Source organism: Scatophagus argus, chromosome 16 (assembly GCF_020382885.2).
Source record: "Scatophagus argus isolate fScaArg1 chromosome 16, fScaArg1.pri, whole genome shotgun sequence".
Classification (NCBI taxonomy): Eukaryota; Metazoa; Chordata; class Actinopteri; family Scatophagidae; genus Scatophagus; species Scatophagus argus.
Genome location: NC_058508.1, coordinates 612911 through 668427, shown reverse-complemented (window position 1 = coordinate 668427; position 55517 = coordinate 612911). Strand labels below are relative to the sequence as shown.

The 55517-nt window shown below is 42.9% G+C and overlaps 2 protein-coding genes across 2 annotated transcripts; one reads left to right on the top strand and one right to left on the bottom strand.

Annotated features, from left to right (window-relative positions):
• Positions 1-7227: 7227 nt before the first annotated feature.
• Positions 7228-15661, top strand: ppp1r35 (protein phosphatase 1, regulatory subunit 35). Its single transcript, XM_046414810.1, has 6 exons — positions 7228-7318; positions 7727-7841; positions 8132-8243; positions 12133-12248; positions 12338-12428; positions 15169-15661. Exons 1-6 carry the CDS (start codon positions 7257-7259, stop codon positions 15471-15473), a joined length of 801 nt encoding a protein of 266 aa, XP_046270766.1. The 5' UTR covers positions 7228-7256; the 3' UTR covers positions 15474-15661.
• Positions 15662-17856: 2195 nt separating this feature from the next.
• Positions 17857-27769, bottom strand: LOC124072980 (protein PFC0760c). The gene is made up of 6 exons (XM_046414808.1): positions 26626-27769; positions 20627-20778; positions 20353-20421; positions 18546-18597; positions 18126-18162; positions 17857-18043 (listed from the first exon to the last, which is right to left on the bottom strand). Exons 1-6 carry the CDS (start codon positions 27137-27139, stop codon positions 18001-18003), a joined length of 867 nt encoding a protein of 288 aa, XP_046270764.1. The 5' UTR covers positions 27140-27769; the 3' UTR covers positions 17857-18000.
• Between the last annotated feature and the right edge of the window lie 27748 nt (positions 27770-55517).

Genomic DNA, 55517 nt, shown 5'->3' with positions numbered 1-55517 from the left:
TCTTCATTTATCCCCGAGGGGAAATTCTTTTTTGTACAGACAAGGAGGCCGAAGCAGGAGTGGTTGACAATAGGACAGCCTGTCGGTAACAAATAATGAATCATTAATTAATTATTAACAGATAAATAATTGTTTTAGCCACTTAGCTCCATTCACTCCCGTTCATTGAGGACTATCTCGCGAGTGCCCCCTAGGTGAACTGCAGCCAACTGTTGGTACAATGGATTTTAATGGGGAGTGGCTGTCCTAAGCCCTCAGCTGTGTATACGTTGTTGTCTTGACAAATGTAACCAGAGCACTGATGCTGATGGTTGATAGAGATAGAGAGCGAGATCTTCATCTTAATTTGAGGCAATAAATGCTTCACTTTAAAAGTACACGACAACAGATAGGCAGGATCTTCTATGTTAGTGTAGATTTGTGCAGTAGTTTCATGCTATCACGTGATTTCCCAGAACGTGAAGTGGGAGGTCAGCATTCAGCTCCATCCTCAACAAAGCACGGTCAGCCGCAGGAGCTGATCCAGTTTTACACCAGAGTCATCGAATCTGTTCTGCGCTCATCCATCACAGTCTGTTGTGGAGCAGCCACAAAACAGGACAGAGTCAGACTGCATCGCACTGTAACAAAAGCCAAGAAAACCATCAGAGCCGCTCTGCTCAGCCTCCAGGACTTGTATTCATCAAAGACAATGAAGCAGTCGAGTAACATCATTAAAGATCCCACACACCCTGGAAATCATCTTTTCCAACTTCTCCCTTCTCCCCTGCCTAGACAACATACCTATGATAACATGTACAGAACCCTGAAACAACCAGATTCAGGAACAGCTTTTTTCCTATTTCCATCACTGTCATAAACAACTTACCTGCACCCTTGCAATTAACCTGCTACTGACATTTTGTGCATGATTCATTCAGTCTGCTCACATCAGTTATTTTGTGTCATAACAGCGTATATCACAGAGAGATATCACTGGACTGCACTACCTCTGCACTTTACGTATATGACTAGAGATGTCATCAACCAAAACAATTTCCTTGAGTATGCCAATATACTTGGCCAATTAAACCTGTTTCTGATATTGATGCATTTTAATTTGTCTACCATGTATCACATTATAATGTGAAACTGCAGTTCACCTAAAGGGCACTCGTGAGGCAGTGTCATGATCTGCTGTCTATAAGTCACTGGTTTTTCCATTTTCCCCTGAATGCTTCATCCTTCAGCCCATTATCACCTCAATCAGCCTCACTGCTCTCACCTGTTCTCCACACAGGTTACAAAGGCAACCCCTGTCCAACTCTCATTGCCAGATTGTTCCTCTGCTCTGCATGACTCTCTGCTCTGTTTTCTGGTTTGCCTTGCCCTGCCCGTTGATGACCCTGCCTGTTTCTGTTTTTGCCTCCTGCCTTCTCCTTTGGTAAAGTACCGGTAGACTGATTTTTTCCTTTTGTTTTTGAAGAAGGAGTTTTTTGTTGTGACTTTTTTTGGCTGAAGAGATTTATGTTATTGGACCTTTTAGTGGAGGTTTCTTTTGAAAGAAGGATTTTTTTGTTGTGGCTAAATTTTTGCTAAAAAGGATTTTTTGTTATTGATCCTTTCAGTAGACTTCTTTGACCTGCCCGCACCCTGGTGGATGTTTTACTGCCTCAGCAACGCTTCCCTTATCTAACTAATAAAGTTTATTTGCTCCTTACTGACTTTGTCCTATGTGTTGCATTTGGGTCCATTTACTCCTAGTCATCAATGAACAGGAGTGAATGGAGCTAGGTGGCTAAAATAATTATTTACACCTACTTCTAAACCAAAATGCCCAAATTTTATTTTAGCTTTTGGAAATATATTATCGATTATATATTTGAATTGAAATGCGTATATACTAATACCACCCTTTTTTTTTTTTTTTTTTTTATATGGCTGATGGTTCTGCCCATAAAGCGCTAACATGTTGCTAATGTATGCTGATTGATCGGTTAGAGATTTACCTATGTATTTTCCTAACGATAGCTACAGCAGATGTTAGAAGCGTGGTTAAAACAAAACATAAACTTAGTGCTTGATTGATGTGTGAAACCAAAATGGCGAATGCCGTAAACCGGCATGTAACGCTGCAAATACTTAATAATAATAATAATACAGAAAGGTATTTCTTTACAAAAAAGCTGCAAAAATCCAGTCTAATTGAACTATATCTATTGTTTCTACCACTTACACTGAAAACTTAAAGAAAATTGGCTGAATTTTTTTGTTACGCCGTAAAAAGTTACATTTAAGGACTACAGCTCCATAAGCCCCCATTCATCTTGCACTACCTCGCGAGTGCCCACTACATAACCACAAGTTCAAGAGAGTAGGAATTCTTACTATTAGTGTCTTTGGACGACGTATAGACCAATACTTCGGATTGACTTCTGGGCCACACAAATCAGAAAAAAATGAAATGTCAAAATCAAATTCAGTCCTTGGCTTGTTTTTCAGTTGCTCTGTTTCTGATCTGAGCATAAAAGTTTTCTTGTTTCACATTCAAAAACCAAAAATTAAAAAGCATGTCATTTTTCCTTTTTTTGATTTTCAATTCAAATGAAACAACACATGAATGAATGATATACAAATGAAAAATAACTTGTTGTGCCTTTTGATGTAAAGCCTTTCTGCCAGAATGGTACTTTTTTCAGTCCTTGGGACTCCATCCTTCTGTTGTGAGACTTCAACTCTCATATGGGCAATGATAGTGTGACCTGCAGGGGTGTGACTGGGAGGAACGGCCTGCCTGATCTGAACCTGAGTAGTGTTCAGTTATTGGACTTCTGTGCTAGTCACAGTTTGTCCAGAACTAACACCATGATCGAAGATAAGGGTGCCCGCATACTTGACAGAGAGAGGTCACAGGTTGATGATGGACTTTATATTTGTATCAGTAGATCTGCGGCCATAAGTTCTGGACACTCAGGTCAAGAGAGGAACAGAGTTGTGAACTGATCACCATTTGGCCGTGGTGGGAAAGGATGCAGGATAGGCCCGGCAGACCTAAACAAACAGTAAGGGTTTGCTGGTAACATCTGGCTGATGACTCAGTCAGGATGGTCTTCAAATCCCACCTAAGGCAGAGTTTCAACAGTGGACATAGAATCAATTTGAAGAAGGGCATAGTTGTTCTTGTGGGACTCATGAGGCAGCTGACAGCTACCAGCAGGCCAAACAATGCCCAACTTGGCAGTTGCAGAAGCAAAAACCCAGATGTGAGAGGAGTTTGGTGAGACCATGGAGAAAGACTTTTGATTGGCCTCGAAGAAATTCTGGCAAACTGTCCAGCGACTCAGGGAGGGGAAGCAGCACTTCGTTCATGCTGTTTACAGCAGGGATGGGGAGCTGCTGATCGTGACTGTGGATATAGTCAGTTGGTGGAAAGAATATTTTGAGGATCTCCTTAATCCCACCAACACGTATTCCAACAGAGCTGGAGGAAGTCGCTGAGGTACTGAGGTACAGCTCTGCAGTGGCAGTGCCTTGGGGATAGATGAGTTGTAGGGTTGTCATGGCGGCGTGGTCATCTGGGACAGTGCCTTTGAAGTGGCAGACCGGGATGGTGGTCCCACTCTCAACTATAAAGCTATCACACTCCTCAGCTCGGACATCCAGGAAGGGTTCAGAGAAGAGCCACTGCTCCTCCACATGGAGAGGAGCCAGTTGAGGTGGTTTGGGCATCGGTTCAGGATGACTCCTGGACATCTCTCTGGGGAGTTGTTTTGGGCATGTCCATGGGGTGGAGGCCTCGGGTCAGACCCAGGACACAATGAAGGGACTATATTTCTCACCTGGTCTGGGAATGCCGCTGTGTCCCCCCCAGACAAGCTGGTGGAAGTCACTGGGGAGAGGACATTCTGAGAAAGAAAACAAGACCAGACTAAACTTGAATTGAACCATGTGTTCACAGTTTGTTGGCATTAAATGCATCCCTATGATGGCACCCTGGTTTCTTTGCAGCCTTTGGATAAAAGATAAGAGATAAGATAAGATCTTTATTGTCACCATGTGCAATGAAACTCTGTTGGAGTAAATCTCCAGGTGCCTATAGAATGTGTGCATAAATACAAGTACAAATCTAAAACAGAATCTAGAGAAGTACACATAGAAAAATTAGTGCAACTCTGTGATTTACAGCAATTAAGCTGAAACTGAAGAATTGTTGTGTATAACCTATACAACTATGTATATACATATGTATGTAGAGGGTAGTCAACATTCTGCAATGGGCATTGTAAGTGACAAGTACTGAGGTGTTATAATTGGTATTGCACTTGAAGGTAAGATCTTTTGTTTGCCAGATGGCAAGGGGGTGAACATGGTGTGAGCAGGATGTGAGGGATCTTTGATGATGGCTCCTCTCCTCCGGGTGCAGCGTGACTTGTAAATGTCTTCCAGTCTGGGGAGCTGGGAGCCAGTGATCCTCTCTGCAGACTTTATGATGTGCTGGAGAGACTTGCTGTTCTCTGCGGTTCAGCGACACTACTGCACTGCAATGCAGTAGGTAATGACAGGTTCATTAAGAGTCATCTAAAGCCAGATAAACGAGAGTAGAAATCTCAGCTCTAAAAAGTTCAGTCAGTATTTTTGACGCCCCTTCTCCTCTGCTATACTGAGAAAAGCATTTCATTTTATTCAAGTAAAACTTTGTAAAATGTGTTTGGGACAGTCACACTATATGAGTTGTTTTGTGTTTTGTTGAAAACTGTGAAAAGAGAGCAACGACGAGCATGAATGTTCAAAAAAGCTTGCAACTCACTGAATTTTTATTTTGACCTAGTTAAGTTTGACTTTTCAAACTATATAAAGGCAATGTCATAAAACCACCCTTCAATATCTTATAATTATATAATTCATTAATTACAGCTATACATAATAGCTATACTATATCTTTGCTTTCCTTTTCTTCATTACTTTTAAGTCCCACACTTGGTAAATGTACCTGTATGCATGTATGTACCAATCCGAGCTTCATTCCAGTTGGTGGCGGTAGTGCACTAATGTCAACCACCACTATACGCCAATAACGGGAAGAAGAGGAAGAAGAAAGAGGAGGAGCAGGAGGACCATAGATACGAATGAGCAGTGAATGAGGACGACGACGCGTAGAAGAAGAAGAAGAAGAAGACGAAGACGACGACGGCCGGGGCCAGCTGAGGATAATTACTGACCACAGTGAAGCAGGTAGTACACAGCGGCTTTTTTCCCTCTGAGGTTACTTTGAAAAGCAAAGCATACAAACTACTGTTTGCGTCAACGTTAATTTGATTCAAACTGTGGCTGCATTAGCGTTTAGTAGCCACCAGAAACCCATTTAGCAACTGAAAACTATGATGGCATTAAGAGCTTTTATTCACGAACGTCACTAGGGTATCTCGCATAGTCCAGTGACCGCCGGCTTTACTGTGACTGGCTTCACTCCCGAACTACCTTGCTAACTGAAAACACTGTCTGCAGTTTCATGCGTGAACATTTCACGGGACCGTCTCAGCCCGTGAACTAAATTCACGACTCTAAACTCAGCCTACGTTTGTGGAAAGTGATAGTATGTTTTGTTAGACGATTTGAGCGGTTAGAGAAGTTTGTCTTCAAAACACAGTGTATAGAGAGATTAAGCTTCTAGCTGTACTGGAGGAATATGTCTTAAAAATGGATTTGGCTTGTGGAGACGACCCTGACTTTCGATAGTTAGTTAGTCAGTTATAAGTTAAGTTGTTGCATGTGCAAAAAGTTTTTTACATTTTTGAATTGGCTTTTTCCTGTCCACGTCTTTGTCATTTTAGCGTTTAAGATCAGATAAGATGAACTTTATTGATCCCGCAGTGGGGAAATTTACTTGGTAGGTAATAAATTAAATGAACAAATTAACAATTTACAGTACAGTAAACACAGTATAATATACAGCTATATACAATAAGGGAGGAAAAGAGGACTAGATCATTGAATTATGTAGTCTAACTAGTTTCTTGTGGTCTAGATAACAAGAGCTCATTCATGTATCTGTAAATACTAATAGTTGAATATCTTTGAGAAAAATGGAACATAAAAGACAAATATAAATGTGTAATTTTATAATAGTGGACATTTAAAGATTACAAAGACCATTAGGATAGGATAGAACAGAATAGGATAGAACTTTATTATTGGAGAAATTCTTGTGTCTGAGGTTGCTTAATAGATCTCATTACAGTACACTATTTACAGTTACATAACAGATTAAATTACAAAACAAATTACCAAAACAGCAGCTTTGTACAAAAGAGCAAAGATAACAAAGTGACAGGTAATATTGCTCAAGATGATAAGATACAGATGTTACAGTAGGATAATCTTTATATAGTAAAAGAATTTGTAATAAAAGAGTATGGTCTAGACCTGCTGCAGTTACTCTGTGCAAAAGTTTTAGGCAGGTTTGAAAAAAATGCTAAATGCAATTAAGAATGCTGTCAAAAATAATATTTTTTATCAATTTAAAAATGTAAAGTGAGTGAACAAAAGACCTTCAAACCAGCATCAATTCATATAGGTACACTGGCACAGTCAGGATCATAGTCAGGTGTATGATCAACCAATTAAATGTGGTGTATGTATATATATATATATATATATATATATATGTATATATATATATATATAGCTGAGGAGTGCATATGTAGCAGTTATAACGGGTGCTAATGATCATCAGTTTAACATGCAGGTTGAAATAAAAAGTTTTGCACAGTAATATATATATATATATATATATATATATATATATATATATATATATATATATTGATGCATCATGTCCTTTCTCACCATAAAGCTAATCCTCTTTAAATGTCTTGGCCTCTGCTCACACATCACTACTGCCTCAGAAAGCTAGCTATAGAGCCCTTTACAACACAAAAATAACCAAAGTGCTTTCCAATAAAATCAAATCAAACAATAAAGCAGTTAACAAACAATAACATTTCATAAGATACATCCATCCATCCATTTTCTATACCGCTTATCCGTCAGGGTCGCGGGGGAGCTGGAGCCTATCCCAGCTGACTACGGGCGAGAGGCGGGGTTCACCCTGGACTGGTCGCCAGTCAATCGCAGGGCCAACACACAAAGACAGACAACCACACACTCTCACACTCACACCTAGGGGCAATTTAGAGTAGCCAGTTAACCTAATGTGCATGTTTTTGGTATTGTGGGAGGAAGCCGGAGTACCCGGAGAAAACCGGCACAGGGAGAACATGCAAACTCCACATAGAAGGGTCCAGACCGGGATTCGAACCTGGAACCCTCTTCCTATGAGGTGACAGTGCTAACCACTGCACCACCGTGCCACCCATTTCATAAGATACAATAAAATACATATCAGTATGTATCACTGCTAGGTGTTAAAAGCCAGTGTGAAGAAATAAGTTTGAGCCTGCACTGAAAAAGACCCAGCTCCGTGATGGTGTGCATGTTGGGGGGGAAATGTGTTTGACAGTCTGGGGCCAGCAACAGAGAAGGCCCGATCACCCCAGAGCTTGGACCTGGTTCTCAGGACTTCGAGCAGAAGTTGATTCAGTGATCTCAACACTCTTTTAAAATCTACTATGAAAGAAACTGGGAGCCGTTGGAGGGACTTTAAAACTGGGGTCATGTGCTGACGTCGTGAAGTGTTCATTAAAAGAATCATGTGAATGACAGCTTCTCTATTGTTTGTCACACTCAGCTCCAGCCAGCCACATATGAAGCCTTGCCCCCTGAAGAAGAGTCAGCACAGTGAGTTGAAGAGTCAAGAGCTGAAGCCCCACCGAGGACAGATGGGAAGAAAGGGCAACACACAGGTGTGGTGACTGTTTTTGGGTACTGTTCCTGTCTTTCCCCCCCTTCTCTCCATTTCCCCGCCTCTCCTCTCTGTCCATCTCCCTCCCAGCCGGTCGCAGCAAACGGCCGTCTACACTGATTCTGGTTCTGCTCGAGGTTTCTGCCTGTTCAAAGGAAATTTTTCCTCGCCACTGTTGCCACATGCTTACTCATTGTGGGGCTTTGCGCTGGGACCTGTTTCTGTGTGAATTAGAGAGTGAATTAGTGATGACATTACTCTGTGTGTGTGTGTGTGTGTGATCTCCTTCAGGTATGTTTTGAAGACCCGGTGGTCGTCACGGTAACACCAGAGCTCCACACATCCAATACCCTGCCTCAGCAGCACATCAGAACTCAGAGGAGGAGCAGAGGACGTCACCATGGTCAGTGTTACTGGGTGTTTTATCGGGCATGAAAGGGGTACAAAAGGACCAAATAGACTGGCGTCATTTTCCATATGCCAGTATAAAGTACGTCAGACATTTTTTTTTTATATATGGATCAACTTAAACTTTTGGTAAACTAGGTTCTCTGAAAGCTGAGTGAGGTATCTTACTATGGGAAGCACCATCTCGTGTTCACAGAAACCACAATTAATCTCTATGTCACTGTGTGAAAGCTGGATAGCTGGATCTTTACTATGAGATCAAAGTTGACCCCAAAGGCATCCAGAGCTTGCCACAAGTATTGGTATTTAACTTGGTCAAAAGCCTTTTCTTGATCTCAAGAAACTAGACCAAGTTCACAGACTGATAAAGTGCCCAGGTCAAAAATATCACAAATTAGAGTGATATACACAGTAAGTTCAGTCACCCTGAATAAGTATGAATCACATTTCATCACTTTTTGTAGCGTCGCGTCCAACACCTTGGACAAAATTTTGTAGTTGGTGCACAGCAACAATACTGGCAGCCAGTTTTTAATCTCTTCCCTTTCTTCTGGAGAAGAACAAGGACTGCTGTCCCTCACCTTAAAGGTAACCATCATTTGTTAAGACTCTCTCTGAGAACAATCAGCAAATCCTTGCCAGTCACAGTCCAGAAAAACTTGTAGAAGTCTGGAGGCTTTCAGTGCCTGGACCTCTGCCACTCTTAAGGCTCTACAGAGCGGCATGTAGCTCATCAACAAAGATTTATGCGTTCATCTCTCCATTGGCCCCCGCCAATGTATACAGTATGTAAAACAGAATTTTAAAACCGTAAAGAAACAAGCAGCACCACCTGCTCTGAAACGCTGGGGGCATGTGCGCTAAAACCACCGAAACCATGCCCACTCGAAGAAAGTTTCCACATCTCTGAACTGTCAAACGTGACTACGACCCGAAACATGGAAGCTCCGTCTAAATGCGTTATTGGCCATGTACAGCGATACGTGTTTGAGTCATCAGAACCGGACTCCAACTCAGAACCGGAGGACAATGATTTATCTGTAAATCAACCCTGTTCCTCTCAGACTGCAACACAATGGTTCTCTCGTTTTAACAAGTTAGCAATATGTATTATCAGCAAGCATGGCCTAGCCAAATAAAGTTAGCCTATTAGCTTATTATTGCCCGGTAGCCATCCAGTGCTGTTTTTCCCTCTGAGAAAGCAATATTGTTGATCCATCTTGTGGGTCTTGGTATGGGGTGGTTTGTGATGTCACCTGCCTCCAGCTTAGCCACTCACAGAATTCAGTTGTACTAGCCAGGTTTGAACCTGAAGGGGGCAGTAACTATGCATATTTACCCAATTCAAATACTTTCTATAAGTGTAAATAAACTTGTTTTTAACTAACTTATTAAATATCATTTTTAACAAAATAACTTAAATACACAGCTTCAGATGCAAACTGGACATCTTTTGAACAACTCCATTAACTTGTCTACATGGACAATGTATTTGGTTGCTGTATGAGGTGGCAATTGATCAGTCATTTGAGGCACTATGAATAAAAAAGTGAGTTGAAAAAAGTGTATTATTATTTTTGAAGTAAATAATACAAATTATTAAAATATGCCCATTATGAAGAATCTGACTAAATAAATAGAAACAGTTGTGAAACAACATCTTTTCTTTTGGGTTATTGTTTTTCGGGCAGTATTGAAAGGTAATTATGTGGAAAATGTATTGTATTAAAAGCTGCTGTTCATATCTAAAATATGAATCTATCTAAAATCTGTAGATATCTAAAATATTTAAAATATAGAAATGAAAAATTTCTCCATGAGCAGATACCTGGTGAGGAAAAACTGCCATTTTGCAAGCAGAATCCTTGGATGAAGAGTGGGGGAGCTAACAGTGATATCTTTGATGATGTTAATATGATAATATTATATAAATATGACATATAATAATAGAAGTAGTGGGCTCCAAGCAAGATCAGTCATGCAGTCCAGTCATGATCCATGAAAAAATGCAAGACAAGAAAGCACAAAGACTCCAGGGAAGATGCCATGCTAGTAATATGCATTAATGGGATATGAATGTGAACCAAGCCATGGCGTCTAAACACTGGTAGTATAAACCCAGTTTTGCCAAGAGAGGAGGCCAGAGAAGACCACCCACTGTGGTTCAAAGTCAAGCCAAACCTGCCTGACAGTCTGAAACTATAGCAGCATAACTTGGGGGTAGCCCAAGTCAGCCCTAACTACAAAGTTTGTTTTAAACAGAGATGAGAGAATTATGATCTTATACTAGTTCTTATCACACACACCACAAGGTGGAGAGAAAGAACAGAAAAAAAACATAGTTTTCATCATATTGTTTGTTGAGATGGCCAGCTCCTTGTGTATTTTTCATTACAGGTTTAACTGAGTCAAGGTGCAGTTTTAAATCTGGGAAGAAAACATCAATCATTTGAAAAAAGTTATATGGAATACTCAATGCCTTCATGGTTGAGGCCAGAAACAAAAACATGATATGTCACAGTTGTTGATGGATTGTGGTACTGCTTCACTTCTACCTGTGTGCTCAATAGGATCAGCTGCTAACTTAAGCTTGACACCTAGTGGTTAAATGCAGTATACAGTCCAGTTTCTGTTTGACTTCATATCAAACTGGTTTGAAAATCTTTACACTGGCCCAAACCTAACTTCTTTACTGTTGGGTTTGTTGTCTAGATGTTTTTGCTTTGTTCTCCTGATCGAGATTTGAGTCTTATGTGTCACCAAGCAGTTTGTCTGGTAAAGAGGCTCCATTGTCGGCTGTGACATGCAGCAACTGGCTTCCATCAGCCGTCTTGATGCCCCTTGCTTCCATACCTAAAACATTTCATTTCTGAGGTCATATGCACAATGTAATCAAAATAATCAACTTTAAACTTGAAAACCATATTAAGGTCCTCATCACTCTTTAAGGACCATGAAAATATGCTGATTAAGGTGAGATTTACCGCTTAAGGGGACTGTCTTTATCAGGCACAATAACTGTCTGAGATTGAGAGAGAGAGATCTTCCACTTTGGTATAATTTATGATGCAAAAATTTAAATAATATATGACAGTGTGTTTTTCTCTCTTATGTCTTCTTTTTGCCAGTGTATAGTGTAAAACTGGATCTAAATTTAGAATCTAAAATCTAAATTTTAGATTTCTCCATAAAAGATATTGCTTAATATAGTAAATTAGCCTGACAGTTCTTAAATACTAAGTTCAGACGAAACTGGAAAAAATAACAACATTGTTTTTCTGGTTGTTTAAAAAAAAAGAACCAAATACAGTGTGACACCAACTGGGGCTGTGCAATAAGATCACTAATACACTAATTTTCTTATTCTTATTCCTGTGTTGACTTTCCTTGTGAATGACAGTGTAACTGGTGGGGACCCTTATACCATGTTTACCCCAAAACTAGCATGTAGATACAGATTATTTTTTTTTTAAACCCAATAATAATATGTGTCTCTCATTGCCAGTAGACAAGTTTGTGTCAAGTAATGTGTCAAGTTCGTTGTCATGATCATGCTGGAAAATAGGAGACAGTGGAACACAGCAGATCTTCTACTTCATCAGACTGCATCCAGAAAATGTCACGATGGATAGAAAACTGTTTATTTCCCAGTGTCCTTGACAAGTCCAGTCATGTGTTATGTTTTAAACTGTCTCCCAGCGATTGATCCATGTTAGTTTTTTTTAAGGTATAAATTCTTATAGTAAAGTCATGTTTTTGTTGTCTCTAGCAGAGTTAGTTATATTTGATTCGATTTTGTCTTTACCTGTCAGACTGTCTCAGTTGTAGCAGATTCGCAGAATGATCAATCAAAGCAATATATTCCTTTCTTCTGCTTGTTGCAGCCCACAGGCAGCGGGTGGAGCCTCCTGCCGTTGCATCCACCCAAGATCCAGGCTGTCTGGAGAGGGTGGATCTAAATACCACTGTGGCTCTGAAGGCTGAGCTGCAGTCACTGCAGGTTAACACTCCATTACAGTAGGTTATCAATAAATTGCTGCTTACCTGCTAACAGCTATTTACCAGGGTAATTTGTCTGGTTTCTCGTAGGGGGCAGAGTTTAACTCCCAGAAGGCCATTCAGAAGACCCTACAGAGGTCAGAAAGGACCAAAAATCTGGTCAACACCAGAGCTACTGAAGGTAATGCGCGCACACACACACACACACACACACACACACACACACACACACACACACACACACACACACAGTGTCTCTGATTTGCCTCATTTCATGTCTTCTCCCTCACAACCCAATGATGGGTGTGCCAATTTCTTAATTTCTGTTCAGAGGATCGAGGAGAATGCTGGACCACATATCGGTGTTTTAGAAACCAGTTAGTGAATTGCTGCATCTCTTGATCGGACTGATCTACATCACCACAGTTTTATACCTGGATTATAACAGATAATAAGATTCAACTCAGTGTATCCACTGTCACTACAAAGTTTTTAATTGGTGCCCTGAATGATCATTTTAAGATTAAAATTACTTAAAATGGCTAAAAACTAGCAAAGCTTTGTTACATATTTTGTTGATTTTGTACTTAACTTCATCCCAAATTTTTTCAATGTTCAAACCCCGAAAAATTCAAAGTATGGTTTTGTTTGGAGGCATGATGTGTACCAACAGTAAATATAATAATAATAATAATAAGAAGAATAAATTGGAACAATAAATAACAGTATTAACAATAATAATGATGGTAGATGGTAGTGGTCATAGTAGTAACAGTGATAATAATTGGGGGCAGCCGTGGCCTCAAGGTTGGAGAAGCGGCTTGTGCTGGTTCGATTCCCCCACTGGACGGGCAGGAAAAATTTGAGTGTGGTGGAGTAATAATGTCCCCACCCCCCATTAGCTGGCTGATGTGCCCTTGAGCAAGGCACTTAACCCCCAATATGCTCCCTGGGCGCTTGATGCAGCCCACTGCTCCTGTGTGTTTCACTGCATGTTGCATGTGTGTGTGTGTTTCAGTGTGTGATGGGTTAAATGCAGAGAAGTAATTTCCCAGTTTGGGATTAATAAAGTATGTTAAAAAATATAAATAAATAAAAAAAAATAAAGGCAGATGAGCGAATACATTTGGCAATATAGTGTATGAAGATATGTTTCTTTTTTGGGGAGCTCACCCAGTCACCCAGTCTTCCTGGTTTCCCGGCTGCTCGGGAACTACCAGGGACAGGCTAGGAGCTACACTAGAACGGTCTGCACCGGCTAATGGCGGCTGGCTAACTACAGCTAAAGACTTGTTTCCTTGGTGCGGATTTGCGTTTTCAATTCACAAAGCTTCGCCTCCAGTGCTACAAGTAAACTACATTTATTACATTGACCATTTTCACTAAAGGAGGCAGAGGAACAGCTGAACATGTGACACACCAAGCAGGAGAGAGCAGGAGAGCGAGAGGGAGACAGAGAAGCCATCGCTAATGAACAGGCTAAGGTAGCTTAGCGGAATTTAACAAATGATTAGCGTGAAATTGCTAAAGTGAGTGATAAAATGTTTGACTAGAACAGGCGTTCATAGTAACAATGTGAAATTGCTAGTTGTAGTGAATAGTAGAACAACTTAAGCAGATGGAGCTGGCCGTAACACCAGTAACACACAACAACAGGAAGTGGCGTAGGACGCTTACCGCGGCAGGAAGCAGATGCCCCGCAGCATCTAGTATTATGGCCAAAAAGCTGCACTTTGGTCTCATCAGAGCAAAATACCTTCTTTCAGTTGACCTTGAAGTTTCCCACGTGCCTTTAGGCAAACTGTATTCTTCTTTAGCAATGGCCTTCTCCCATAAAGCTTTGACTGGTGAAGAACATGGGCAGCAGTTGTTGCATGCATAGTCTCTCCCATCTCAGCTGCTGAAGTTTGTCACTCCTTCAGAGTAGTCACAGTCCTCTTGGTAGTCTGAGACGGCAAGCAAAAGTTTGCCTGAATTAGGTCAGTCACTTTAAAAGGGGTGTATATTTCTGCAGTTACTTATTTCTTGGCGTTACTCAAATCATTATTCAAAATCTGTTTTCACTTCAACATTTTTTTGTAAATTTGTCATATTTTTTCTGAAAAAAAGCCAAATTGCTTTGACTTTGATTCTATTTATAAAAGCAATGAAAATAGAAAATATCCATCCATTTTCTATACCGCTTATCCATCAGGGTCGCGGGGGAGCTGGAGCCTATCCCAGCTGACTATGGGCGAGAGGCGGGGTTCACCCTGGACTGGTCGCCAGTCAATCACAGGGCCAACACACAAAGACAGACCAGAATAAACAGCGCAATTTTGGTCTCCATAGAGCAATATGTTAAAAATTATTAAAAAAAGAAGTACTTATAAAACAAAAAGCAGAAAAGAAGAGAGACATAAACTCAAAGCTGAGTAGGAGCTTGAGAGGAGGCTGGCAGCAACTAATATGTTAAAATATAATACTAATATATAATATTTTCACATTCACTTCCTCCAGACAGCATGGCAAACAGACAAGCCTCTGTCACAGTAAACCTCCATTGAGGACAACAGCAACAAACCTACCATCTGAAAGTGTGGCTGACTGACTTTTTTCCCCAGGAAATTAGTCTGCAGCTTGAATGTAGATGTGATTCAGTTTTAGCACACTGTTGCAGAAATTGTAATCAGAAAATTGAGTAATAGTAAAGCAAATGTAAACATTGCCAGTTTAGCAGTTAACTTAGCTACATTAGCTTCATTTGTTTTTCTGTACTTTGGGTATTTAGATTTCACTTCAGCTTTGACTTAAGTTCATCCATGCACATTTTGTATTTCACAATTTTGACTAAATTTCTTCTCTCTCTCTCTCTCTCTCTCTCTCTCTCTCTCTCTCTCTCTCTCTCTCTCTCTCTCTGTCTCTCTGTCTCTGTTCTGTAGTGGTGAATGTGTCCCGCTCTCAGCTTCTGTACACCTCACTGGTCAGCATCGACGTGCTGGATGATCAGCTAATCAGCCAGGTGCTGCAGGACAGGCTGCTGCTGGTTCCAGCCACCTGCTGCCATAGCAACAAAACAGCAGATGGCCCCTCGCCCCTCCTCTTCATGACCCCTGACCTTCTCAGACAAAAACCCCTCCCGCCAGAGAAGGAGCTAGCAAACAAAAAGCTTTGTCCATTAACTTACCTTGCCCACTCGACCTTTGATCTCAATAGACGGCAGAGATGCCATGAGGCTACGCCCTGACGGACACACAGGATCGTTTTGATTGGCTTGAGATACTTAGGCTACTAATGATAAGACTGTGATGTCATTAAACAGTGAAAATTATTAATAGTACATCACTTTCTACATTCTAAATGTAATGTGAAATCTGTTTCTCTTTATGTACAGAGCTACATTTTGTTTTTTCCAATAAAACTTTTTCAAACACATTCTCTCTTGGATGATATTGTGCAGCCTAATGGACAAAACTGTGACCGTTGGCAAATGATTAAGCCAGATTAAAAGAATAATGTAAAAATATTTGCATTATGTTACATTATACAAACAACTAAAGTAAGTGTATACATGTACAGATAGATAGACACTGTTCCTTCCCATTTTTAGGAAACGTGTATATCAGAATATTTGCGTATCAATTCCAATTCTAAGCCAAGTTTCATATCTCTAGCTTGTTCCATCTCACAGCAGTTTGAGAAAAGTGGTAATAATCAGGGTCCAAACCGATTGTGAGCATTTGCATGCTTGTTTCTTTGTTAATTTGGCCGATGCAGCAGCCGCCTGAGAATTGCTCCACAGTGCAGTCACCAGGATGCTGACACAGCACCCACAGTCCCTCCTGCTTATCAGTGGAGACTTCAATAGAGCCTCTCTATCTTCCACTCTCCCCACATTCACACAGTATGTGACGTGCCACACCAGGGACAACAAGACCCTGGACCTTTTGTATGTTAATGTCAAAGATGCATACACCTCTGCAGAATAGCCGATATAGTGCCAGAAACCTCTTTTAATCCTTCTCCATCTCTGGACAGCTTCCTGCCCATAGACCTCCCCGAGCTGACCTCCAGCGTTAACAAATCTAACCCAACTACACGTCTCTTAGACCCCATCCCAACTAAGCTCCTCAAGGACGTCTTTCCCTTGATTGGCGTTTCCTTCTTAAATCAGATCAACTTATCCTTAACAACAGGTTATGTACCACAGGCGTTTAAAGCCGCTGTTATTAGACCTTTACTTAAAAAACCTTCACTTGACCCAGACATCTTAGCAAACTATAGGCCGATATCCAACCTCCAGTTTTTATCTAAAATACTCGAAAGAGTGGTTGCAAATCAGTTGATTGATCACCTACACAGGAACAGTCTCTTTGAGATGTTTCAGTCTGGTTTCAGAGCCCATCACAGCACAGAAACAGCACTGCTTAAAGTCACAAATGACCTCCTCATGTCTCCATACTTATTTTACTGGATCTCAGTGCTGCTTTCGACACTGTAGACCACAACATTTTATTACACAGATTAGAACATGAGACTAGGATCACAGGGACTGCGCTACGCTGGTTCAAATCATATTTAACAGATAGATTTCACTTTGTTCACGTTAATGATGTTTCCTCTTCATATATAAGGGTTAGCCTCGGTGTTCCACAAGGTTCAGTGCTTGGGCCGATCCTGTTCACCTTATACATGCTCCCTCTAGGAAATATTATTCAGAAACATGGCATAAACTTTCATTGTTATGCTGTCACTCTCTCAGAGTGATGCTGAAAAACTTGTCCATGCTTTTGTTACTTCTAGGCTGGACTACTGCAACTCACTATTGTCAGGATGTCCAAATTACTCTATTAATAACCTGCAGCTGATCCAGAATGCAGCAGCTAGAGTTTTAACAGGAATCAGTAAAAGGGATCATATCTCCCCCATCTTAGCTTCTCTTCACTGGCTTCCGGTAAAATTCAGACTTTAAAATTCTCCTACTTACATATAAGGCCCTAAATGGACTCGCCCCATCATACCTGCAGGATCTAATAGTCCCATATATTCCCAATAGATCACTCAGATCACAGAGTGCAGGTTTACTTACAGTTCCCAGAATTTATAAAAGTAGAACGGGAGGACGAGCCTTTAGCTATCAGGCACCCCTGCTGTGGAACCAGTTGCCAATCTGGGTTCGACAGGCAGACACCACCTCCACTTTTAAGACTAAACTTAAAACCTTTCTGTTTAGTAAAGCATATAGTTAGCACCAAATAAAGTGTGTAGGGCTGGTAGGCATAGTTTCACTCACCTCATGCTATATAGCCACAGGTAGAATAGGTCTGACTAACTGTTAATCTTTAAATCTCTATCATAGCTAAGCTGCTATAGGCCTATGCTGCCGGGGGACACAAACATGATCCACCAAGCAGTTCCCCCCACCCCCCACCTTCCCAATACCACCACCATCTTTACTACCCCACCTCCTCTCCTCTTCTTCCTTAATATGCTTGTTAGGTCTATTAGCATGTCTTTTGTGAAATTGCAGTGCTTTCTTCAGGATACATTTATTTCATTTTTGTTTCAATGAATAGTGTACATCAGAAGTGTAGTATAGCAAGCATGTCAGTTAACAGTATGCAAACATATTAAGTTATTCTTTAAACAATTTTTATTCAGTCATTGTTGAACAGATGTTTAATGTTCTTAAGGAAAAGACAAAAAATAACAATGAAAATAAGATGTGAAGGTGAGATATAGTTTGGCCACATGGTGGCAACATATAGTTGGGTTCAGTTGTCATCGTTATCACCATCAAATACATCAGCTACAGTCCTGTGAATGGAGAGACAAACAGGTTACAGACTGTAGTTCAGAAATGTTTGAACAGGTTTCAGTCCTGTGTAATTCGACTTACTTGTAGATTGATCCAGTCACCTCATCAAGAAAACCTCCTTTAGAAAAAAGGCAAAGTGAGAGTGAAATGGAGCCTTTGTCCATAACAAGTAACTCCACATTTATATTATTCCCTTTGTGTATTTCTATTGTCTCATATTTAATTATTCTATCCTACAGTCATAATTAAAGTGCAGGAGATTCTGTTCTCTTTTCATTAAAAAAAAAAAAAAAATTAAAGAATTTGGTCTAGACCTGCTCTAACTGCAAAGTGCATGTGTGTGTTCAGCTAAGGATGGGTCAAACGCAGAAGACGAATTCAGTGTGTGTATGTAAAAATATATATGCTGTCAATAAAGCTGATTCTTCTTCTATGAAATAACTTTTGTTGTGAATTGGCGCTACATAAATAAACCGAATTGAATTGAATTCATTTACTCACCAGGCTGGCAAAGAGTTTGGCACACAGGACACACAAGGCAGAAACTGCACATCTGTGAAGAAGACAGAAAGAAAAATGAATACAGATTTTTTTTTCTCAGAAATGTTAACATAGCATCAGAAGAATCCAAAGCTGTCTGTTATCAACCTACTTGATGCATGAAGTAAGACTACACTGCCATAGGTAGCTTCACTCAACTGCAAAATCCTTTGTATGTGCATGCTCATATGTTAGAAGTATGGACACCCATTTTTATCAGGAAAAACAGATCAAATGTTGGTAATGACTGATATAAAAATACTTCTGGTAAGTCAAAATTGTGTCAAACTTGGACTTACTCAGTCAAAAATCACATTAAAAATCACCTGCTGCGGAGCCTTCCTGTCCTGGGCTGTGCACAAACCTTACCAGGTTGAGATGTTTTGGGACAGGATGCTTTCTATTGCTCCTCTGTTAAAGCTCATAAGAATATGGAGCAGGAATGTAGCCTTCTTCATTTTCCATAAGAGGTAGTCGTTTTTGAGCTGCCTTTAACAATGTGGAAATGTGTGATGTCCCTGACCGATTCTCTGCAACATTCATTCCCTGGAACTGGAAACTGTTCATTTGCTCCACCTCACCTCCATTTATGTAGACAGGGATGTGTGTCTTTGTTACCTATGTGCCACAATATGGGGCTGTTCATTTCCTTCCAATATGAACTCTCGTTATTCTTTGTAATTGAGTGTAATAGAGTTGAGTAGAGATGCCATGGGTTTATAGTGTGAACAAGGGGGGGTGAAGCACACAGGTGTGTGGGGGGGGGGGGGCTGTGATGTTCACTACTAGAGTAGAGACTGATGATTCTGAACTATCTATTCATGAAATCCCAATCCCAACATCTAGCTGTGGGTTGTGGTGTTCAAGCCCTTTTCTCTGAGTGCTCTGGCTTCCTCCCACAGTTCCCAAAAAGAAGCACATAAGGTTAATTGGCTATTATGCATTGCCCCTAGGTGTGAGAGTGTGTGTGTGTGTGTGGTTGTATGTCTGTGTGTGTTAGCCCTGTGATTGACTGCCGAACAGTCCAGGGTGTACCCCGCCTCTCGCCCATTGTCAGCCAGGATAGGCTCCACCCCCCTTGCGACCCTGAGAGATAAGTGGTATAGAATATGGATGATGGTACTCAAGCCCAGATTATTTTCCAATCAGTTTCAAGGAATGATGAGCTGAAATCAAACAAACAACATTTTGATGTAGGTGTTGGAGATGGAAACAGAGACAAATACATCTAAATGATGTATTTGTTTGTGTTTGTGTATGTGCAGGAGAACTGTTTTTGAAACACTTCAGAATTTGTGTGAGTGGTGAGTGGTAGTTATTTAGATTACACAATACAGACCTTATGGGGTCTTTGGCTCCTCACCTCTCCTTTTACCCAGGCTTTCAGTTTAGGGAATTATTTTATTGTCTTTGTGATCATAATGTCAATCAATACATTTGATGATATATGTTGTCACTGAAGATATATATTCCCCGAGATGAATGTAATTCTGTGCATTGAATACATTCCTGTGGAAACACTGTACTTCATGTCACCACACATCAATAGTGTTTACTGATGTTTGTGTGATTTTGGTGGTAGTATGATCCAGCTTATTCTGCATGATAATATGTTTTTGTATGTGTTTTCAAGCATGGGTTTTGTATCATGTTGACTGGGTCAGCATCCTGAGGTCCCATGCAGGCCAAAAGTGGGGTTAGAGAGCAAAGGCTGACTGCAAGTTAAATGATATATATGATATAATGATATATATGTATATTTTCTCACCTTGCAGTCATCACAGTGTTCAGACTTGTCTCCCTCTTCACAAGGACATTTGTCACAGCTGTCACAGTGCTGGAATAAGACATATTTAGTTAAAACAAAATCTATAATTTTTTTCTATAATAAAAGTAGAAGTTGATATGATATTATCTCAAAGCAAAGTCTAGACTAGACTCAACTGATTTTTCTATTATGTAATATTACTTTTGAAGATGTCTTGTTTTCTTTCTAAGCTTTGAAGACTACATTTAATTTCTCTTATGTATTTCAAACGTACCTCACAGAATTCACAATATGAGCACACAGAGCCCGTGTGATATGCATCATCCTCGTCGTCGTCGTCATCGTCGTCGTCATCATCGTCGTCATCGTCGTCGTCGTCATTGTCATCGTCATCGTCATCGTCGTCGTCATCGTCGTCATCATCATCTGCACATAATAATTGTGATGTATGTGACTTTTTAACTACTTGAACAAATCTAACACTCACAATCTAATAATACAACATCAAAATAGATATACACTACTCATAGTGTGGACATAAAGTGATAGGCGATTGTGTGCCAATTATAGTTTACAGTAATTTTGGAGGAGCTTTTAAATTTCACTTTTAAGTAACAAATGATTTTCATATAAAGCCAAATTATAAAATATATGATACACACTATGAAAAAAAGTATTCATTCACCCATCCAAATAACTGAATTCAGATGTTCCAATCACTCCCATGGCCACAGGTGTATAAAATCAAGCACCTGGGCACGCAGACTGCTTCTACAAACATTTGTGAAAGAATGGGCCGCTCTCGGGACCTCAGTGAATTCCAATCTTGTGATAGGATGCCACCTGTACAACAAGTCCAGTGGTGAAATTTCCTTGCCACTAAATATTCCACAGTCAACTGTCAGTGGTATTATAACAAAGTGGAAGCGATTGGGAATGACAGCAACTCTGCCACGAAGTGGCAGGCCGTGGGGGGTCAGCGGATGCTGAGGCGCATAGTGCCCAAACATAGCTTAAGAACATTGTGTAGAGAGCTCCATGGAATGGGTTTCCATGGCTGAGCAGCTGAATCCAAGCCATACACCAAGTGCAATGCAAAGTGTCAGATGCAGTGGTGTAAAGCACGCCACCACTGGACTCTAGAGCAGTGGAGACACGTTCTCTGGAGTGACGAATTACGTTTCTCCATCTGGCAATCTGATGGGTGAGTCTGGGTTTGGTGGTTGCCAGGAGAACAGTACTTGTCTGACTGCATTGTGCCAGGTGTGAAGTTTGGTGGAGGGGGGATTATGGTGTGGGGTTGTTTTTCAGGAGCTGGACTTGGACCTTTAGTTCCGGTGAAAGGAACTCTGAATGTTTCAGCATACCAAGGGATTTTGGATAATTCCATGCTTCCATGCATGATTCACAAGAAAAGTTATCTCATGACACTTTCCAATTTGAGCAGATCTAGACCAAACTCTTTAATTAAATTGTAAATAGATAGAGCCCAACATTCCCCCTTGAGCAAGCACTTGGCGACAGTGGCGAGGAAAAACTGCCTTTTAGAAGGCAGAAATCTTGGAGCAGACCCCGGCTCAAGATGGGCGGCCATCTGCCTTGACCGGTTGGGTTGAGAGAGAGGGAGAGAGAGAGAGAGAGAGAGAGAGAGAGATAGACAGACAAGACAAGACAAGACAACTTTATTTGTATAGCCCATTTTTACAAGCAGTTTGTCTCAAAGGGCTTAACATAACATCAGCAACATCCTCTGCCCTTTGACCCTCACATCGACTAAGGAAAAACTCCCAGAAAAACCTTTAACAGGAAAAAATGGAAGAAACCTCAGGGTGAGCAACAGAGGAGGGATCCCTCACCCAGGACGGGCAGACGTGCAATGGATGTTGTACAGGCAGGAAAGTAGTTAACAACATGAGAAGGTGAGGTGGGATGTGAGAGAAGGAGCACACAAGCAGAGATGCATAGCAGCAGCAATAATACTAGAAGTACTGGAACTGTAGATAATGATAATAAAGTATACAGGAGGTACTACGGTGATTATGATAGCAGTATTAGTAACAGTAATAATGGTAGTAGCTGTACAGAGTAGTAACAAAATGAAAATAGATTATGATTAAACAGCAGTAATCGCAGTGAGTTTCGAGCAGGACCGCAGAAGGAGGCCCAACCACGATCCATGGGAACCCGCTAGACAAGAAAGCACAAGGACTCCAGGGAAGAAGTTGGGTTAGTGATATACATTAATAGGACATAAATGTGTGCAGAAGGAGAGGGAGAGGAAGAAAGAGCTCAGTGCGTCATGGGAGGGCCCCCGGCAGTCTAAGCCTATAGCAGCATAACTAGGGGCCGGCCTAGGCCAGCCCTAACTATAAGCTTTATCAAAGAGGAAAGTTTTTAGTCTACTCTTAAATATAGAGAGGGTGTCCGCCTCCCGGACCGAAACCGGAAGATGGTTCCATAGCAGAGGAGCTTGATAACTAAAGGCTCTGGTTCCCAGTCTACTTTTGAGGACTCTAGGAACCACAAGTAGCCCTGCATTTTGGGAACGCAAAGTTCTGGTGGGATAATAGGGTACTATTAACTCTTTAAGATAGAATGGTGCCTGACCGTTCAGAGCTTTATAAGTGAGGAGGAGAATTTTAAAATCTATCCTAAATTTTACAGGTAGCCAATGTAGAGAAGCCAGAACAGGAGAAATATGATCTCTCATGCTGGTTCTTGTCAGTAGTCGTGCTGCAGCGTTCTGGATTAGCTGGAGAGTCTTTATAGATTTATTGGGGCAGCCTGATAGAAGGGAATTGTAAATGTGCTTCTGGAAGAATGGTCAAAAATTCCCATAAACACAGTTCTAAACCTTGTGGGAAGCCTTCCCAGAAAAGTTGAAGCTGTTATAGCTGCAAAGGGTGGGCTGACGTCATATTAAACCCTATGGATTAAGAAGGATGTCACTTAAGTTCATATGTGGGGGGGGGCAGCCGTGGCCTCGAGGTTGGAGAAGCGGCTTGTGATTGGAAGGTTGCTGGTTTGATTCCCCCACCGGATGGGCAGGAAAAATTTGAGCCGGCTGATGTGCCCTTGAGCAAGGCACTCAACCCCCAATATGCTCCCCGGGCGCTTGATACAGCCCACTGCTCCTGTGTGTTTCACTGCATGTTGCATGTGTGTGTGTGTTTCAATCAGTGATGGGTTAAATGCAGAGAAGTAATTTCCCAGTTTGGGATTAATAAAGTATGTTAAAAAATATAAATAAATAAAAAAAATAAAGGCAGATGAGCGAATACATTTGGCAATATAGTGTACGAAGATATGTTTCTTTTTTGGGGAGCTCCACAGGATCATGGGGAGTAACTGAAAACACACACTGTGATGACATAAATTTGACTGTTGTAAAGTTTTTATCATGTAGCATATTTCCTTGTTTTTTTCAACAAATTGTACATTTACCTACAATATTACAGAGAAAATCACTGAATGTTTTAATAACAGTGATGAAATCCATAAAATTAAGTCTTCTTATAAACTGAGTTCTTAAATTACTCTAAGAAACATGAAAAATTATGAATTACATAGTCTAGGCCAAAACTCAAACCTCTTGTAATTAAGCCATTAATCATTAATCCAGATTCAACTCAAAACTGTCAGGAGTCATGACATTAATTTTACATTTTAAGAATATCCTTCTTTCTTTCTAAACTTAATAGTAAACTTAATAAACTTAATAAAACTTAATAGCTTTGTGTACCGAGTAACCATGAAATAGGCATCTTTAAATACTGTCACACAGTATCGTTAGAGCACCTCACACAATAGGTGCTCTAACGATAATATTTTTGATCTTGTTGACACTGTCAGAGGTTGCTACAAAAGTAGCAACCTCCTTACTAGTCAACTTCAAGAGTGCCATAAAGTGAGTCACACAAACATGCAGTCTTAACAAAAGCAGAACTGTTGTGACTACTGTAAGGTAACTGTGTTACAATGCAGTATGCTACAGGTGCTGTTATTCTGCTCAGTAATCTTTTAGAATATACCCGTGTAGCTTCGGTTTATTAATTTCATTCATGACTTGATGTGCTAATTTGGAAGTCATTTTCAGTCCATGCTCAAGTTAAACCAAATTCATGGTCATCGACATGGATGAAAGACATATTTAGATCTATTAGTAAAAGTAGCAATAGCATGTAAATATACACAATTACAGGGAAAAATCCTAGTCTTCACATAGCTAAAGATTGAAATTGAAATGAAAGTACAACTACCTCATAACTGTACTTGGGCCTAAGTAGAATAAGTGTTCAGCACCTTCCACCACTCTGACACATTTACAATGCAAATATGTTACAGTTTTTAATATCAAAGAAAATGTTTCACCCAGATGTTAAAATGTGTATCAGACCCTAAATTTTAATTCAGACTGTTGGACTCCTATTACATTTGTGAACAACTGTTGTATCCCCCCCCATTATATATATTCTCCCAGACAAGAAGTTATAGAAACACAGTTCAGACGAACATGCTGTGGTCAGAACAGATACTCAAAAGTTTTAAAATGTCTGTAGCTTAGTATTCTGGTCCTCATACAGGTAATATGGGCAAACACATTTTTACAGGACTCTGATAATGGTAACGATGTTCTCCATGCATTTTCCCTGCTTTAATACAAGTTCTCTGCCTTTGGTAACAGATTTGCATTTAGGCAGTTTATGATCATTTGATTTATTTAATGAATGAAAGTACGGTTAAAGACATATGGACAGAGGTGATTGTCATATTTTTCACACATGAATTATCATGTTGTTACAAAATCCTATTTTTCCAAACAAGAAAAGAAAAAGCTGACAACCATTTCATCTCTGGACAGTCTGACATTTGATAGAGCTCTTTCGCTCTTTTATAGAAAGTTTCTCTCTTTTCCCAATAACCCTCTTCCTAAAAGGTCTGAAAAATCATCAGCAAATCCACTCTTGTAACATTTCATAGCAAATAAAGAGTTATACATTTGGTCAGATATTTGTATTTAATCATATCTGTGCCGAATAAGTACGGAATAATAAGGGGGAGATTACATCAAATCCAAAATAAATATTCAGTGTAAGCAACTGACCTGTGTCAAAAGTTATGAATGTACATAATGGTTCAGAACATTATATTACACTGTTACACTGTTCATTGTAATTTTGAAAGTCACTCTATTACTTTATCTGTAGCAATTTTACAAATGCAAACACTAGAAAATAAACTCTGTGTGCTTTACTCGCCTTGTAAATAGACAATGGCACAAATGTTCCACAGAGAAAGAAAGAGATTGAGAGGTATGGAGAAAGAGAGAAACTCTACATCTATTAGTACTTTAGACATTTTTAATTAACGTATTGACGTAGTGGCCCTCCTGCACCTCCCCTCACGCTTTCTCCACCTGAGTTTCTCCAGCACCCCTAACCCGTCCCCAATATCACTGTCTCTCTCTTTCTTTCTCTGTAGTTTCACATGAAGACACAAATACAGGTCAATCTGATCCAAAACAAATTAGAAAAGATGCTAGTGGAGTAACCATTCTTTCAAACAAAACACAAATCAAATGTTCTCTCGCTAATTTCCAAGGCAGGCTTGGTTTCTGTGAAATTGTTTTTTGTTCTTTCTCTCAAATCAATGCTTCTGCAGTCCCCAAGTTCAAATCTAGTGTACTGTATGAAGGACTTCGGACAGTTGGACTTCAGATCGGCCAGTTCAATTTCCCCAGAGAGCTCATAACTCTAGTTAGGCAGGGAAAAGAACACAGTGTCAGAGACAGCAAGGGAAATGGACAGCTGGAAAGGGGTGGAGGAGGGACTTTTGTTACCTATGAGCTCTGAGACATCTGAGAATGTTAACAAGAGGGGAGTGGCTAATGCTTGTATTAGCCCCTCCCCCTTTGCACACTGTCTTGTAACTTATGTGCACGTTTGTACCTGAAATGCATTGTCAACTGCATGTCAAAGCATTGGCCTTTACTGACACTTGAAGTTCAGGTATAACATAGGTGGATGTAACATTGTTGCATAAGAGTGGTGATCTATTTAATATCTGCGCTGTGTTTTGGCAATTTGAATAGCCAATCACAGCCCAACCTGGCACTGACTGCATGTTGTCATTAAAATTTTGTGACCGTGTCAGGTACAGCTGATGCTTTGACAGCATGTATTATGTTTCAGGGGCAGATGCCTGCAAACAGGAACAAAAGAGCAAAAGGGCGTATGAGAATATATAAACCAATGTAGATTTAAAGGGACTGACCTTCATGATCGTCATCATCATCATCATCGTCATCATCATCATCATCATCATCGTCATCATCATCATCATCGTCGTCGTCGTCATCATCGTCATCATCGTCATCATCGTCGTCGTCGTCATCGTCGTCATCATCGTCATCATCGTCATCATCGTCGTCATCATCGTCGTCGTCATCATCATCGTCATCATCGTCGTCGTCATCGTCGTCGTCATCATCGTCGTCATCATCGTCGTCATCATCGTCATCATCGTCATCATCATCATCATCATCATCGTCATCGTCATCATCGTCATCGTCATCGTCATCGTCGTCGTCGTCGTCGTCGTCATCGTCATCATCGTCGTCGTCGTCGTCGTCGTCATCATCATCATCATCATCATCATCATCAGCTACAAGACCTTCCTCGGAGCGGAATGGCAGATCCTGTGCCTTGGCAATGGGAGCCAGGGGGGTATGGAAGGAGCAGAGCAATGCCAGCAGCAGTGCAAGAATCAAACTTCTCAATGAGGCCATGTTCACAGTTGGGACCAGGCTAGCTAATAAGGAATTAACCTGGAATTACTGCAGGAGTCTTTGCTCCCCCACACGCACAACCTCACAAATTCAAACCCACTCAGAGGAACACACAATTGAATAGATTTCTACAATAATAAATGGACACCAATTATAATGGTATCCAACAGACAAGGTCCAGTACAGAGAAAATATTCCAATCTAAGATCCAGACACTTGTTCCAAAGTCTGGGCAAAACTTATCCTTAGAAAAGCAGGCACCTCTCCCTTTAAATCTGGGACCACAACAAGACAGTGTCTTTTAGTCCAGTGCTGCACTGGTGTGATCAGTTAAGACTGCAATAAGAAGCTGAGAGGAGAGCCGTGACTAACTGGCCAGCACTGAAGACACAGATGGGACTAATGTGAGAGCGACAGAAAAAGAGTTTGACCAGTATGACAGTATGAGGTAAGCTGGGGGGGGGTCTGACTGACAGGGGCAAATGCTGGTGGGCAGGGTTGCACTATCCATAAGTTAAGCTACTCAGAAGCTACTCCATCATCATCAAATATTCAAGTTTAACTTTAGAATGAAGATTCAACTTCAACAGAAGAACATAGAAGTAGGCCCAGGCAACCAAGACCATATATTGTGAAAGAAAAAAAGGAGAATCAGTTGATATGGAGGGGTGAGGATACTGGAATGGTAGTTGTACATAGGCTGATCATTTGTGACAGCATATTCCTTTTGGGGCAGGTGGCAGAAGATTCTGCCCCATTATCTGCAGGGCCTAGAGATAATGATGTTGATAGATCATTTGGCCTGTCGAAAACTGTATTAAAAGAAGTACAGGCCAGAGTTCCACGACATTTGGTATCACACTGGTGTTTCTGAGAGGATGAACATTTTCTATTTTAGAGTCATTCTTGTTATCCTTGGACAACAAGACACTGATATTTGAAGATTGCTAGGGGCTTGAAGTTAGATTTTTTTTAAATTTAATAATACCTATATACGACAAATACAGAACTCTTAAACTTTTGGAAGAATCATCATCATCAAGATCGTGGCCAACAATATGTTATAATATGTTTAAGTTAAACAAACACAAAGTAGAAGCCATCGTCACACATTTAAGATAAGAATAATGGAATGCTAACTTCAGTCTCCAGCGCTGAACGTGCCCATTAACCACTCTGACCTTAGCACTGGTCTGTGCCTGAAACAACATTGTACAAAGTGTCATCCCAACACACCTAAAATTATTTGTTATTATTGTCATTATATTGTCACAAATTATTTCAGTGAATAACTTCCAGTGACAAACATGCTGTCTTCACTTAGAGACTATTTTAGCAGAGGAGTACAGAGGACTGGTAGAAAAGCTTCTTCACATAGTGCAGTGACAGTCACCTGAAACGCAAAATCAGCAAAACCGACGAGCTTGCGGACTATTGTTGTAAGTCTATTAGTGTGTGTTTTATTGAAAGAATCTTGTATGTGTTCACATCCTTTCAGCAAGGTGATTGGAATAGAACTATAGAATAGAAATAGAAGGAATGACACATTTTAAAACAGAGCTGTATCACCTCAATCACTCTGTCGGGATCTGCCACCCTTCTCCCCATGTTTCCTTATTTTCTCCTCTTTCCCCTCCCTTGTGTTTTTGTTGGTCTGTCTCCCTCTTACTCTCCCTGTGTGTATGTGTGTGTCGAGCTGGGTGTGGTGACCTACTTTCGTTTGCTGCCACTTCACCTGCATACATGAAGATCATCACTGAAATCAACACCACCCTCTTCTCACTGCTTATATGGAGCAGCTCTCCCATTCCTTCTCCACCAGATTGTTCCGTCACTCTGTGGTTACAGCTTCAGGCCAAGTACACTGCACAATCATTTGCTTTTTTTTGAGATTACCAATTTTACCTCTTTATCCTAAGTCCACTGCTGCCTCTCTTTGCTGGTTTCTGTGCCCAGTTCCTCCTCATCAGTTTTAGTGTTAAATTTAACATGATCACTACAGTTTCAAGGTGCGATCTTAAGATTAGTGTCACTAATTCAGAATCTGAATCAGAATCAGAATTGCTTTCTTAATCCCCAGGAGGAATTTTTTTCAATGTGGAATATGGGAACAATCCTCCTTTGGTTCCAGAGTTGTGGCATTGCAATAAAAGTCAGAAAAGTATGTATATGTTCACAATAAGAGGATTAATAGTGGGTTCAGCGACTTTTGACCTTTGATCGCCAAAATCATCAGTTCATTCTCAAATTGAAATTTGAAGAGATTGTGTCAGGTCTTGCACAGAAGAGCTTAAGTTGGGGCAACTGAACTTCAGTTAAAGCGAAGCCATTTCACCTCTCATCCAAAAGGCTTCTTCGGTTCTGATAAACTGGTCTGGAGTCCCAGGTATTAAACCTACTGGCTAGTTGGTAGACTCGCTCAGCCAATATGTGTCTGCAAAGAGGCTGAATGGGTCATTGTCCCACAAAGCCATCATGTGATTCTTTAGAATCCATCTGGGGCCATTCCCCAGATATTGAGTTCACAAGGTGGAGGTGGATAGGCATAAGGCTGGGCAGACAGACAACCCAAAAACATAATGTCTTCAGCCATTGCCATTGCCTGCATGGTTGCAAAAAAGAGAGCTTGAAGACCTCTCTGTGAAACAGACCTTGAAAAGTCTCTTCTTTTTTTCCATGCTCTATTTTCCCTACTTTCACACATCTGCCCACTCACCATAAGAAATGGGCGTGATGTCACATTTTCAGTTTCCAAATGTGATCCAAAGCACCAAGTACCACCTTCCATTGCTGGAAACATTGCTGACCGAGTATACCCCTTTATGAAAACTGTATTGTCTGATGGGAGTGACCTCTTTCAGCAGGATAATGTGCCACACTGCAAAAATGGTTCAAGAATGGTTTGAGGAACACAACAACGAGCTCAACGTGTTGACTTGGCCTTCAAATTTTCCAGATCTCAGTCCAATTGAGCATCTGTGGGATGTGCCGGAAAAACAAGTCTGATCCATGGAGGCCCCACCTCGCAACTACAGGACTTAAAGGATCTGTTTCTGACGGCTTGGTGCCAGATACCACAGCATACCTTCAGAGGTTTAGTGGAGTCCAAGTTTCAGCGGGTCAAGGCTGGGACCTACTCAGCATTAGGCAGGTCTTCATAATGTTATGGTTGATCGGTAGAACATTCGCATTGAACATCAACGGTCTTTGGTACAATCAATAAACTAGAACTTAATTCCTACGCCCTGACGTATCCTTTAATCTAATGGGTAGTTTAACATGAAATTTACTGAGCACATTAACAGTTCCAAAGGGGTAAATCCTTTACATCATTATTTTATGTGCATTCTATTGACAGGTGTAATGCACATTCCAGTATGTAATGGTTAGACTGGTGATCTTAATAATCATATGTGAACTAGACCATTTTTACAACATGTTTTTTTAAAAATCATGTTTTATACTTCCTGTGTATTCCCCTGCTGATGCAGACATTGAGTGCATGCACACAAGTGTATAGGCCAAACACAGACACTGATCTCTGTCCCTCCCCCTACACACTGCCCCCAAAATAGATGGAATTGTGCAATGAAGAGTTGACAACCACTCTATTTAAAACCCCACACTGTCAGAGTCAGTGTAATGTGAGCTCTCCCGGCTCTGTCGGGGTGGGAGGGCACAGTATCCCACAGTCAGTTCTCACCTACACCTGCATGAAGAAAGAGGACAATGATAAGAACTTTTAAAATACCTCCTGAATCAAATTTGACCAAGAGCAATGTACCTTCATGCACTTTTTGTACACTGCAGTGTTCTCACTCCATTGACCACATTTTGTAAACATGCTAAAGAAAACAACAGAAATGCTTTTTACAACTTTTTATTCAAGCCAAAAAATGCTCAAAATGCTGTTGTTATAGATCTTTTCTAGATTCTCTTGTAGTCATTAGGTCAAATGCAGTTAATGAATGCACAGTCAACAGCTCAACACATTAACTGAAGCTTGTATTATGTGTGTGTATTATGTATAGCCTATTAAAACTTACATCATCACAATTATAAGTCACTATTTAAAGCTTTATTATATCATCTTGATACATCAGAATTGATTTAAGAACAAGTTCATAATGAAGCTTTGATGGTTAGAACCAGCTGAGTTGGAGAGAGCAAAGGACAGAACGACAGAGGAGATCAGATCGAGATGAAGACTGCAAAGTGGATGAAAGTGGAGATGAGCTCAAACATGCCACAGACATTTCTTCTCTCTTAGTTTGGATCACTGACTGCCTGCACTGACCCACTTCGCCCATATAGTTAACCATTGCTACCTTTTAATTCCTCCTCCCCATAAGGCTAAATGAAACTTGTCAGCTTTCAGTTTGAATTAAGAGCTGATGCATATGTGATACTTGTCATATGTGACCTGCCTGCTTTTGTATGGGGCACATGTTGACACTTGAGTAAAGACCCTAACACAGGACTTCATTTAATTCCTATAATAAAATATACAATAAAAATAATTTGTGTTGCTTAAGGTGTTGGACAGGGTGTTGTGAGGTAAAGATGATGACAGCAAATGCACTGCATCAGCCCATTCATCGACCAGATCTGACATCCCCCAGCAAGATTCATTTGTCTAAATCTGATACTGTCCCACAACCAACCCAAGCTCTTTCCATGTAAGGACAGTCTAAAGTTGGAAATCACTTTACACGATTAAGTTACCTAAGGGGACTGGTGTGTGTGTGTGTGTGTGTGTGTGTGTGTGTGTGTGTGCGTGAGTTTGCGTGTCTGTGCATGCATTTATATGAGAGGAAGTTAAGAGTTAGAAGATTAATTCAAAGTTCTAACATAGTGCTGGCTGAAATTTGCAAATGGTTCTATTATGAATTATGCTTATTTATTTAAAGTAAAAGGTCTGCACTCATATGTAGTCTTACTCAATTCAATTCAATTCAATTCAGTTTATTTATATAGCGCCAATTCACAACAAAAGTTATCTCATGACACTTTCCAATTAGAGCAGGTCTAGACCAAACTCTTTAATTAAATTGTAAATAGAGAGAGCCCAACATTCCCCCTTGAGCAAGCACTTGGCGACAGTGGTGAAGAAAAACTGCCTTTTAGAAGGCAGAAACCTCGGAGCAGACCCCGGCTCAAGATGGGCGGGTTGAGAGAGAGAGAGAGAGACAGATAGACAGACAGGAAATAGCCATATGACGTACTTTAAAGTCCAGTACTTACAAAATATTTTTTTTCTCACCTACTTTGCTTTTATATGTTGCCAAACTAACTTCCAGTCATATAAAGAAAGCGTATATAACCTTTTCCAAATTCGCTCAACACTTCCAAATTTTAGATTTCATGTCGGTGGTGATCGTGTTTACTGTAGTTATCTTCATTGCTTTCTGCTGAGACATGTATTACACATACATATTCATACTCACTGTGCCCTCACAGAAGAGAATAACCAGGGCAAGTAGTGACAGTGTGGTAAAGCTTAGGAGTCTACAAAGTCAGCATGGGCAACAGCTCACAAAGTGCTGCATTGTTCACCTTATTTGCAAGATGGTCTGGTCCACAAGAGGACCAGACCATTGAATTATATAGTCAATTATAGTCAATTAGTCAATTATTAAGAAGTATCCCACTACTGGCAAACATTAAACCTCACTAGAGGGTTCCAGGTTCGAATCCCGGTCTGGGCCCTTCTATGTGGAGTTTGCATGTTCTCCCTGTGCCTGCGTGGGTTTTCTCCGGGTACTCCGGCTTCCTCCCACAATACCAAAAACATGCACATTAGGTTAATTGGCTACTCTACATTGCCCCTAGGTGTGAGTGTGAGAGTGTGTGGTTGTCTATCTTTGTATGTGTCAGCCCCGCCGGATAAGTGGTATAGAAAATGAATGAATGAATCTTAAATGATTCATTGTGAAATAGGCTACCCGCATACTGTTAAAGCCTGGTCTACTACAGTCACTGATAAGGCACAATGAAATGAACCAGTCCTAATTTTATTTCCTGCCAGTTTTGATTGTTTGCTGCTCCCCTAATGAGTTTTTACCGTTCTCTTGTTACCCCCCCTCCTACATAAACCCTGTTTTGTCTTTTCCTTGTGTCAGCTTGTAATTTTTTGTAGTATTGTTCCTCCCAGCAGTTCCTCATTTTTGTCCCCCTGGTTTTTTGATGTCCTGCTTGCCTTTTTGTCTCTGCCCCTGGATTTGTTTGCCTCCACTTACTGTCTCCTGTCTATCAAAGCTGCTGAAAGAAATTATAGACTGTGGATTCTTTTAAAGTCCCTCTCCAGAGTCCTGCACTTGGGTCCTACTCTCTGTGGTGTCAAATGAAACACTTCAAACAAAGCCCAGCACACACTGAGCACTCAAGCTGCTGCCTTAGGGACTATGGATAACATTAGCGATCCAGCACATCAGTTCTTGCAATCCTCCTTTGCGGAAACAGAGAGGCTGGAAAAGTGCGCTGGTTATAATATGCACTGAGAAGAATTTGCAGCAAAATTAAAAGGTGCAACATTTACTGTATGAACCTGGACTGTGTGTCTCCCTTGCACATTCATGCATGAAGTAGAGGATAACTGCAGGTATTGTCCAGATTTATGATGTATTATTTCACCTCAGGATAAATGTATGTTAATCATAAAGAACGATAGGTAATAATAAATAGAGAACTGATAAATGGTTGGCACAACCAGCTTTTGCTATTCCTTGTGGTTCTATTATGAATATTACTGAACCAAACTGAAGTAAACGTGTAGTGGTTCAGTTATATGAAAATATTGTAACTTATACTATTATATCCATTTTAGTACCCAGTTTAACACATCAAATTAACACATTTTGACCATAAATGGTGGAGTCGATGAAGTGGTATTTGAGTACAGATAACAAACTATGACGAACTAGCTATGAAGAAATTCAACCTGCCAAAGACGATGATGGAGGAGGTGCACTTCTTCACCTCCATCATTGAGCCCATCCTAACCTCTTCCATCACAGCCTGGCACACTGCTGCTACTACTAAGGACAAAAGCAGAGTGCAGTGTATCATTTGCACTGCTGAAAAGGTAAGTGTGGTTCAGTTACTCTTTCAAGATAGACTATTTATAAATCATTGACTACAGTACAATACTTTGGAAATAAGTTTTATTTATTATGATTATTATTTTATTTTTCATTCATCTGCTGCTGAATGACCTCTGTACAATGCGTGGATGAGCCTGTTGTTTTGGTACAGACGTCCCACATGATTGTAGCCAAGTAAATATTTTTCACTTTTAAGGGTTTTGATCATGCAACAGCATTTTATCTCATAAATGCTCATAACTATCTTACATAAAGGTTGAATATGTGGCATAGCTGATTACATGTTTGTGTATGTCACCATGCATTTTTTTTTTTTTTGGTTAATTTTGGATAGGAGGCCCTCTCTGTCATCTCTGTCCTCTCTGTCCTCTCTGTCCTCACACATTGTCTGTTTTTTCAACATGGCAACTTGGGAATAAACTTTTGCGCATCATAGTAAAACAAATAAATGACTGACAGAGCAGCAAGCAAGATGCTTTTTCACACAATGTCCTGAGTAAACTGTAGTCTGTGTGTGTATGTGTGGGTGTGTGTGTGTGAGAGGGACAGAGAGAGAATTTGGGATGGCTGGTGTGATTCAGGACAATGACGATGTGTCCCCAGAAGTGACCTAAGTAAATTTGTGAGTTCAGAGACTCAACTTGGAGACAGTGGAGTCATATCTAGAAAAACAGAAGAAAAAAGAATTAATCCCAAAAATAATCCTTCAATAAGACAAAACATCACAGTAGAGAACACAAACATAATCCAGGGTGCTCCACTTGCTACAGACACTGCCCCTCTGGAATAGTATCAGAATCAATGCAATTTCCCCACCACGAAAAGAAAAAGAAAAATATAAAATAAGATAAAAACTAAAATAAAGTATAAAACACAAAATATAAAAATGCCGATATTTACATGTGTCTGTACAGTTATATATTTCCGGGGGGAAAATATCTGTGTCCATCACAGTGCAGAGTTTAACAGTTTGATGGCGACAAGCAGGAATGATTTCCTGTGTCGCTCTGTGGTGCATCGTGGGAGTAACAGTCTTTTGCTGAACAAGCTCCTGTAGCCGATCAGCACATTGTGGAGAGGGTGAGAGGGAAAGTCCAGTACAGTCCTTATTTTGGACAACATCCTCCTCTCAGACACCACTGTCAGAGAGTCCAGTTCCTCTCCCACAACATGGCTGGCTTTCTTAATGATTCTGTTGAGTCTGTTTGTGTCCCTCACCCTCAGGCAGCTGCCCCAGCAGGCAACAGCATATGTGATGGCACTGGACACCACCGACTCATAGAACATCCTCAGCATCGTCCTGCAGATGTTGAAGGACCTCAGCCGCCTCAGAAAGTAGAGGCAACTCTGGCCCTTTCTGTAGACCATGTCCATGTTCTTGCACCAGTCCAGTTTGTGGTCTAAGTACACCCTCAGGTATTTGTACTCCTCCACCACCTCCACAGTGTCCCCTTTGATGTTGATAGGGGTCACTGGAGCCTTAGTCCTCCTCAGGTCCACCACCAGTTCCTTGGCCTTTGTCACATTAAGCTGTAGGTGGTTTCTCCCACTCTAAGTGACAAAGTTGTCCACTACAGCCGGTGCTCTATCTCATCACCTCCAGTAATTCACCCAACCACTGCAGAGTCATCAGAAAATTTCTGAAGATGGCAGGTCTCTGTGTGGTAGTCCTTGGGGTTGCTGTGACGCACCTTCTTCGGGACAGGAACGAGGCATGACTCTTCCACACCACGGGGACCCTCTGAAGACTCAGACTCAGGTTGAAGACATGATGGAGTACTCCGCTTAGCTGGGGGGCACAGGCTTTCAGGACCCTGAGGCTCACACCATCTGGGCCTGCAGCTTTGCCTGCACGGAGTCTCTGCAGCTGTCTTCTCACATGATCAGCTGATGAGCTGTAAGAATCACTTAAATTAGCTTACAGCAGATCTATTGTTCTTCCCTCTCTGGTAGGACAGTTCACAAACTGAGTGAAAGCGGCGAGTGTTTTGTCCAGGTTAGTATGCTTGAAATCACCCGAGATTGCAATGAATGCACTTGGGTGCTGAGTCTGTATCCGGGCTATTGCAGAGGGAATATTGTCACATGCTGTGCTGGGGATTGCAGAGGGGGGAACATAAATAATCACCATGACAACATGTGAAAACTCCCTGGGCAGGTAATATGGACGTAGTCCCACGGCACACAGTTCCACATCCGGGCTGCAGATCAGGTTGCTCTGAAACAGGGCTTCTGTCATCCAGGAGAGGGCACTATAGCAGTATTCGAGCTGGGAGAGAGAGACGCACAGACAGATGGATGAGTGAAGAGCAGGCAGAGCCAATGGCGGAGGCTAGATTTACCATGCACACAGAACACACACATACTTCCTGTAATAAAACATATAAATGCAAAATTCTTCTCCTCACACAAAAATGTCACAGACCCATATCAATCTATCCATACATCAATGCAACAGACACAATGAAAGTAAGCAACACCTACTGTATTTGTCAAATTGTATTAGATAGATTTTATTCATCCCTGAGGGGAGTTTAGGTAAGCATATTTTTTTTATTTTAATGGACATTATCAACAAACTTTGATTTATAGCTAGCCAAATTTAAAGGAGTTACACAACCTGTTGAATGTTTAGTTAGACCATTCAGCTGAAGAAACACACAAATGCTGAGATAGATGAACCGATAGAATTATACACAGAATAGAGTGATAGAATTACTGAGATAGATGTTTCCTTTATTTAGAGATATATCTAAATGAAATACAAAGGCTATTCATAAAGAATTAATAACTGAAGAAATTCCAAATTTTTTGGACTAGAAAAGAATGTAATTATAGTTCTACTGCAATATAAATGCAATATAAATACAAGACTTTTCATGTGCATTGCAATGATACAAGTTTTTATTTGTCATTACAGCCATGCAACCATGAGCAATGAAATGATGTGCCTCCAGGATGCTATAACAGTACACATATTTTAGTATAAAAAAATAAAAATAAACAATGTTAAAGCAAAAATACACCCATTTAACATGAGAGACAGCGCAAGTACAAAATACAATGGTGCAGTAGCACTATAGACAAGACAATAATGCAGTATGATACAATACAATACAATATGGACAATAGACAGCGCGGAGTGGCAGAATGGTTAAATAAAGTGACAGTATGGGAGTTAAAGTGAGTGTTGTGCTATTAAGTTTCTGATTGTGTGCATGTGTGTTTGAGTGTAACGAGTGTGTGAGTGCATGTGTGTATTTGTGTCAGTCCTGTCCCTGGGAGTAGTCTGATGGCCTGGGGACAGAAACAGTTGCAGAGTCTGAATGTGAGGGTCTGAATGCTCCAGTACCTCCTACCAGAAAGCAGGAGGTCCAAGAGCATTTGTACTTCATGTGTGGTGTCATCCGCAATTCTGCTGGCTTTGCAGATGCACCGTGTGGTGTAAATGTCTGTCATGGAGGGGAGAGAGACTCTGATGATGTTCTCAGCTGTCACCACTATCCGCTGCATGGAGCAGCGCTCCTGGATAGTGCAGTTCCCAAACCAGGCAGTGATACAGCTGCTCAGCATGCTCTCTGCAGTCCTTCTGTAAGGTGGTCAGGGTGGGGGGTGGCAGATAGGCTTCCCTCAGCCAGAGACCGTTGAAAAATACATTAAAGACTCACTGGCTACAGGCATTACTAGATCATCCTCCTCAGCACTGGGTGCAGATTTCTTTTTTGTGGATAAAAAAGACAAGATTCACTTGTCATGCATTGATTTCCAGGACCTGAACAACATCACAGTAAAAAGTAAATACCCTCTCCCTTTAATCAGTTCAGCCTTTGAACATATGCAGGGCCTACACAACCTGTCAACCAGCTCTTTCCCACAGCACACAAGCAAAGCCAGGACAACTTCTTTTTAATATGACAAGGCTTATTAACATTAGCAACGATCATAAATCAATATTAGTTCTGATCACAAGTCCCATCATGTGCTACAACTACCGATTACACAGTTATAAACATCAAGCAAGCAGCATGTGTGTGTGTAGGCGTGTAAGGGTGAACAGAAACAATGGCAGACGTAACTCAGTGGAGATGTGTGATGTAAAGGTTAAGGAAAGGGACGGTTAAGGAAACGCATTCCTGAGGCCAGAGCAGAATCATATTTAAAACTGCTGGCTAAGGCTAGATGTAAATACAGTAAGATAATAATACATGTCGGATAACTGGCAGACCTTCTGGGGAGGACCTGGTCTCATTAGAAGAGACGGCATCCATTCCACTTTGGATGGAGCAGCTCTCACATCTAGAAATCTGAGTTTCTTATTAAAAAACCCTGACAACCCAGAGTTGAGACCAGGAGGCAGAGTTGCAGTTACCCACCCAATATCCCATAGAGACTGTGTCTGTCCCCCGACCACTTAAAGTAATTAAATCACATACAAAAAGAGGAGTTTATGAGATAAAAATCTAATAAAGATTAACACCAACACCTCCACAGCTACAACAAATAGGAATAATAAATATAGACTGTTAAACACTAGATCTCTATCATCTAACTACGACTACTTGAAAGACAAGTAGGCAAGACAGCCTTAAATCATATAGGAAGGCAATACGGACTGCCAGAGCAGCCTATTACCCAAGAACAACCCCAGGTTTCTCTTCAGCACTGTAGCCAGGCTGACAGAGAGCCATAGTGCTATCGAGCCTTGTATCCCTGTAACTCTCAGCAGCAATGACTTTACGGCCTTTTTTCATGACAAGATTTTAAACATTAGAGACAAAATTCAACACCTACTGACCTCAGCTGGTACTGATCTACCTTCAAATACTGGAGCCTTAGAAACAGCAGTAGAACCAAATAATTATCTTGACTCTCCCATTGACCTTCATCAGTTAAATTCAGCCATATTTTCATCTAAATCAACAACACACCTCTTAGACCCCATCCCAACAAAGCTGACCCAGTCCTTTAAAGTAGCTGTAGTCAAACCTCTCTTTAAAAAGCATACATTGACCGTGAGGTTTTAAGCAGCTATAGACCAATAGCTAACCTTCCATTTCTCTCCAAGATCCTTGAGAGAACAGTCACCAATCAGCTACGTGACTTTCTACATAGTAATAGTTTATTTGAGGATTTTCAATCTGGCTATAGAGCTCATCATAGTCACAAAGTCTCCTTGTGCTCCAGGTGCAGTTACTGCACAACCTCTGTTTGCCTTTGTGTTTTGTAGATAGCCTTCTACAAGTTTAGAATTCAGACATTTCTGACTGTCTCTGCACAAAAAAGTCTTTATTCACTTTAACAGTCAGTCTCAGCATTGTGTGTGTTCTGCAGGTGGACAGTCTTGTGATCCTAAGAATAAACATCACAGAATCTGTCTTGGACATCACACATCTCCATATATAAGTCATAGCAGATGTACTTTTAAGTTGTGCTGTGTCACTCTCTCTCTATATATATATGTGTGTGTGTGTGTGTGTGTGTGTATATATATATATATATATATATACGGATATATTAAAAATCAGTCCGTTCCCTCTTTAACTCTTTTTTGGCAAATAAAAATGGTAAAATGAAACCTCAGCAGAACCCCATATCAGCTGACAACCAACTTAGCTTGCTACCAAGAATATAGAGACAGCTCTCTTGTGGTTATATATGGACCATATAACTTTGGACCAACTATCACAGCTGTACACACAGCTGTAGGTCCTTTTCAAATTAACCAAACACACCACGTCTGATTGAGAAAACTCCATGACCTACACAGTACAACTGCAAGAGCTAATTCATTACACCACAATGTGTCTATCATTTAGTTTTTAGTTCTGCAGTTCGTGTTTTATTATTTAGATTTTCTCCTTTTGTGCTTTGTTTTCTTTTACATTTTCTATCTTTTGTCTTTTTTCATGCCATGTCAGTTTTACACAGCTGGCATTGCAGCAAAAAGACATGACATCAATTAGTCTATTGGTAATTATCATTATTGATATTATCATTATTAATAATAATATGAATATGAATAAAATTATTTCACTTCAATTTATCCAACTACTACAGTGATTTCTATGATTTCTTCAACATATCAACATATCTTAAATGCAGTTCTTCAGTATGATATTTGAATATACTTATATTGTGTTTAAAGAATAAGAGCTTCACAATGTGTAGTTGTCACATTAGATTTAAACATTAAGATTACACTGAGTAGTAAAATAACAACATTAACTTATTAAATATGTAGGAGAATGAGAGCCAAGGCTGTTCTGAGAATCGAATAGATAGGAGATACCTGGAAACATGGGAAAACAATGGCTACAGGTTGCCATGACCTGGACTGATGTTGGATTGGCGTCACATGTGGGAAAGAGCAAAAGTACATCTTGTACACATACATAGAGATAAGTTTGTAATACCCTTGATGTTGAACTGTCGCCTAGAAGTGGCAATGTATCAGTGTCATGATTTTGGAGTGTTTACTGGAGATGTTCTTGTCACACCGCGGTGAGGTCTTGTCTTGGGTTTATGTCTCGTCTCTTCCTGTTTTATTTTGAAAAGTAACTCTCCTCTCGTTTCAGGTCACTTGCCCTTCCTCTTGTCTCCAGTCTGATTGTCTTCCCAACCACCTGATTGTTTCCACCTGGTCCCCATTATCCTCATGTGTTCAAATAGTCTGCGTTTCCCTTGTCTTGTGCCAGTGTGTTTCGTTCCTCATGTTCACACCAGCTCTCGTCCATGCCACAGCCTGTGTATGTATGTTCCTCGTATCTCGTTATATTCTAGCCTCTGAAACAGAGTGAATTTTTGTTGTAAATTTCAAAGTTCAGGTTTTGCCTTAGAGAATTGTTTGTTTATGTTCTTTGGTTTTTCCTCCTCTATTGGAGTGATTTTCAGTTTTATTTCTGTTTGTTTTCTCAGATAGATTTCCTCTATTAAGAGTGATTTTTAGTTCTTAGTAGTTTTTCTCTAGATAGTTATCCTCTGCTTAGAGTGATTTTTTTGTTCTTTGAAGTTTTTGTTTTCCCTTCTTAGTTTTCCTCCTGTTGGAGTAATTTTCTGTTTTACTAGTCTATAGTACTCTAGCCTAGTTAGATCCTCTTGTCCTAGATTAAGTTTCATAGCCTCTTGCTTTTCCTGTAGCTCTGTGAGAGGTTGGATTGGGGTCTTGCTTAGAGAAATAAACTCATTATTTTCTCACAATCTCTGCGCCCGAGTCCTGTGTAAGCCGAATCGTGACAGTACACACTGGCCAGGGATGGACTCAGCAGAGACACCTCAGACCCCCTCGGAGATGCCGCAGGTGGCTGTGGCTCTGCGGGAACAGGAAGCTCGCCTTAACCGCCAGGAGGAATTCCAGTCAGCCTTGGCATCGCATATCAGTATCCTGTCTAGCCGAGTTAACGAACTCCTCGACCAGTTGACTAAACCTCCGACTGCCACACAAGCTCCTGTGCTTCCCGCAGCCCCCTCTCCAGCACCTTCAGCTCCCGTGCTGGGAACTGGTATCAGACTGGCCTCCCCCGAGCGGTACTCGGGAGAGGCAAAGAAATGTAAGCCATTTTTAATTGACTGCTCCATTCATTATGAACACTCTCCACACGCTTTTCCCACAGACCGCTCCAAGATAGCGTTTATGATCTCACACCTGTCGGGGCGTGCTAGGGCCTGGGCCACGGCAGAGTGGGCTCGGGATTCCCCTCTCTGCAGTTCTCTCCCAGACTTCCAGGATGCTCTACTGAGGATCTTCGACCCCGTCTCTGGGGATCGTGAAAAGGCTCGAGAGCTGACTGGCTTAAGACAAGGTACTAAATCAGTCGGCGATTATGCCATTCACTTCCGCACTCTGGCAGCGGAAAGTGGGTGGAATTCCACTGCCCTTTACGATGTGTTCCTGAAGGGGCTGGCGCCGTCCATTCAGGAGATGTTGGTACCCCTGGACCTGCCGGCGGATTTGGATTCACTCATTGCCCTTGCCATCCGAACCGACAATCGCCTCCGGGAGCTAAATACTCTGCGGCCGAGCGGGACGACGGACAGAATAAGTTTCCCTCGCTCTCAAACCACAGCCAGGTTTTCTGATCTCCGACCTCCTTCGCCATCCTCCTCCCACTCCCACATTACGGGAGGGGAAGAACCCATGCAGCTGGGAAGAGCTAGTCTCACGCCGGAGGAGCGGCGGCGTCGGCAGCAGGAGGGTCGCTGCTTTTACTGTGGAGAGTTGGGCCATCTCGTTGCTGCCTGCCGGGCTAAGAAACCCAAGGCGGTGAGTCAAGTTTCGGACACCGGCGTGCAGCGTAGCCTCACGCCAGTCAGGTTAGTACATCGGGATTTTGACTCTGAACTTCATGCTCTTGTTGATTCAGGAGCTGACGAGAGCTTAATGGACATGGGTTTAGTTCAGAAGATCGGCCTCCAAACCGAACCTTTAGCTAACCCATTCAGGGCCAGTGCCCTGGATGGAAAAGAACTGTTCATGATTACTCACAAGACCGAGTCTCTGGAACTCAATATTCTTGGGCATAAAGAACTCATGAGCTTTTATGTGTTCAAGTCACCATCTCAAGCGCTGGTGTTGGGTTATCCTTGGCTAATTAAACATAACCCACATATTGACTGGAGATCAGGACAGATTTTGGGTTGGGGAAAAGATTGTGGGGTTCTCTGTTTGGGTTCCCTGATTCCTAAGAGCACTGAAACCAAGATTAATGCTGTCTCTACTAATTCTATCTCAGACCCTGATTACCCAGACCTAAGCGCCGTGCCGACCTGCTACCACCAGCTCAAGGAGGTATTTAGTAAAACCAAGGCCATGTCACTCCCACCTCATCGTCCATATGATTGCGCTATTGACCTGATTCCTGGGTTTACCATCCCCAAAGGACGCCTGTACTCCGTTTCCGGTCCTGAAAAGGAGGCGATGAAGGAGTACATCCAGACCTCTCTAAAGGCAGGGCTTATCCGCCCTTCATCTTCGCCAGCAGGAGCAGGTTTTTTTCTTTGTGGAGAAGAAGGATGGGTCCCTGAGGCCGTGTATAGATTATAGCCCTCTTAATGAGATCACAATAAAGAACCGGTACCCTCTACCTCTCATGAGCTCTGTTTTTGACCAGATTCAACAGGCAAACATTTTCACAAAGCTAGACCTTCGTAATGCTTATCATTTAGTCAGAATTGGAGAGGGAGACGAGTGGAAAACTGGCTTCAACACACCTAGTGGACATTATGAGTACCTTGTCATGCCTTTTGGTCTAACTAACGCTCCCGCCATGTTTCAGGCTATGATAAATGATGTACTTCGCGACTTTCTGGACCAGTTTGTCTATGTGTATCTAGACGACATCTTGATCTATTCTAAAGATCTAGAAACGCACCAGGTTCATGTAACAAAAGTATTACAGAGACTTTTAGAGCACAAGCTGTATGTCAAGGCGGAGAAGAGTGAGTTCCATGCCAACACCAGCTCCTTCCTGGGCTTCATTGTAGCCCCTGGCAAGGTGCAGATGGATCCGGCAAAGATTAGCGCGGTCGCTGACTGGCCCACACCCGATAGCCGCAAGAAGGTTCAGCAGTTTCTTGGGTTTGCTAACTTCTACAGGCGGTTTATCCGAGGTTTCAGCGCTATAGCCGCTCCGCTGCATGCTCTAACGTCTTCTAAGGTTCGATTCCAGTGGTCTCCAGAAGCCGAGTCAGCATTTCAGAACCTCAAACACCGCTTCACCTCGGCACCCATTCTTGCTATGCCCGATCCGCAGCGACAGTTCGTGGTGGAGGTGGACGCTTCCAATGAGGGCATCGGGGCTGTACTCTCCCAGAGGTCAGAGCATGATGAAAAGATGCACCCCTGCGCCTTTCTGTCTAGGAGGCTTTCCAAGGCAGAGCGAAATTACGACGTGGGCAACAAAGAGCTACTGGCGGTCAAGCAGGCTTTGGAGGAGTGGCGACACTGGCTGGAGGGAGCCAGTCATCCATTCATTGTCTGGACAGATCACAAGAATTTAGAGTACATACGGGGAGCCAAGAGACTAAATTCTCGCCAGGCCAGGTGGGCGCTTTTCTTTAACCGTTTTAACTTTACTCTCTCTTACAGGCCGGGGTCCCGGAACATCAAGCCAGACACCTTATCTCGGCTGTATGACCCCGAACCTGTTGCCAAGGATCCTGACACCATCCTTCCACGGTCCTGTGTGGTTGGATCAGTCACTTGGCAAATAGAGAAGGAGGTAGAGCAGGCCAACGGTGTAGCTCCCCCACCCAGTGGATGTCCTAATAATAAGCTGTTTGTCCCAGCCGACTTACGTTCGTCATCTCCCGGAGGTTCTGGTGGCCGTCTATGGTGGCGGAGGTCCGGGAGTATGTTGGTGCTTGCTCAGTCTGCGCACGCAACAAGACGTCTACTGGACCGCGCATGGGACTCCTACAACCTCTGCCCATCCCATCTGGACCATGGTCAGAAATTTCATTAGACTTTGTTACAGGACTCCCGATCTCTCAGGGTAACACCTCGGTGCTCACAGTTGTGGACAGGTTCTCCAAGATGGTCAGATTTATTGCCCTACCCAAGCTACCGTCTGCAAAGGAGACAGCCGAGGTTATGATGAACCATGTTTTTAGGATCCACGGGTTTCCTAGGGACATCGTATCTGACCGGGGGGCCCAGTTCGTGTCCTGCTTCTGGAAAGAGTTTTGCCGGCTCATCGGAGCTAATGCAAGTCTGACCTCTGGATATCACCCGGAAGCCAACGGTCAGACTGAGCGCCTTAACCAGCAGCTTGAAACCGGCCTCCGCTGCCTTGTGTCCCAGAATCCCTCAACATGGAGCAAACACCTGGTCTGGGTTGAGTATGCGCATAATTCCCTTCCCACCTCAGCCACGGGTTTAACTCCCTTTAAATGTGTTTTTGGTTATGACCCTCCTCTGTTCCCAGACAACGAATCTGAGGTGTCGGTTCCATCCGCTTTCGCTCTGCTGCGCCAGTGCCGGCGAATCTGGGCAGCCGCCAGGCAAGTCCTGATCCGTCAGGGGGATCGGGTCAAGAAGGCGGCCGACCGCAGGAGGAGACCCGCTCCTGTCTACCAGCCAGGCCAGAAGGTTTGGCTCTCTGCCCGAGACCTCAACCTGAATGTATCGTCAAAGAAGCTGGCTCCGCGGTTCGTGGGTCCGTTTCCCGTCGCCCACGTTGTCAACCCTGCCGCTATTTGTCTTCGCCTACCTCGGTCCCTGCGGATTCATCCCACGTTCCACGTCAGCCAGGTCAAACCCGTCCGGGAGAGCCCTTTGGTACCTGCGGCCCCTCAACCTCCCCCTCCGGAGATCGTGGATGGTAGGCCAGTGTACCGGGTTAAGCGGTTGCTGGCTAGTCGAAAACGGGGCCGCGGTACGCAGTATTTGGTTGATTGGGAGGGCTACGGTCCGGAAGATCGGCTATGGGTTCCCTCCCGCCACATTATTGACAAGACACTCATCACTGACTTTCATCGTGACCATCCTGGTCAGCCCGGGCTGTCAGGAGTCGGCCCTAGGGGGGGGGTACTGTCACACCGCGGTGAGGTCTTGTCTTGGGTTTATGTCTCGTCTCTTCCTGTTTTATTTTGAAAAGTAACTCTCCTCTCGTTTCAGGTCACTTGCCCTTCCTCTTGTCTCCAGTCTGATTGTCTTCCCAACCACCTGATTGTTTCCACCTGGTCCCCATTATCCTCATGTGTTCAAATAGTCTGCGTTTCCCTTGTCTTGTGCCAGTGTGTTTCGTTCCTCATGTTCACACCAGCTCTCGTCCATGCCACAGCCTGTGTATGTATGTTCCTCGTATCTCGTTATATTCTAGCCTCTGAAACAGAGTGAATTTTTGTTGTAAATTTCAAAGTTCAGGTTTTGCCTTAGAGAATTGTTTGTTTATGTTCTTTGGTTTTTCCTCCTCTATTGGAGTGATTTTCAGTTTTATTTCTGTTTGTTTTCTCAGATAGATTTCCTCTATTAAGAGTGATTTTTAGTTCTTAGTAGTTTTTCTCTAGATAGTTATCCTCTGCTTAGAGTGATTTTTTTGTTCTTTGAAGTTTTTGTTTTCCCTTCTTAGTTTTCCTCCTGTTGGAGTAATTTTCTGTTTTACTAGTCTATAGTACTCTAGCCTAGTTAGATCCTCTTGTCCTAGATTAAGTTTCATAGCCTCTTGCTTTTCCTGTAGCTCTGTGAGAGGTTGGATTGGGGTCTTGCTTAGAGAAATAAACTCATTATTTTCTCACAATCTCTGCGCCCGAGTCCTGTGTAAGCCGAATCGTGACAGTACACACTGGCCAGGGATGGACTCAGCAGAGACACCTCAGACCCCCTCGGAGATGCCGCAGGTGGCTGTGGCTCTGCGGGAACAGGAAGCTCGCCTTAACCGCCAGGAGGAATTCCAGTCAGCCTTGGCATCGCATATCAGTATCCTGTCTAGCCGAGTTAACGAACTCCTCGACCAGTTGACTAAACCTCCGACTGCCACACAAGCTCCTGTGCTTCCCGCAGCCCCCTCTCCAGCACCTTCAGCTCCCGTGCTGGGAACTGGTATCAGACTGGCCTCCCCCGAGCGGTACTCGGGAGAGGCAAAGAAATGTAAGCCATTTTTAATTGACTGCTCCATTCATTATGAACACTCTCCACACGCTTTTCCCACAGACCGCTCCAAGATAGCGTTTATGATCTCACACCTGTCGGGGCGTGCTAGGGCCTGGGCCACGGCAGAGTGGGCTCGGGATTCCCCTCTCTGCAGTTCTCTCCCAGACTTCCAGGATGCTCTACTGAGGATCTTCGACCCCGTCTCTGGGGATCGTGAAAAGGCTCGAGAGCTGACTGGCTTAAGACAAGGTACTAAATCAGTCGGCGATTATGCCATTCACTTCCGCACTCTGGCAGCGGAAAGTGGGTGGAATTCCACTGCCCTTTACGATGTGTTCCTGAAGGGGCTGGCGCCGTCCATTCAGGAGATGTTGGTACCCCTGGACCTGCCGGCGGATTTGGATTCACTCATTGCCCTTGCCATCCGAACCGACAATCGCCTCCGGGAGCTAAATACTCTGCGGCCGAGCGGGACGACGGACAGAATAAGTTTCCCTCGCTCTCAAACCACAGCCAGGTTTTCTGATCTCCGACCTCCTTCGCCATCCTCCTCCCACTCCCACATTACGGGAGGGGAAGAACCCATGCAGCTGGGAAGAGCTAGTCTCACGCCGGAGGAGCGGCGGCGTCGGCAGCAGGAGGGTCGCTGCTTTTACTGTGGAGAGTTGGGCCATCTCGTTGCTGCCTGCCGGGCTAAGAAACCCAAGGCGGTGAGTCAAGTTTCGGACACCGGCGTGCAGCGTAGCCTCACGCCAGTCAGGTTAGTACATCGGGATTTTGACTCTGAACTTCATGCTCTTGTTGATTCAGGAGCTGACGAGAGCTTAATGGACATGGGTTTAGTTCAGAAGATCGGCCTCCAAACCGAACCTTTAGCTAACCCATTCAGGGCCAGTGCCCTGGATGGAAAAGAACTGTTCATGATTACTCACAAGACCGAGTCTCTGGAACTCAATATTCTTGGGCATAAAGAACTCATGAGCTTTTATGTGTTCAAGTCACCATCTCAAGCGCTGGTGTTGGGTTATCCTTGGCTAATTAAACATAACCCACATATTGACTGGAGATCAGGACAGATTTTGGGTTGGGGAAAAGATTGTGGGGTTCTCTGTTTGGGTTCCCTGATTCCTAAGAGCACTGAAACCAAGATTAATGCTGTCTCTACTAATTCTATCTCAGACCCTGATTACCCAGACCTAAGCGCCGTGCCGACCTGCTACCACCAGCTCAAGGAGGTATTTAGTAAAACCAAGGCCATGTCACTCCCACCTCATCGTCCATATGATTGCGCTATTGACCTGATTCCTGGGTTTACCATCCCCAAAGGACGCCTGTACTCCGTTTCCGGTCCTGAAAAGGAGGCGATGAAGGAGTACATCCAGACCTCTCTAAAGGCAGGGCTTATCCGCCCTTCATCTTCGCCAGCAGGAGCAGGTTTTTTCTTTGTGGAGAAGAAGGATGGGTCCCTGAGGCCGTGTATAGATTATAGCCCTCTTAATGAGATCACAATAAAGAACCGGTACCCTCTACCTCTCATGAGCTCTGTTTTTGACCAGATTCAACAGGCAAACATTTTCACAAAGCTAGACCTTCGTAATGCTTATCATTTAGTCAGAATTGGAGAGGGAGACGAGTGGAAAACTGGCTTCAACACACCTAGTGGACATTATGAGTACCTTGTCATGCCTTTTGGTCTAACTAACGCTCCCGCCATGTTTCAGGCTATGATAAATGATGTACTTCGCGACTTTCTGGACCAGTTTGTCTATGTGTATCTAGACGACATCTTGATCTATTCTAAAGATCTAGAAACGCACCAGGTTCATGTAACAAAAGTATTACAGAGACTTTTAGAGCACAAGCTGTATGTCAAGGCGGAGAAGAGTGAGTTCCATGCCAACACCAGCTCCTTCCTGGGCTTCATTGTAGCCCCTGGCAAGGTGCAGATGGATCCGGCAAAGATTAGCGCGGTCGCTGACTGGCCCACACCCGATAGCCGCAAGAAGGTTCAGCAGTTTCTTGGGTTTGCTAACTTCTACAGGCGGTTTATCCGAGGTTTCAGCGCTATAGCCGCTCCGCTGCATGCTCTAACGTCTTCTAAGGTTCGATTCCAGTGGTCTCCAGAAGCCGAGTCAGCATTTCAGAACCTCAAACACCGCTTCACCTCGGCACCCATTCTTGCTATGCCCGATCCGCAGCGACAGTTCGTGGTGGAGGTGGACGCTTCCAATGAGGGCATCGGGGCTGTACTCTCCCAGAGGTCAGAGCATGATGAAAAGATGCACCCCTGCGCCTTTCTGTCTAGGAGGCTTTCCAAGGCAGAGCGAAATTACGACGTGGGCAACAAAGAGCTACTGGCGGTCAAGCAGGCTTTGGAGGAGTGGCGACACTGGCTGGAGGGAGCCAGTCATCCATTCATTGTCTGGACAGATCACAAGAATTTAGAGTACATACGGGGAGCCAAGAGACTAAATTCTCACCAGGCCAGGTGGGCGCTTTTCTTTAACCGTTTTAACTTTACTCTCTCTTACAGGCCGGGGTCCCGGAACATCAAGCCAGACACCTTATCTCGGCTGTATGACCCCGAACCTGTTGCCAAGGATCCTGACACCATCCTTCCACGGTCCTGTGTGGTTGGATCAGTCACTTGGCAAATAGAGAAGGAGGTAGAGCAGGCCAACGGTGTAGCTCCCCCACCCAGTGGATGTCCTAATAATAAGCTGTTTGTCCCAGCCGACTTACGTTCGTCATCTCCCGGAGGTTCTGGTGGCCGTCTATGGTGGCGGAGGTCCGGGAGTATGTTGGTGCTTGCTCAGTCTGCGCACGCAACAAGACGTCTACTGGACCGCGCATGGGACTCTTACAACCTCTGCCCATCCCATCTGGACCATGGTCAGAAATTTCATTAGACTTTGTTACAGGACTCCCGATCTCTCAGGGTAACACCTCGGTGCTCACAGTTGTGGACAGGTTCTCCAAGATGGTCAGATTTATTGCCCTACCCAAGCTACCGTCTGCAAAGGAGACAGCCGAGGTTATGATGAACCATGTTTTTAGGATCCACGGGTTTCCTAGGGACATCGTATCTGACCGGGGGGCCCAGTTCGTGTCCTGCTTCTGGAAAGAGTTTTGCCGGCTCATCGGAGCTAATGCAAGTCTGACCTCTGGATATCACCCGGAAGCCAACGGTCAGACTGAGCGCCTTAACCAGCAGCTTGAAACCGGCCTCCGCTGCCTTGTGTCCCAGAATCCCTCAACATGGAGCAAACACCTGGTCTGGGTTGAGTATGCGCATAATTCCCTTCCCACCTCAGCCACGGGTTTAACTCCCTTTAAATGTGTTTTTGGTTATGACCCTCCTCTGTTCCCAGACAACGAATCTGAGGTGTCGGTTCCATCCGCTTTCGCTCTGCTGCGCCAGTGCCGGCGAATCTGGGCAGCCGCCAGGCAAGTCCTGATCCGTCAGGGGGATCGGGTCAAGAAGGCGGCCGACCGCAGGAGGAGACCCGCTCCTGTCTACCAGCCAGGCCAGAAGGTTTGGCTCTCTGCCCGAGACCTCAACCTGAATGTATCGTCAAAGAAGCTGGCTCCGCGGTTCGTGGGTCCGTTTCCCGTCGCCCACGTTGTCAACCCTGCCGCTATTTGTCTTCGCCTACCTCGGTCCCTGCGGATTCATCCCACGTTCCACGTCAGCCAGGTCAAACCCGTCCGGGAGAGCCCTTTGGTACCTGCGGCCCCTCAACCTCCCCCTCCGGAGATCGTGGATGGTGGGCCAGTGTACCGGGTTAAGCGGTTGCTGGCTAGTCGAAAACGGGGCCGCGGTACGCAGTATTTGGTTGATTGGGAGGGCTACGGTCCGGAAGATCGGCTATGGGTTCCCTCCCGCCACATTATTGACAAGACACTCATCACTGACTTTCATCGTGACCATCCTGGTCAGCCCGGGCTGTCAGGAGTCGGCCCTAGGGGGGGGGTACTGTCACACCGCGGTGAGGTCTTGTCTTGGGTTTATGTCTCGTCTCTTCCTGTTTTATTTTGAAAAGTAACTCTCCTCTCGTTTCAGGTCACTTGCCCTTCCTCTTGTCTCCAGTCTGATTGTCTTCCCAACCACCTGATTGTTTCCACCTGGTCCCCATTATCCTCATGTGTTCAAATAGTCTGCGTTTCCCTTGTCTTGTGCCAGTGTGTTTCGTTCCTCATGTTCACACCAGCTCTCGTCCATGCCACAGCCTGTGTATGTATGTTCCTCGTATCTCGTTATATTCTAGCCTCTGAAACAGAGTGAATTTTTGTTGTAAATTTCAAAGTTCAGGTTTTGCCTTAGAGAATTGTTTGTTTATGTTCTTTGGTTTTTCCTCCTCTATTGGAGTGATTTTCAGTTTTATTTCTGTTTGTTTTCTCAGATAGATTTCCTCTATTAAGAGTGATTTTTAGTTCTTAGTAGTTTTTCTCTAGATAGTTATCCTCTGCTTAGAGTGATTTTTTTGTTCTTTGAAGTTTTTGTTTTCCCTTCTTAGTTTTCCTCCTGTTGGAGTAATTTTCTGTTTTACTAGTCTATAGTACTCTAGCCTAGTTAGATCCTCTTGTCCTAGATTAAGTTTCATAGCCTCTTGCTTTTCCTGTAGCTCTGTGAGAGGTTGGATTGGGGTCTTGCTTAGAGAAATAAACTCATTATTTTCTCACAATCTCTGCGCCCGAGTCCTGTGTAAGCCGAATCGTGACAGTTCTGTGCTCTTGGCTATTGTTCAAGATAAGCTAAATTGAGAGAAGATAAACCCGCTGTCTCTAGGTTTGGGAGTCAAGGAGTCTGATAAAACTGAAGCCCAGGCAACACATGCACACACACACTCATACACATTCATACAGTCTGTTGTGGTATAAAAGGGATGTCATATTTTGAAACGTTGGAAGATTCTGTGACTACGCTGTCAGTAGGGATGCTGTGAATAAAGAGATCTTCCCACTCAGAACACCTGGGTCTCCGTCATCTGATTTCTCTGGTCCGTCTCTTTCTGCCACAACAACTGCACAATCAGCAATTTTCTGACGGCATTCCTCTCTTTCCTTATTTGCAGCAGAAGTGTTGTTTTGTGTCGTTCTTTTACATTTTTCACAGCTCTTCCTCTTCACCAAGGTAAGCGGTACGTGATTGGTCCTTTACGTGCTGTGCCCTTTCAAGGGGACTTTTCTTTTGTAAATTTTACCTCTTGTGCCTGTGCCTACATTTTGGGTCCTGTTTTCTGAAGCTTAATAATACATGATATAATAAAACACAGGCTTCAGTGAGGCAAGGATTATTGCATGGGTTAGGGTTAGGGTTCGATCTGTTTTGTGAAAAAAAACTGCAGTTTAATTAATTAAATGCACAAGTGTGTAGCCCTATCTTCCTTCAATTGAGATAAGCAGAAAGCAATTTTAGGGGATTGAATTTTGAAATCTGTCCAAACATGGACAGCAGTGAGAGAGCCAAAGGTCTTTGTGAATGACAAAATGACTAGTGTGCAGTCACGTTGGAACAGGAAGGGGCCATCCCCAAACTGTTCCCACAAAGTTGGGAGCATGGAATTGTCCAAAATCTCTTTCAGTTCAATTCAGTTCAGTTTATTTATATAATTCACAACAAAAGTTATCTCATGACACTTTCCAATCAGATAAGGTCTAGACCAAACTCTTTAATTAAATTGTAATATAGAGAACCCAACATTGTCAAGAGGGTACGGCGTCGCTGACGCAGAGAGCTGAACCCCAGTGAAGAGTCAGTAAAGGGGAAGTAGGCGGAGGTTCAAAATAATAGTCTTTAATTTAAATCAAAAGAACTCAAAACAGGCACACACTGTAGCACAAGGATCAACAAAAAACTGTGGCAAAAAATCATGGCATGGCAAGCAATTCCTGAACGTGAAGACAAAACAACGACCTGACCAAGAGTGACGGGGAAGACAAGGACTAAATAGACAACATAACAAGAGACAGGGGAAACACATTAAGGGAGGAGAAAGCAATCAAGATAAACCAAACCACATGGTTACTGTGTTATTGTTCAACCCCGAGCTGTCGAGGTGGTGTCTAGCAAATGATATGAGTTCTGTAGGTAATTGACAGACTTTCTGGGGAAGACCTGGTCTGATTGCGAGAGACAGCATTTATCCCACTTTGGCTGGAGCAGATCTTCTAGAAATTTCTTTCTTTCTTTTCTGTATGTGGCAAGTAAAGTGTTGTCCCACCTGACCCGGATTGTGCTATCATTCTCTGTTATATTATTTTCTGTCTGCATATTTGTTTTTGTTTCAATTAATGATCTAGTTGGTTAACGGGGTTAGTTCTTGTTTTGTGGTTCTGTTTGGGTGTGTGGGTGTGAGTGTTTTAGCATAGGCCTTCTGTTTTTTTAACTGTGTTATTGTATCCGCCTAAGTGCCCCCCCCCTTCATACGCGATATTGCAATTTTGTTTGTTTCTTTTCCATTGCAGGAGCGGAGTGGCAGACGTCCCCAGTGGTGGTTCCCCTCTAATCTGGCGTGGCACGTGGTGATTTAGTTTGTAATGGTTTTTCTTGGTTTGTTTTTTTGTGTCTGTAGTAGTCGTCTGTCCGCAAAGCCAGGGCTAGTCCTGTCCCTGCCATTTTGTTTATTTTTCGTTGTCGAGCAGCTTTCAAGCTGAATAAGGAGTCCTATCAAGCATGGTTGGCTTGTAGGACTCCCGAGGCAGCTGATGGGTATCGGAGGGCCAAGCGTGCGGCAGCCCGAGCGGTTGTGGAAGGGAGGAGTTCGGGGAGGCCATGGAGGAGGACTATTGGTCGGTGGCAGAGCACCGGGAGTGGATGAGATTCGTCCTGGGTACCTTAAGGTACGGACCATGGTACGGACCGTACCTTAAGGTGCCAGCTCTATACCCTCCGCAGGGTGCTTGAGGGTTCATGGGAGTTTGCCCAACCGGTCCACATGTGTTTTGTGGACTTGGAGAAGGCATTCGAAATGAGCTTTCTTCGCAGGGTGGCGGGGCGCTCCCTTAGGGTTAGGATGAGGAGCTCTGTCACCCGGGAGGAGCTCAGAGTGGGGCATGCCCCACCGGGAGGAGGCCCCGAGGAAGACCCAGGACACGCCTTGGGGTCTGCCTGGAAGAGCTGGAGAAAGTGTCTGGGGAGAGGGAAGTCTGGGCATCCCTGCTCAAGCTACTGCCCCCGCGACCCGGTCCCGGATGAAGCGGAAGAAGATGGATGGACGGATGGATGGAAGTGGGATGATGGTGTTAAAAACCCAATTAAAATTCAAGAAAAACTGTCTGACATAGGAGTCCTTTTCCTCCAGGTGGGTGAGGGCCAGATGAACCACTGAAGTAATGGCATCGGTCTGTACGCATACTGATGGTGGTCCTCCATTAAGCAAAAGAGATTAACACCATAGTACAACTCCTTGGTATAAATGGTGTTTCTCCAAACTCACAGTATCTCACTTGATCTGGCAATTCAATTCAATTCAATTCAGTTTATTTATATAGCGCCAATTCACAACAAAAGTTAAAACATGCTCCGGAAGTGCTGAGAAAAGATGGAGCACAAGAGCTCCAGGGGAGAGGGCGAGTTAGTACTGTACAGGTGATGGGACATGCTGAGTGAGTCCCCCTGCTCTGAAAGCTCAGTGTCTAAGGATCTCCCCCAGCAATCTAAACCTATAGCAGCATAACTAAGGATTGGTCCAGGCAGAGCCTGAACCAGTCCTAACTACAGGCTTTGTGAAAAAGGAAGGTTTTAAGTCTACTGTTGAACATGGAGATGGTGTCTGCTGCCCGGACTGATGCTGGTAATTGGTTCCACAGCAGAGGAGCTTGATAACTGAAGGCCCTAGCTCCATATTTACATTTGGAGATTTGTGGTATTACCAGTAAGTCTGAATCTAAGGAACGTAGCATTTGCAATCGCCCAGAAAAATCTTGATGCTAGAGCTGAAGGAGCAAAAACATACTATGACAGGAAAGCTTCCAGCCATGAATACAAAGTAGGGGACAAGGTTTTCTATTTCCAGTTCAAACTATCCTCACCTAAGCAAAAATGTCAGGGTACCATGTCTGGAAGAACAGAGGAAATCGAGACTCGAGTAGAACGAATTAGGTTGAGATTCTAGATGCATTCAAGGGTCAAAATTTCACTATTGACACCTCCCTACGTCAGCAACTACTGGCTGAAGGGACTAAATTGGTTAAGTTCAATGTGAAACCAACAGGACTTAGCACCACATTTTTCAGACACGAGAGTCAATCACCCTCTTACGTGGAGAACCCCATGATTTACACCTCGATGTAAATCTGAATTTGAACACAGACCTGGCACGGACATTGGCTGTGGTCAAGCCATCTCCAGGGTTCTGAGGTGAAGTCACTCAGGTAATAAAAAAGACATAGCAACCCTAATACATTGCTTTTTCCCTGTGCACCGTTGGGACAGTAAGAGCTACTCCAGGCTTTTCTTGGTGTCCCGGTTGCAGAAAGGGAGCTGTCTCAGCTTTTTCCAAACCGGATCCGTGGGTAGAGTGAATGGGTGGCTGATTTGGGCGCACTTATGAGCATCTTTACAAAGTTCCAATCTTCTTTATTTGGAAAAAAATAAATCCTTTGCAATCTGCCATGGTTCTGCCATTCCCAGTCAAATTTCATCCTGCACAAATTTTGCAAAATTCGTTTCGTGGTAAGAGTG

Bases quoted from the DNA above. Each gene is read 5' to 3' on its own strand.
- ppp1r35 (XM_046414810.1), top strand. From the start codon at position 7,257: ATGCAAACTCCACATAGAAGGGTCCAGACCGGGATTCGAACCTGGAAC. The intron at 7,319-7,726 runs GTGACAGTGCTA...TGTCACACTCAG, and splicing joins TGGAACCCTCTTCCTATGAG to CTCCAGCCAGCCACATATGA. The intron at 12,249-12,337 runs GTTAACACTCCA...GGTTTCTCGTAG, and splicing joins CTGAGCTGCAGTCACTGCAG to GGGGCAGAGTTTAACTCCCA.
- LOC124072980 (XM_046414808.1), bottom strand. From the start codon at position 27,139: ATGGCCTCATTGAGAAGTTTGATTCTTGCACTGCTGCTGGCATTGCTC. The intron at 18,598-20,352 runs GTGAGAAAATAT...TCTTCTTCACAG, and splicing joins AACACTGTGATGACTGCAAG to ATGTGCAGTTTCTGCCTTGT. The intron at 18,163-18,545 runs GTGAGTAAATGA...TTTTTTCTAAAG, and splicing joins CCAAACTCTTTGCCAGCCTG to GAGGTTTTCTTGATGAGGTG.